The sequence below is a fragment of the Silene latifolia genome, chromosome 2 (assembly GCF_048544455.1).
Source record: "Silene latifolia isolate original U9 population chromosome 2, ASM4854445v1, whole genome shotgun sequence".
Classification (NCBI taxonomy): Eukaryota; Viridiplantae; Streptophyta; class Magnoliopsida; order Caryophyllales; family Caryophyllaceae; genus Silene; species Silene latifolia.
In genome coordinates this window covers 760,061-832,149 of record NC_133527.1, presented here as the reverse complement: position 1 = coordinate 832,149, position 72,089 = coordinate 760,061, and the positions used below count along the sequence as shown (strand labels likewise).

The following is a 72,089-nucleotide window of genomic DNA, read 5'->3' as shown; positions in this document are numbered from 1 at the left end:
GGCAACAGACCGCTGACCCTCCCGGGGATAACAATTTTGTACCCCTCACCGAAGTAGAAATGACCCTCGAAAAGAGTTCCACCGAACAATCGGCGAATTTATTGGTCCAGGCACGGTCGGGACCGATCATGCGAGCCTCGCCGTGATCCAGGATATGCGGCCTCTCTTCACCAGAAGGAATCCTTTCCTCACGGTCATCATCAACATCATCATCCTCCCAACCCTCCAAAGCTTTTGGATCGACTTCGGGGAGGCGGAGACCTAGGGCCCCGGACCTTATCGGGATGGCGTCTAGCATCTCCTCCTCATCAAGACGCGACGGAGAACCCCGACGCAGCTTACTAGGCCCGGCACCAGCAGAAGACATGTTTACAACAAAACTTACAAATTAAAGAGAGAAATTTGGTTGTTTACCTTGAAGAAAAGTGCTAGCCGAAGTAACGACTCTGAAGATTAGAAGAGAAAGAAGCCCTTGAAAGTTTAGAGAGAAGAAATTTTTTGGGAAAAAGAAATTGGTGCCCAATTTGGGGATTAATCGCCCTATTTATAGGGGAAGGCCCATGAAGAAGGACCAATCAGGGCACAACCCATGAAACGCCCGACCAATCGGCAAAACAGACACGTGTCAAACATGCAACCACGGAATGTCAATCGTTGCAACAGTTGAACGTCAATCAATGCAAAAGTGACCAAGCGTCTTCAACGCGCCCCTTCAAATCTCTCTGCCTATTCATCTTCCTCAACAAATTCCTAAGTATCCATTTCTCCGCCGGCTTAGACATGATCAACCAAGCCGTAAAGCACCGCCAGGGGGCAATCAAAAACAACAATAAGCACTCTCCACCCTGGTCTCGGCCCGGCGACATTGCCTTTTCCACATCGGATGTCCATTACACATCCATGTGGAGGGGGGATATGGTACGGCCTAAGCAGAGCCACGCCGAGGTAGAAGAAGCGGGGCGAGAAACACAATTTCGTCTTACATGAATATACGCTCAACATACATCGGAGCCCATACCACGGCATAGACTACGCTGGGGCAAATTGATGGGGCATATTCTGCACCCGCCGACCGAGTCAACACATTGACCAAGGTCAAAGATATCCACAACAAGTCAACGACTTAGATGAGCCCTAACCGACGCGACTGTCGGCTGTCTCTTGGGTCTCGGGCTGGGGCAACTAGGGTAATGGGCACACATCCGCGAACTCATATCCAAAACCTTTCGGCGGTGAGTCAACAGGGCCCGCCGGCCTGCCATGGGTCCCTCGGCCGAGGGGTAGATCGGTCTTTCCACCTGCTAGCCACTTGGCCACTTGGCCACTACGTGACAAAAGGTGAAAGTCTATAAATACTCCTCAACTCTCATTGAGGAGGAGATCCACAATTTAACCTAAGAATCACTATTCATCCGGTAATATCTTCCTTATCTCTCTACAAAATATACTTCGCCAAGTAACAACAACTTACCTCTCTAAGTTACCGACTTGAGCGTCGGAGTGAGTTCGCTCGGTCCAAAGCCGAGCCCTCGGTTTGTTCACTGTTTCAGGAGACCGAAAGGAGAAGCCAACCAAAGACGTCATTCTACAAGCACGGGTGGTAACAAATAACTGCTCTGGAATTACACCCGGAACAATAATCATAAAAACGAACGTTGTACTAGTCTTCAACGCCCTTCCCTTTTGTCGGGCTTCACGGATTAATAGGGCATATTCCCTATTAATCCGGTTGACTCGTTCCTATTTGATTGATCCTTAACTTCCTCTTCCTTTGCACGTCCAGGTTCATGGGCAATATGGTTTTATAATTAGACTTAGTCTTCCTTGAGGATAGGACACGAATATATATCTTTATATAACCGTTTTGCTTCTTCCTCGCCTTAATTTAGCTTTGCTTTAATACTCTGCCAGGCTATTCAGTACTTATCATCGGGCTTCTCTTTCGGGATAAGGCTTTGATTGCAATAACAACTAGAATGTCCGGTCTTCGTCTTCTTGATCGGCCTTGTAAGGTCAGGCCAGGTTATGGTTAGGCCAGGCTAACTGGGCCTAACGGTGTCAAAAAAATAGAAAGAAAGAGAAAAAATAAGAGGATGAAATCATACTCTCTATTGTGATTGCTCTAAGGGGTTGGTGATGATGTCAGCAGAGTAGCAATTACTTTGGATTGCGTAAGGGGTTGGCTGGTTTCTAGGCTTCTTGAATGATTTTTTTGAAATAATGCCTAAAAATAAAATAATTATCGTTTTGAGTTGATTTTGAAAATAACTAGTTTTCTTGTCCGTGCGTTGCACGGATATTAAAATAAGGTGTGATAAATTTCACAATAAAATGGAATATAGATATATAGTACATCGTTCATGTCTAAGATTTTATGTATACCACTTGACCAACAAATAATTCCCGTTAACATAATATTGACATAAGAATGAAAGAGTGTTTGATTAATAAAATACAATTTTTAGGAAAATAAAATCAATACGAAATTTATATATATATATATATGATACTTGGACTGGTAGTTTTTAAAATTTGATCATTAATACTTGTTTGTTTTTCAATTGGTTAAGGAAAACAATAATATCTACTCTGCATAATCAACTCAATGATGCAACGAATCTCATTCTTTTGAATAAGAACCATAATTTAATCATTGTTGGATCAAATGGTAGTTACGTAAAAACATTTACAGATAGTTAAATGTTATATCTCCCGGTCAAACTATAAACGTACCTTTGAATGTGAACCAAATTTAAACGCAATACTACATGGCTGGGGCGGGGCTGCTTTACACCCCCTATAACAATAGTCTTAACCCTCATCTTCTCATTTGAAACAAAATCCTTCACCCATACCCCTATTTTTCTTCCCTATTCACACACATGATCTAAAACAATCTCACCCCTTTAAAGATCGATCCTTGTCTTCGAAGTTTCTCTCAAATTTATCCAACCAAGTGAAAAACTAAACCCTTATTTCTAGAAAAATCCACAATCCAATGGAAACTAACCCTTACTCTCGACAATATTTTTAGAATTAAGATTTTACTTTAATTTGGATTGATTGGGTCAAGATTAAATTTATCAGTATGATCTTTTGAGGGGTCTTGTTATTATTTATGTTACCTAATTATTATCAACCTCATTCCCACTCGAAACAACCTTTAGCCCACTACTTAATCCCTTCGGTTGACACATAAAACGGTCTAAAATGCAAAGCTTTCATCTCTCTCTTGAAAAGTCCGTCTAACTAACAGGAAACTAACCGCTACTTTCCGAACTTCATCATTTTTACATCCCGTAAAGATTAAGTTGAACATGACAAAAAAACACAGAAACTTAGGTTTTGTTTGATAACGACATATTGAACATTTTTTTTTTAACATTTTGAGAGTTTTTACACTATTTAAATAACAAGTGTGCTATTTTGAGTGTTGATCATCGACATATTGAAATAGTAGATTGTGGTGTAATTTACTATTTTACATTATGACCTTTAATTAGTATATTATAAGAAAATAAAAATTGAGTTTTTTTTATCTCTGAAGAAATTAAAGAATAAACTTTATCTTTATCATATTTATAATTAATATTCTTCACTTAAAATATATAAATTTAAGCAAGTTCAAATAAGTTAGCTAAAAGTTATAAACTACAAATTGTACGAAGCATTATAATCAAGTTTTTTATTAATATGAAATAAATGTCATAAACTTCACGAGAATATTAATGTTGTAGAGAACTATAGAAGAGTAATAATGATAGTGGTCACTGGTCACCCATTTGAGTAGTGCAAGTCGAGTAATGAAATTGACAATATGAATGCAAGAGTAGTTAAAGTATCAATAATGACGGTGAGAATAGTGAAAGTAATGGTGATAACAATGAATGTAGTGAAATAAAGTAACAGTAGTAACGACGTGAGAAAGTATGAACAATTAGCTAACCCAATCGATTTAAGGAAAATATTTTATTTATTTAAATATATATTAGTTTGATAAAATTAACGAAAATAATGAATTTAATCATAAAAATAGCGGGAGTAGTCAAAGAAACAATAGTATGTAACCACATGAATAGTGAACGTAATAGTATTAATAAATAATAAGGGTGTCATGAAAGTAATAATATTAACAACAGAAGCAATGTATGTGACTTATAAAAGTTATAATTCGATGATAAGTTTTACATTCATCATAATTTCAACATATAGTAATAGAAAAATATATTATAAATGGTAAATATATGAGTAGACAAGTCAAACGTAACCTAATTTCGTAGAAAATAAAATTTAAATGATAAATATAGGTAGTCTGGGTGAGTTTGGGCTCTAAAACTAATGTTATATGTCAATATGAAAGCTCACTTTTTTCCTTTATAAATTTTAAAATGAGAATAATTTTGAAAATTAAATGGACAATAAAATGGGGACACATATTTTAACATTCAGTAATTATGATGGCCGACCGTCGTAGGCTCGTAGCAATGGAAGACACCTTGGGAAATTTGTTCTTCGAAAATTTTCTACGATTTTTTCCCCATGGTACCCTTGTGGTTTGTCACTTTGTCCATAGTACCCCTCTTTTTAAGAATGTATCTATGGTACCCCTGAGGTTCAATATTTGTGCCTGTGTCCCATTGTTGTTGCAACTCCCATTGTGATCCTACATTTGAGCGGAAAAACTTTATCTAATGACTCTTATACTTCCTAATCACCTATCCTAATTACTTATACTCCTTATCACAAACACAAACCAAAAAGTAAATTTTGATTTCAAACTTCATCTAATGTGTCTATGATCTGTTGTAGTTTATCTCATGACTCTTATACTTCACGGGGTTCAATTTTTTGATGCATATGTTGTAGTTTTTGGATGGATGAACTTTGTAATTTTTTGGTGGCATATGATCTGTTGTAATTTTTTGGATGGATGAACTAGTTGGATGAATAAACTTTGAATGTAACTATTGAATAGAGTTGTTGGATATGTATTATGCGAAGGTGTTGAATGTGTATTACCGTATGAAATAGACGATGAGTAGTTACTGGATAGGAAAAGTGTATATATTGCAAACCGCAGGGGTATTTAGTACAAACTTTATTTTTAAATAAAATTGTTAAAATCCTAATTTTTCTGTCAAATTTAGTTTGACCTTAACCAAACTCTGTAAAAAAACTCCTAATTTAACGTGCATAACACAACAAGGGTACCATTAACACAACGCAAATTCTTATTTGCGACGGGTACTATTCGTCTCAAATAAGAGACGGGCCAAATGTGACCATTTTATGAGAAAATGTGACCATTTTTTCATAGGTAACATTTTATGAACAGTTTATGAGTGGTTACATTTTATTAAAAAGTGGTCACATCTGGCCGTCTCTTATTTGTGACCGTCACAAAGGGAGACTTATTGTTAACACAAATACTGAACCTTAAAGGTACCATGGACACATTCTTAAAAACAAGGGTATCATGGACAAAGTGACAAAGCACAAGGGTACCATGGGAAAAATCCGAATTTTCTACGGTATCTCTTAAGTCTGTCAGATTTCCCATGGTACTCCTGCTTTTAAGAATCTGCTTATAATATCCTTGAGGTTCTTTTTTTTGTGCCCATGGTATCCCTAATGTAACGGCCGTTAAATTTTGATGATGTCACAATGAATTAATAATTAAAAATTATTAACAAATATGAAATAAAAATGAAAAGTAGGGGTACCATGAGAAATCTGACAAAACTAAGGGGTACCATGAAAAATTTCCGTAATTTCTTTTTTTTTTTTTGAGGAAAACCCAAAGGGTTACTGCATTAAAGATAAATCAAACGAGACAGCATTGTTAACGATCGGAGGTAAACTATCCGACCATACGACTCTACCAACGGTTCTAGGAACTAAATGAGCAAGAGAATGAGCTACACTATTGTTCATGCGACAAACATGAGACCATAAAACAGAATGAAAAGAAATACTAGCAGCTAAGATATCGTCTATGACTAGAGAAAAAACATTTCTTCCTTTCGCCTTTCTTTTGAGAGCTTCAACAACTTGCAAACAATCGCTTTCGATCATGACCATAGAATGTCCTCTCCGACGTGCTTCCATGACTCCTTCGAGAACGGCCACGGCCTCAGCTACTTGTGGCTCCCAAACCTGCTCCTGCACACATGAGATGGCCCAAAGAACCCTACCCTCGCTGTCACGGCACACCACCCCCAACGACACCCCAGCATCCTCTTTCACCCCCGCGTCGACGTTAACTTTAACGAACCCATCAGGTGGCTTCTTCCATCCCTTATTTTGCACCTGCCCCTGACTTCTATTCCCACTCCCACCTATTCCCTCATTCCCCCATCCTCCACCATCGATCTCTTCAACAACGTCCCAAGCCCTTTTAATCACACCCCCCGGATCAACCTCTCTTTGGTCAAAGACAACCTTGTTCCGGTGTTCCCAAAGAGCCCAACACCCCACCATAAAACGCGATTGTTCCCGCACTCCCATATCCCTCCACCTGGCCTCAACCCAATCCCGCACTCCCACGCCTTCCTCCTCCTCCTCCCTATCAAGCTCCAGCCCTTCCCAAACCCTTTTGGCAACAATACACTCCTTAAACAAATGAATACTCGTTTCGAAAAAGGAATTACATAAAGAACAAAAAGAGATCTCACCTCGAACCCGAGTTGCTATATTCGCTCTTGTTGCCAACGCTTCGCTGCACAGCTGCCAAAAGAAAAGTTTAACTCGGGGCCATACCGGGACGTTCCAGAGCCTATTCCACAACCACTTCTCGCGTTCCCAATTCGACGCACCGCTCCAATCAATAGCCTCCCTCTCCCCTGCGAGGAACCTGTATGCCGATTTGACGGAGTACATACCATCCTTCTCCCTACTCCAATACCAAGCATCATGTGGTCTATTCGTGCTAAGTCTTATGTTCCTGATCCTCTCCTGCTCAAAGGGTAAGAAAAGAGACGTCACCATATCCTCCCTCCATCCATTCCCATCAATGATGTCAGCTACACACAAATGCTCACGGCCAGGCCCGCACGGAGACAACACCCTACCCGAATGAGTACTCGGTATCCACGCATCCACCCAAATGCGAGTAGAGAGCCCGTCCCCAATCCTCCTTCTTAAACCACTTTCCATAGCCCTCCTAGCTTCGAGAATACCTCTCCAAGTGTAGCTCGGATTGTACCCGAGCTCCGCTACCATGATATTTCCATTTGGATAGTATCTCGCTCTCATTATCCTAGCCCAAAGACCTTCCGTATCCGTCAAGAGGCGCCAAACTTGTTTTCCAATAAGAGCAAGGTTAAACAAATGAAAATCTCGAAAGCCCATCCCACCCATACCCTTCGGCCTACACAACTTTCGCCACGCAACCCAACTAATCCCTCTCTTCCCCTCCTCGTGACCCCACCAGAACCGGGATATCAACGATCGAAGCTCGTCGCAAAAGTTAGCGGGAATTTTGAAAATACTCATCACATAGGTAGGGAGTGAATTGGCCACAGCCTTTATGAGAACCTCCTTACCAGCCCTAGACAATATCTTCCCACGCCAACCAGACAATCTTTTGCTAAGCTTATCTCGAAGTATATCAGTTAAGACCTTCTTTGACCGACCCACGACAGTAGGAAGACCCAAGTACCGATTGTGCTCATCAACTTCGGATATACACAAGCGGGCAGCTAAATTACTCCTCCTTTGTATCGGGATACCTTTGCTGAAAGAGACAGTTGTCTTCTCCAAACTAACCAGCTGCCCCGAAGCAGCCTCATACCGACGTAAAATCGAAGAGACCACATCGGCTTCCTCCGCGTTCGCTTTAACAAAAAAAATACTATCGTCAGCAAATAACAGATGCGAAACAGGAGGGGCACTCGGTACCACTCGGATCCCATGTAGCGAATCACCTTCCACAACCCGCCTCATAAGCCAAGACAACACTTCCGCACAGAGGATAAACAGGTAAGGGGAAAGAGGGTCCCCTTGTCGCAAGCCTCGAGAGGGAGTAAATTGTCGAGATGGACTGCCATTGATGAGCACCGAGAAGGAGACCGTAGTAACACAGGCCATCACTCGGTCTATCCAATTCCTATCAAAACCCATCACCACAAGGACCCGCTCCAAGAAAGCCCACTCTATCCTGTCATAAGCTTTGGCCATATCTAATTTAATCGCCATGAAACCCTCAGCACTTCTAGAATTCTTCATATAATGAAAGAGCTCGAAGGCGATAAGGACATTATCCGAAATCAGTCTACCTGGCGTAAAAGCGCTCTGATTCTCCGACACGATATCACTCAGGAACGGCTTCAAACGATTAGCTAGAACTTTAGAAACTAGCTTATACACCACGTTGCATAAACTTATAGGGCGAAAATCACTGACTTTGTCCGGGGCCTTCTTTTTCGGAATAAGAACAATGTTCGTCTTGTTGAATTCGGTAGGCATTTTCTCACCCCGTAAAATTTTGAGGACAGTACTCACAACAGTTGGTCCGACAGTACCCCAGTAAGTCTGAAAAAAGAGTCCATTCATACCATCCGGACCCAGAGCTTTTAATGGATGCATCTGGTTTAAAGCCTCCGTCACTTCCTCTTCGCTGTATTCATTCGAAAGGCTAGCATTCATCTCAGGTAACACACGCTGCCCCATACCATCCAAGACATCAAAATTAGTCGGGTTTGAAGAAGTAAAAAGCCGTTGGAAATAGTCGACTGCCACGACTCCAATTCCCGCCTCATCAGACTTCGTATTCCCGTTGTCATCAACAAGCCTTGATATAAAATTTTTCTGCTTTCGTTCCTTAGCCCTTGTATGGAAGAATTTAGTATTGCGATCTCCGTCTTTGAGCCATAGGGCACGTGAACGTTGTCTCCAATACTGCTCTTCTTTGCGCCTCAGATCAGCCAGTTCCGCGATTAGCTTTTTCCTTCTCCCTACGTTATCCACGGACCTCACCCCCTCATTGAAATTATGCAGCTGCTTGCTCTTTCTATTAATGTCACGATTAATGTCCGCAATCCGAGTCCCTTTCCAAGCTTTCAATTCCTTCGCACACTCCGTCAGCACTTTACCCAAATCAGTCCCACCCCTTTCAGTCCCTCGGTCAATAGCCTCACGACACCCATCCTCTCCAACCCAAATCTGTTCAAACTTAAACCCCCGCTTTTTGTTACCACCCGCATCGTTTTTGTTCAAACAAAGCCTAATCGGCGCATGATCCGACCATTCACGGTCTAAGTAAGTGAGCTGAGCATAAGGAAACATGTCAAACCAGGAAGCCGTGCCCATTGCCCTATCAAGCATACATTGTCGATTTGCGTCACCAGCTTGGCCATTATCCCATGAAAAATTGTACCCCTCCCAAGGAATATCCCGAAGACCACACACATCCACAGCTTCCCGAAATTTATTCATTTGCCACTGCGATCGACTCCCTCCCTTCATTTCAGTCGAGAAAAGAATCTCATTATAGTCACCCAAACACACCCAAGGTAGCGATGATTGTTGCCCTAGCAGCTTTAGCAGATCCCACGACAAGTACCTATCAGTCACGTTAGGCCAACCGTAAAACCCCGTAATCCTCCAATCTCCACCCTCTCCCCGAATAGTAAAGTCCATGTGATGTAAAGAGGACGACATGAAAACGCAATCAATCTCTTTTTTCCACATGAAAGCTAACCCACCCGATCTTCCAGCACTATCTACTTCCAACCCATAATATCCATCGAGCCTCTCCTTCACCCTCCTCATCTCACGACCACAAAGTTTAGTCTCGCAAAGAAACAATATGGCCGGGGCCTCCTTCCGCACTAAAGCACGGAGTGCACGAACCGTGTCGGGGTTGCCCAAGCCCCGACAGTTGATACTTAGGATATTCATTGGGCCCGGCGGGGCTGACCACCGTCAACCTCCGCCTCGGGTATTAAGACGCCCCCGTCTATCAAAGTTCTCGAACGTTTCTGCATCTCCTCCACTGGACTCTCCTCACGCCCCCGTTTCTCCCCATGCTCCTTTACCACCTCCCTACCCACCTTCTTCGCAGCCGCCATATCAGCCCGGGCTAGCCGCTGCCAGCTACCCCCGGCCACTACCCCTTTCCCACCTCGACTCCCTTCTTCCCCAGTGGCCTGTTCCTCAATATTACCCACACCCCTATCCAGTTCCATACCCACCCGACAACAATTCAACTCCACTCCTCCTACCCCCCCTCCCTCATGTTCCTGCCCACCTTCCTCAGCACCACTATCCCGCGCCACATCCTCCTTCCCACCGTTGTCAACATTATCCTCAGTCACCATTACCTCAATCAACCCTCCTGTATTAAACTCCCCACCACGTACCTCCCCCCCTCTGTCCTCACTTCTCGTTGTCACCTCCCTCTGCTTTCTCTCCTCATTCTTTCGATTTTTAAGGTCAAAAGAAATAGCCTGCAGTTTCACAATCATAGAGGAAATAACTTCCTCAGAATCAGCAACGCTCTCAGCCTCGAAGCATGGACAAAGATCTCTCGCTGCCTTATTCCCTCCCTCCTTCACAGTTTTAGTAACCTTCCATGGCGAAGCTCGCAACCATTCCCCAACCTTGAAATCTGCCTCTTCATAAGGCCCATCTTCACAGTCTTTCTCACCGTGGCCAATTAGTCCACACCCATAGCAATACGTCGGGAGGCGTTCATACACTACTACAGATACAGCCTATAACAACGGTTAAAAACCGTTGTAAAATAAAAAAGCGGACGTTGTTAAAGCGGCCGTTGTAGAAGGTATTTACAACGGTTTGCTTATTTAGTGGAACCGTTGTCTAAATTATTCACAACGGTTAAAAGCCGTTGTTATTGGATGCTCTCCGTTGTGGAAAGTGTTTCAAAATTTTGGAGGGAATTATATAACAACGGTTGTCGTATGTATAACCGTTGTTGTAACTTTCCCTCCAAAATTATGAAGTCTTTTGACAACGGGTTTATGTTACATACCCGTTGTTGAAATTTTTAGTAACAACGGTTCTTTGTTTAATACCCGTTGTTGTAATTTTACCTCCAAAATTGTGAATACTTTTAACAACGGTTCTTTGATTAAAACTTGTTGTTGAATATTATGCGCGGGTATTTGTAAATGTCATTCACAACGGTGTTAGTTTTATTAACCGTTGTGAAAGGTATTCACAACGGTTTTTTTAGTAACCGTTTTTATTACGTACACCTAATGTTCTGAAAAATTAAATTTGTTTCATGCCATTCAAAACCCGCATATATCTCATGACACCATATACCAAAGACCAAAGATAAATCATAGTGGGTTCATCGAACTCAATAGATTCAATTCAACCACATACAACAACAGACATCATATATATATATATATATATAATTACAAGGAGTTGAATTTACATGAACTAATTAATCATTCCCTAACTTCAACAAAAAAATTACTAATAAGTTGATCTAAACTGTGAGTATAGTATCATGCATTTCTATCTATATATATTCTAAGACGTAGTTGCCCCACATGTCTCTTACCTCGTCTATATCTATACTTGAGTATTGCTCAATCTGTTGTGACTGGTTGATTACATACTGCGGAAAAAACAAAGAGAATACATTATGGTATATATAGCAACAAGCAAGACAACATTAGCAACATCATGGTATATATAGCAGCAATTGCAAGACAACATTAGCTCTAATTTAAAAAAAGTAATAAACACATGTTTAAATTATTACTAACCCTTTTTGGAATAACGAGATATCTTCGCCTAATAATCTCCAACATGAAACGACAAGCGTAGTATCCACATTGTATGCTATCTGGGTGGCGAGGGGCCTATTATTACATAAAAAAAGCAGACGAGAGAAAGCTCACATCGAATCTTGAACTTTAGGTATTGTATTAGTATTAAACAGAGATTTTGCACTTAATGTTATTGTATTTGAGCACGTACCCCTGTTATCGTAATAAAATCGGGGCCAACATCAGAATCGTTCGTGGGTTGATCCTCCTCGTTTGCTCTTTTCTTCTTAAAGGCCCTTTTTTTAAAAAAAAAAAAAAGGAGGCGAAACTAATTTTTTTAGGGGCAAAAATATGAACGAGCTTTTTTCTATAAATAAAAATTGAAAATGTTATTATAAATAAATCAATATTATAAACTTACATATTAATCAAGTGCTTAAAAGTCTCGCTTGGTTGATGATGTAAAGAGTCCAACCAGAAAACTTTTTTCTTTGTCGGCATGATGGCTGCTAGCACCCAATGAGTCCTACATCAAGAGACATCATCATTATTAACAAGTACATATATTAGTTATGAAAATGCAATTGTAGGGGGAAACGTAATATTAATTTGTTTATTACCCTTTTTCATTATAAGCGCCAAAAATCAGCTTCTTGGTTGTCGTCAATTGCTGAGCAATATAATCTACCCGTTGTTCGAACGAGAAATCCGGAATAAATAAAGATAAAACATAGGGGCACAGGAATCCGTATTGATCAGATGGAATATTCTTCTCGGGGATCACTCTCAATTGCAATATCCTACATTATTACGGTATTAATTCCGGTATTTAAAACACTATCTACCTAGTAGTCAGAATATTAGACTATGAAATTATTTATTAAGAAACTTACTTCATCCAAACAAATATGTGTGCTATATCAATCGGTCTAGTCCGGCCCATACGGCTAGCGAGATCCCATGATATAAGCGCTTGGCGCTCGCCCCTAGAATATCCTCCTCGAGCGGAATAATTATCGGTTGCTCGGAGGCTATGCGATGGCCAGACCTCCTCATACTGATCTCATCATCGTCCCCGTTCTTACTTTTTGCATGTAATCCTTCCCTTTATATTTTGTGGAGTTTATACTCCTAACTTTCACGGTAGGGAAAGAATGAGTCTTTGATGTGGTGCTACTACCACCGGCCTACACATGTAGTATAGATAATTAAAATAATAAAAAATCCAAAGGTAACATATCCTAGTTGGAGTAATAAAAATAAAAGTGTACTTAATTAAATACCTCGTCAACCTGCTCTTTCAATGATGAGGTAGTAGTAGAGTAAGGCGGGGACTTAGGCTTATCGGTCTTTTTGTCCCCTACACAAAATTACCATGCTTTTTATAAATAGACAAAATATAAATAAAGGGGCGAGGTTAATTTTTAAAAAAATGGAGAAGTTAATTAAATACATACCTCATCAAGTTGTTGTGAAGTCGAGGTCGTTGGCATGTCTGTGGACTTAGGCTTATCCGCCAAAGCCGCCTTTTTTGTTCCCTACAAAAAAAAAAAATAACATATAAATTTAACATATAAAAACATTCAACAATTAAAAATGTAACACATATATATATATATATATAAAGGTATTTCTTCTAACCCCAATCGCTTTTCCATTTGCTCAAAGCGGAGGCGGCGGAGATATCTTCGCCAAGTAGATGTGAGTATCAGGCCATTGGATGAAACTTCCAAGCGCATCTCCCAGAATGGTAATGTCGTCACGAATGGGACAGCGGTGGAAATTTTTCATGGCCTGGATTGATTGTAGTTATCTCTACTATTCTATGATTCGGCAAAAGTTTTTCGCCATGAACTACGTTTCGCTGCTGATTTGTTTTCTACGAGACCCGGCCAACACGCACGGTGGCTTTTCGATTTGTTAGGGTCAACAAGAATAATGGCCTCTTGTTTACGGCCCTGAAGAATATACACATACATATACATTATTATATCTTTGCAAAAACGCTCAAACATTCAAAAGATTTTGCAAAAACGCTTTGTCTCAGGCCGATTTTTGCACAAACTTCAACATTCATATAAATTTAACTAATTAAACACTTCATGCATACCTTATTGAAAACAGGGAACTGACTTGAAGGGGATGTATCTTTGTTTTCCATCGCCGTCTTCTCATCAAGTTGCATCTCCTTTTCGGACCCATTATTTACCTAATAAAATTAACCAATTCAATGGCACCATGTCGAAGTTGGCGGTGAACACACCCCCGATCTTACCCAAAAAAAAAAAACAAAAGAAAAATAAGGAAGTATATTAGGTACCTGATCGGCTTTAGTTGTTACAACTTCAGAAGCATTATTAGGTACCGATTTTTTCGAATCTCGTTGACCGATACTTCCTTCTCATGTATTGCCAAGGTAGTAGCGGCCTCTTCACCAATCTGTTGTACCTTATTATTACCCCTTTAGAAATGACATCCTCCATCATCTTCACTTCTTCTTCGGAAAGCTTACCTCCAACATTCAGCTTTAGTAGTACGGATGCCATTAATCAAGTCGCTTGCCAAGAATGTAATGTGTCAGCAATTTTTATCCCAACAATAACATGTGAATTGAACTTAAATGAAAATAATAGAATAAATGTTACCATGTCGGCGTTCTCGGACTTAGTCTTCCTTTTCTTCTTTATCCGGGCGGTTTTCCCATAATATTTCGTTACTCCAACCTGTAACGGACGCCCCTCAAACGACCTGGATGTTCGGGTCGGCCGATCGCTCTAGCAAGAACGTCATTACGACTTTGGGAGTGAATTTCCCTTCTTCTACCTCTTTCAATACGTTATCCTATAATATATTAAATAAACTTCAAATTATATTTGTGACTAAAATAATAAAGTTAGTAATGAACTCGTCTTAATAAAATAATGCTTACTATGTTGGCCAAAACTTCCTCATCGTATTTGTCATGCGACGATCGGGATCCTTTAGGCGTGTGCCCATGTTTATAAGTTACATGCCGATCCACCTCTTTCACTCCCTTTGCCACCTACACATTAACATGGTAACATTTATACACGTAAATGTGTATCAATGCAAGTCCAAGTGTGATTAAAAAAATAAAGTCTCACAGGGCAATAATGCATGCTACTTACGAGGTCCTCTTCTATCTTTTCAGAATCGCCTCGAGAACCATAGAATTTCCCCTTCTTGCATGAAATGTTAGCACGATTTCTTTTGCTAACGGCCTTCAAATAATTATATAAAAGCGCAAGTAGATGAGATAATAAAAAGATTATATAAAGGACTCATTAATTAAAAAAATGATAGGTAAATCGTTAAAAGGCGAGGATATTTAACCGAAACTTCTCAGTAGTTCTCATCTTTTTGAAAAGATCCCATTCTTCCTGCTTGATGGTGGGACACTTGTTTTCCGGTGGGCTCTTACGCATCTCCCCGTTGCCTTGTCCACATACAACCAATCCCTAGCAACGCCACACTTCCACGGCCTGTGGACATCACCTTATGCATTAAATACTCATCATGACTTTCATCGGGTATAATAAAGCCTTCCTTTATACGAGCCAAGTATAACTCCGCCAATTTTGGATTCAAACTTTTAACATCCTCTAAATGGATAGGCACAAACTGTCTTGTGCAAGCACCAATCCAACTGGAGAAAAGACCCGCATTTGGACCAAAGAGGGAAACCCTTCTCACTCCATGTTATTTCGAACTATTTGTTTAGCGGCTATAGTGCAAGGACTTTCTTGCACTTCGTAGCACCCCTCTCACCAGGCTTATTATCACCAGGCTCATTATTCTTTTGACTTCTTTTACGTTTTTCACCCATGATAATCCTAAAAACCAAATATGAATGATATAGCTGGATATGAACAACTTAACAACGTACATGCAGAGTATTATCTAAAACCCTAAACCCTAATAGGAATGAAAAATTAAAACAACAGATTGAGCTTCTAAAATCCTAAACCCCGATAAGAGGAGTAAAGTAGATGATGCGGGATGATAAAGATAACAAAGAAGACGAAAAACAAACAAATGCATGAAAAAAGAAACAAGATGATCGTCTTAAAACCCTAATGACGAAACACAAAATTAAAGTGAACATACCTGTTGATGATGATGATAAAGAGAACGAGCAGGATGATAAGGGAAGGCAACGGAATCGGGCTTTAAGGCGGGCGACGAGAATGTAAAAAGCGAGGAAGAGAGAAGGATTAACACAGGATACCAACGGTTGGAGTAATAATGTTGTGTGTGTTAGTTTGTGTATGGCATCTTTGGATGGGTTTCTATATTAGTTTTTTATTAAGACAAACTATTAACAACGGGTGCTCAAAGAAGAACCGTTGTTATATGTTAATAACAACGGGTCAATAAAAGTCAACCGTTGTCAAAACTTTATTACAACGGTTAAAATATACCCGTTGTAATATATTTTCACCAAATTTGCGCCAAAATGAAATATGTCAAAAAAATCATTGACAACGGGTAGAGGTACTACACCCGTTGTTGAAAGTATTAACAACGGGTAATTTAAATATAACCGTTGTTATTGTTGAACCTCTTTTTTTTTAAATTATCGTAATTCCATTACGGTCCAAACTGTAACAATACATTATTGAAGCAATTTCAACACCAAAGCATCCACATCTAATAATAAGATCAAGAAAATAAGACAACTTACACCAAAGCATGCATGCATCTTTGTATGTGTCCGATGAACTATCTCGGGATCGGGGCGTTTCTTGGATGTCATAGTTTCTTCGTTAACCCAAATACCTTCACCATGGTCATCACGCATATAGATGCTTTCGGTGTCCTCATGATCAGTGTCAACATCGTCGAAATAAGATACGCTGTGGTAGACCGATCCATTCCTCAAAAACGACATCCCGATCATCATCATCATTATCGGATGGACTACTCCTTCTTTTCCTTATAGACAGTACAACTGACCACTTCTTATCCATAGGATCGGTGACATAGAACACTTGTTTAGCTTGGGATGCCATTATGAAAGGATCATCCTTATTATTGCCAACCTTACCCAGATTGACCAACGTAAATCCCATCTTATCCTTTCGGACACAATGGATGTTGTTATCAACCCGGTTACATCGAAACAAAGGCAGTGTGAAATCAATGTAATCTAGTACCAATATTTCTTGAATAACACCATAATAAAGGCATTTTCCCCAAATAGGCTTTTTATCTTTTGAAGTAGCAAAGTGCATTGCCTCAAATTGAGAACTCACACCACTATTTTGTATTGTGCTCACCTCATCTTGCTCGCGGGTGTAAAAAGTATATCCATTAATGGCAAAACTGTTGTAAAACGTGACCCTGGCATTTGGACCTAAACCAAGACGTAGTAACCTAGGAGAGATGTCATCACCGGTTTGATCAGTACACTGTAAGACAATATTCCTAAACCACTCGGGAAACGTCTTCGTATGCTCGTTCGCAATCCACTTCTCGGTCTTGTTTTGGTGATCGTATTTGAGCTCATCTTTGTGTTGTTGAATATAAGGTTGCACCTCATCTTCGTTGTTTAGCACATACACGTGTGCTAAATGCAACATTTCACGTGTCACAATTTTTTCAACCCGGCCCCTAATACCTTTTACGGTCATCCAGTCACTATGACGATTCTTAGGAACGCCAATCAACTCCTCAGGGAGAGATGAGCGTAACAATATGAAAGAGCTTCGTCTAAAATAGCGCGTTCAAAAATACAACCTTCCGGACGATACCGATTAGATGTATAGTCCTTGTAGACTTTCATCAATCTTTCGAAAGGATACTTGTATCTCAAGTACACGGGCCCAAGGTACAAAATCTCCCTAACCAAGTGAATGGTCGGATGAATCATGATAGTGAAGAAAGAGGGTGGAAAATACATTTCCAACCGACAAAGAGAGGTTACAACGAGGTCCTGCAATGAATCCGCGTCATCGGGATCGATGACTTTTCGCATATGGACGGAAGAAGAGACAGAATCTAGTGATAGCATATCTTACCTTTTCAGGTAAAATGGAACGAATAGCCACAGGTAGTAATTGTTGCATCAAAGTGTGACAATCATGTGACTTTAACCGGGTGAGTTTTAGGTCTTGCATCGACACTAGGCTTTTGATGTTCGACGAATAACCATGTGGCACTTTAATTCCATTCAAGCATGCACAGAACTCTTTTCTCTCATTCCGTGAAAGGGTAAAAGCTGGTGGCGGTAAAAATGTACGATTACCTCTCTTCTGTGGTGCCAACTCTAGCCTAATACCCATCATTTTCATATCTTCCCTAGTTGCGGCGTTATCCTTTGTTTTACCAGGAACATTCAGAAGGGTATTGATAATATTATCACAGACATTTTTCTCAATGTGCATGAAATCGAGGCAATGCGACCTCCAGTCAGGCCAATATGGAAGTTTATCAAAAAATATGGATCTTTTCTTATACCCACGAGTAGACAATTTAGAGCCGCTCTTCTTCCCATAATCTATCTCAATATGCTTTACTTTCTCATAAACTTCATGCCCACTCAAAATTCTAGGAGGTTGACGAAGTTCTTGTCTTCCATTGAATGCTTTCAGCATCTTGCGATAACAATGGTCATGAGACAAGAACCTCCTATTTCCCATATACACATACTTACGAGAAGACTTCAAGTATTCGGACTCGATATCCTCCCCACACAATGGACAAGCCTCTTTCCCATGAACGTGTGCCCGAAAGAAAGGTCGTCATAAGCCGGATAGTCGGTTATTGTACACAATAACATCGCTCTCAAATTGAAAGTTTCGTTCTTATATGCATCAAATACTTCTATCCCACTATCCCACAACAATCGCAAATCATCTAGAAGAGGTTCCAAATATACATCTATATCATTTCAAGGTTGTTTAGGGCCGGAAATTAACAACGACAACATCAAATACTTTCTTTTCATGCACACATATGGAGGTAAGTTATAAATAGCCAACACTACTGGCCAAGTACTATGTTGGCTACTCATGTTTCCGTGTGGGTTCATTCCATCGGTGGACAGCGCTAGACGTAAGTTTCTAGGTTCATTGCCGAACTCGGGATACTTAGCGTCGAACGATTTCCATTGCTTACCATCTGCCGGGTGTCTTAGCTTTCCATCATTTATTCTTCTGGTTTCATGCCAAGTTAACATTTTTGCATCATCGGGATTCGCATAAATCCTTATGACTCTTGGTATCAATGGAAAATACCACAACACCTTAGCCAGGATCCCTTCCTTATCCTTATAACGCCACTCCAAACATTTAGGGCAATTGGTTAAGTTTTGATATAATTTCCGATACAATATGCAATCATTTGGACATGCATGTATTTTCTCATATTTCATACCCACTCCTCTTATTAGTTTTTTCGCCTCATATGTCTTAACGGGTAGAACATTACCATCTGGAAGCAACTCCTTTATCAAGGCTAAAAAACTAGTGAAACACGTGTCACTCACCCCATTTGCCCCCTTGATATTATACAACTTCACCACAGCCGACATTTTTGTGAACTTACAACCAGGATAAAGAGGTGCTTAGGACTCACACAACTTCTCATACATGTTGTTAAGGTCATCCCAATTACTAGTGTCATCACCTACATCTTCAAAAGCAATGGACTCATCATCATTCTCTTCATTATCTATAGACCCAACATTCAACTTCTCTACTTCCAACTCTTCCAACTCAAAAACTCGGCAAACTCAGGATCATCAGTTAGCCTTTCGTGTACATCAACATCATCTTCTTCAGAGTTATTCTCTTCCTCTAATGATTCCCCATGAAAAATCCAAAGTGTATAGGATCGACTAAATCTCCACTTTTCTAGGTGTATTTTAACGTCCAGAAAAGCCATATAGCTAATATTACCACATCTTTCACAAGGACATGCAATACTAGAAGAACCATTCAAATTGTTCGAAACGAATTCATAAAATTCAGCTAAACCATCCTTGTAGGTGCGGTCACTCATATTTGCATCAATCATCCAAGTTCGAGTCATTATTCTACATTCGTAATAATAGGCAACTAATTCAGAAAATACAATAATAGGCAAACAAATAAACGAAATTCAGGAAAACAATTAAGCTAAATTATCAACAAATTAGATAATAACCCAAAAAATCCTATATCTAGTTATAATAAGCGTTGCTAAGAAACATATATATACCGGATTGATAAACACGCGCGATGAGGGAGAGAAGACGTGACAAAAGTGACGGAGATGAAGACAGAGAGACGATCAGGGAGGAATGGAGGATGATATAGTAGCAATATTAGCTTGTGTTTGTGTTTGTAGCGTATAGCAGAATAAAGCAATATGTTGTTCTTAATATTTTCATAATATTAATAACAACGATTATTGAGATTACAACCGTTGTTAAAGAGTATTAAAAACGGGTTCTAATATAACCGTTGTGATTACTTTTCACTAATTTGGCGCCAAACCATTAACAACGGTTAAAATTTAACCGTTGTTATTAGTTTTTTCATTAACAACGGTTGTTTAAGTATGACCCGTTGTTAAAACAAATAACAACGGCTAACAACACATAACCGTTGTAATTAAGTTTGGTAAAATTCGCGGAATAAATTCTACAACGTGTTTTGATGATTTTCGTGAATAAGCGTTGTTAAAGGGCCGTTGTGGTTGCCTGTATTTGTAGTAGTGATATTTCACAGTAAACTCAATTGTACGCCCATCCTTCATCCGAACGGGAACAAAGGCTTTTAGAGGCACCTGAATATCATATAGGACACGAATACGTATTGCTCTATCCATCTCCGCATTAGGACCGTGCTCTAAACTGACAAATTTACCCAGTCGGTTTCCAATTCTCTGAGCATTAGCTACGCTAGTTCGACCCGCGATAGGGAGGTCATATACCCTTGCCCAGATAGGGAAGTGGATAAGCGAGACATCAGAAATCTTACCCGCTGGATTCGGCTCGTTGAAACACCACAAAAATTTCTCGAAATGCCATGGCTGCCCTTCCAAAACCCTAGCTTTGTCTCTAACTGCCCCAAATCGGAAAATGAAGGTCTTCTCTTTCGCATCGACCACATTGCCCAACATAGGTTTAGACGGATTCCACAATTTATTCATAATATCAATAGCAGCTTTAACATTGATGGCTCTTGATGCCCATAACTTACCAATCAATATCAGATTGTCGGAGTTGTCGCAATTCCCCCCCTCATCATCCCATTCAATCGAATCCTCAATCTCTCCCATAGTCTCCTTTCCGTCCCGATGATGGCCCCTCGAAGAACTTGACATTTGACACCTGCACAAGAAACGAAAACAAAACAAGAAAACGAAGATAGAAACAATTCTCGCGATAAAAAATCGTGAGAAAAGCCTCGAGAAAGAGGATGGAGACAAAGATTTTCTGACAGAGAGCCCTAGGAAACCCTAGACCAGTTGTAATATCCTGGAAATTCTAACTTGTAATTTTTGATTTTTGATAGAGTTTATTATAGCATTGTCATACTATTATTCATTCAATAATTTCCGTAATTTCTAATTACTAATTTATCGTCAAATAATCAAAACTTAACCTTCATTTAACGACCGTTATATTAGGTGTACCATGACCACAAAAATGGAACTTTAAGAATATCATATGCAAATTCTTAAAAACAGGGGTACCATGGAAAATCTGACAACATTAAGGGGTACCATGAAAAACCATTTTTTCTTTAATCAGTGATAGTAGGGCCGAACTTTCTTCCTTCTTTTACGGAAGTGAAATATATTTATTATTGTTATCGTGAACCTAATAAAGTACACAAATTCTCATTTGTGACGGGCATATTCGTCGCAAGCTTGCGACTAGTCAAATAATACCCACATGGAGACATAAGACAAAAGCAAAGTGCCTAGGGAATAACATTCTATTTTGTCTTATTTACCCATGTGGGTAGTATTTGATCCGTCGCAAACTTGTGACGGCTATACCCGTCACAAGAGAGACTTTAGGTCTCACTTGTGACGGATATATCCGTCACAAGCTTGTGAGTTGTGACGGGTCAAATATCACTTACATAGGTAGATAAGACAAAAAGTAGAATGTATATGGAATCATAAATGACTTATCTTTATCCTCATATATGAGTTTTATTTAAACTGTTACAAGCTTATAACCGATATGGACCGTCACAAAATGAGAATTTGTGTTCTATGGGCAGTTTGCCAATTTGAGATCTCATGTCCCTTCGGGATGAGTTGAAAATCATTGACTTTCACTCTCTTTTCACATCCGAAAGGATGAAATAAATTGATTCTAGTCAGGTGAATTTTTGATCACTTTATGACCATTGAATCTATGATGTCTGTGAGAGACACACTTTATGGCTTTATGCACACTCGGGTAGTGGAGTTATTATTCGTGTTTTCACCTCCTCTCTCTCCCTCCCTCCTTCTCTCCTCTCTTGTTGCTTTGATTTCCATAAAGTTAATAACAGTACTTTCAAAGTTGCAATCAGTGTGTCTGTATTCATTACATTTATTCGTTAGAAAATTCTCCACTGCATAACCAAAAAGTAAAAAAACGCCCGTTTTGTTGACATCCCCATTTTTCTAATGATTTACTTCTACTTTAGCAAGCTCACAAGTGGGCGGTTTCCAGATTGTTTGAGTTTCATCTAAATTTCACTTGGAAAAAAATGTGCTCAACTCAAGGAAAAGTAAGTTGGAGTATCTTGGTGATTATGGTGGCAGTAAGTTGTAAAACAGTGAGTTCAGAGTTGCCTGATCAGAGTATAATGTTTGCAATAAATGAGGAAATTGGTGTACCAGGGTGGGGTGTAAACAACTCTGATTATTGTTACTGGACAGGAATCCAATGTGGTGTTAACCAAACTGTGCAAATTTTTGATCTTTCTAACAGATGGCTTAGAGGTAATGTCACTCTAATCTCTGAACTTAAAGCATTAAAATGGTTAGACCTTTCTAGTAATTACTTTACTGGCCCAATTCCTGCTGCTTTTGGTGACTTGACTCACCTTGAGTTTCTTGATTTGTCTGTTAACAAGTTTGGGAGTAATATTCCACTTGAGCTTGGTAATCTCAAAAATCTAAAAGCACTCAACCTTTCTTACAATTTTCTGGTTGGTGAAATTCCAAATGAACTTGAAGGATTAGTCGAGTTGCAGGAGTTTCAGATTTCTGGTAACAGGTTCAATGGCTCAATCCCTCAGTGGGTTGGTAATCTTACAAACCTTAAACTATTTGCAGCTTATGAGAATTCTTTTGGTGGTTTAATTCCTGATAATTTGGGTTCTGTTTCCCAACTTGAGCTCTTGAATCTTCATTCTAATCAGCTTCAAGGGTCTATACCTGAGAGCCTCTTTTCTAAAAGGAGCTTGGTGTCTTTGGTGCTCACACAAAATAAATTGACTGGGACGATTCCTGATTCCATCGGAAGCTGTGACAATCTTTCGAGCATTCGTGTTGGTAACAATAATCTCACAGGCAACATTCCTAAAACCGTTGGGAACATAACCAGCCTTACATACTTTGAGGTTAACAATAACAATCTCTCTGGGGAGTTAGTAGTTAACTTTGCTCGTTGCTCGAATCTGACTCTTCTTAACTTGGCCTCCAATGGGTTTACTGGGAGCATTCCTCCTGAGCTTGGACAGCTTGCTAATTTGCAAGAACTAATTTTTTCAGAAAATAGCTTGTTTGGGGACATACCGGAATCTGTTCTCCATAATAGATATCTGAACAAGCTAGACCTGAGTAATAACAGGTTCAACGGCTCCATACCAGTGGATATATGCAGCACCTCCAGATTGCAGTTCTTGCTGTTGAGTCAGAACTCCCTCAGGGGAGAGATACCCCACGAGATTGGAAGTTGTGTCAAGTTGTTGGAACTGCAACTGGCTAGTAATTATCTGACCGGGACAATCCCTCCTGAGATTGGTCGTCTTAAAAATTTGCAGATAGCCTTAAACTTGAGTTTCAATCATCTTCACGGACCACTACCATCTGAGTTAGGGAAGCTTGACAAGTTAGTTGCCTTAGATGTGTCTAACAACAGGCTTTCTGGGCCAATCCCGACAGCCCTCAAAGGCATGCTGAGTTTGCTTGAAGTGAATTTCTCTAACAATCTGTTCGCCGGTCCAATACCAGTTTTTGTACCCTTTCAAAAGAGCCAAAATTCAAGCTTTCAAGGCAACAATGGGCTATGTGGTCAGCCGTTGAGTTCTTGTGGCAGTAATGACGATGAGGAGGATAACTACCCTCGCAAGGTTTCTTATAGAATCATATTAGCTGTTATTGGTTCTGGCTTGGTTGTTTTTATTTGTGTCACGGTGGTTGTTTTGCTGTTTATGATGAGAGAAAGGCAAGAAATATCAGCCAAAGATGACGGAGTTATCGATGACAGTGCTAACAACAAACCACTGATAGCGGCAGGTAATGTCTTTGTTGATAATTATAGGCAAGCGATAGATTTTGAAGCAGTGGTGAAGGCGACGTTCAAGGATGAAAACAAGCTAAGTAGTGGGACATTTAGCTCAGTTTTCAAGGCCACAATGCCCTCGGGGCTCGTTCTCTTGGTAAGAAGTCTTAAGTCCGTGGACAGGAGCGTAACCCAGCACCAGAACAAGATGATCAGGGAAGTAGAAAGGCTAGGTAAGTTATGCCATGATCATCTGATGACACCCGTGGGTTTTGTCATCTATGAGGATGTAGCTCTCGTGCTTCATGAACATATATATATGAGTAATGGTAGTCTGGCTCAACTAATTCATGAGAACACCAAGAAGCTTGAGTATGAACCTGACTGGCCCACAAGGCTCTCAATTGCCAATGGAGTAGCGCAAGGGTTGGCATTTCTACATAGCGTGGCGGTTATTCACCTTGATATCTCTTCTGGCAACATTCTGCTGGACGCTAATATGAGTCCTCGAGTTGCTGAGATCGAGATATCGAAGCTTCTAGATCCTTGCAGAGGAACAGCAAGTATTAGTGCAGTTGCAGGCTCATTTGGTTATATTCCTCCAGGTTTGTGTTGCATTTACGAGCTCCTAATATTCCCCAAGTTTATACTAAGTTCAAGTGATTGACAACTCTTTTGCTGATAATCAGAATATGCGTACACAATGCAAGTGACTGCACCTGGGAATGTGTATAGCTATGGCGTGATCTTACTTGAGATTCTCACAACACGGGGGCCTGTGGATGAGGACTTTGGTGAGGGGATTGATCTGGTGAAGTGGGTTCAAAATGCAGCTCAGAGAGGGGAAACGCCAGAGCAGATACTTGATGCAAGGCTGAGCACGGTTTCATATGCCTGGAGAAAGGAAATGCTGGCCACATTGAGAGTTGCATTGCAGTGCACTGAGAGCACACCAGCCAAAAGACCCAAAATGAACAAGGTTATTGAAATGCTTCAAGAGATCAAAGAATAACAACTCATACTCAAGGTCCTCAGAATCCTCAGTTCTCAGTCCCTCGTTTCCTCTAAATTTCTGGTAATTTTTCAACCTGAGTTTATATATTAGCTTATTTGTTATTTATTTCTGCAATTTCTGCCTATAATGTGTTTGGTGTAGTGTATTGATTTGTCCTTCGACTACGCCTTATTGGGAATCTATTAGTTTAGCTAGTCTGATTGATTAGTATCGTGCTCTAATTGGATTTCTTGTTGAGTTTGACTGATATCTTCCAGTTTCATTTCTGAATTTTTGTAAGAATTTACGCTCTATCGAATTTGGTTTTCTGGGCTTTATTCTATTAAACTGTAGTTATGTTGCAAATCCGTTAAGGTACTTTCTTTAAGAGAGAGAATGAATAGGCGCATCCCTTCATTTAAGAGACACAATCACACAACCATTCATCTTATAACCGATTATATTAATATATAAATAGATGTGATGTTGTATTGTAATTACCACTTCAAGGGCTGATGTGTGGTAGTTTAATTTACTTCAGGTTTGAAAATACGGGATGATCTCTACTATTTTCCTTAGAGCTTTTCTATAGACACCAAGAGAGTAGTGCTTTCACATAATCCTTTTGTTTGAATGGGAGAGATTCGGAAGGAATGAGAGGGTGATAAAAAACCCTTGTATAGTAAGTTGGTTGGAAGAAATGGAGGGATCCATTTTCCCTAATGCAATCCTAATTAAAATCCCTCTCGACCTAGGTAGACTTGGGCTGAAAGTATCTCCTTTCTACAGTTATCCAAAAAACTGTAAATCTTAGTATACTTAGCTCCTTTTGGTCACAAAGGATCGATCATCTGCTTTAATATGGGAAATAGCACTACTGGATGAAATGCTTTAAGTGTCCCAGAGAGGTCTCGATTTCTTGAATTTCGCCCTAGCTTACAGAGTTACAGCATGTTATGTAGTACTTCATATAAGCGAGTAGCTACTGCCTTATGGACTGCAAACATGAATGGCAACACAATTTGTGTTTTTTTTTTTTTTTTTTTTTTTTTAAATATTTTGGACCAAAGAACCAGAGTTTCAAATTCCAGTGCAGTGGACTGGAAATGTGGTGCCTGGGGGTGAATAATAAGACACGTTATACGAGTCACATAGTTATGGTTGACCATTGACACAAGTGTTTTAAAAGTCTGTCGCAGGAGCCTTGGCATATGGTGCACCACTTTGCTACTTGACACCAATATTGCTTGTTTCTGCTTCATGTCACCATTTTACTTTAACCAGAATAGCATGCTTTACGTCTTCTTTTCAGCAGGAGTCTAATAAATCCAACTTAGCTAGGCACCAATAAAGTGCCTCTTTCATGAACCTTTCGATACTATGGTTGCCACTTTGCTCCGGCCAAATAGTCAATATGGTATGACATTTTGCCCGTCAAAATGTCAAATAGCTTGAACAATAAGCTTTGTATACTGTGTTTATCATTGGATTGCTTCATCACTTCTTAGCTACAGTGGTATATTGGTTTCAGTATTTCGTTATGTAAACCATCAATAAACTTGTATTGATGCTAGGATATGAGAGAATTATGTAATTGAATGTTTATGATAAATTCATTAATCAAAACTTATGTTCATGATGATACAATCTCAAGTATTTATAGTAGTTAGATTAATCCAACTAACTCTAGTTTAGTATAACTAACTCTATGTTTGTTATCACAAACTTATAACTAACCATGAGGTTTTATATGTCAATATTCCCCCCCTCAAGCTTGAGATGGGGTAGAAACTAATCCAAGCTTGCTAGATAAAAACTGATGTTGGTTAGCTCCCAATGCCTTGGTCATTATATCAGCAATTTGTAGACCTGTTCTAATGTGTTTGGTTACCAGAAATCCTTCATCTTGCTTATCCCTCACATAGTGACAGTCAATACTGAGATGCTTAGTTCGCTCGTGGAAAACTGGATTCATGGAGATGTGCTGGGCAGCCTTATTGTCACAGAACAGTGGGATAGGTTTAGGTACTTCAATGTGAAAATCTTTTAGCAAACTATCAAGCCATACTAACTCAGAACTTGTATATGACATGCTGCGATATTCTGATTCTGCACTACTCTTTGAAACAGTCTTTTGTTTCTTAGTTTTCCAAGAAATCAAAGACTTGCCTAGGTAGACACAATACCCACTCAAGGACTTGCAGCTGAAAGAGCACTGACCCCAGTCTCCATTTGTAAATGCTGTCAAATGCAGGTCTGAGTCTGCTGCATAAAAGAGACCAGAATTGACTGTCTTCTTTAGATATTTCAAAACATGAATGGCAGCCTGAAAGTGAGGTTGCCTGGTGTGACGATTCGCACACTTGAACCCTTAGTTTTATTCATGCTTATGTAATTTCATTTCCCTTGTACATTTGTAGTAAGTAATTTCTTAGTTTAGCATAGTTTTAAAATAGCTTTATTTCCATAAATAGGTATATCGCTATTTCGAACTAAACTTGTAATTTCAATGTTTCTGCTACCAGGGACCAAACTATCAAATTTGCCTCTATGAGAGGTGCTAGTCAATCAAAAACCGCTTCTCATCCAAAAGCTTGTTGTTGCTTGTTGCTTGCTTTCAATAATCGTATTGCTTACTTTTATTGCTTTCGTGTGTCGGACTTGATAATCGTGACTAGGATTCCCGACACACACCGACCAGAGACCGATTACAAATAAACTAATGATCCTTCACTAGAGCTTAACGCTCTCGCTTGCATTCTTGTCGTGTGTTAGACAAGGGTGCGCGCACGATCCGCTCAAAGGCCGGACCGTGACACCGGGCCGACCGACGAATTGGCTAAGGTCTTTGAATCGAATATGATATATCGAGGCCTGGTCATGTTTAAGTATAAGAGCACGCCAACCAGACGTCTACGAATTTCTCTGGATCCTGCAATAATAATGTAACGCCCGTAATTTCGGACCGTTAATATATTTGGAAGTAATTTATTAATCAAGTAAAATTTGATATTAATGTATTTAAAGTAAAAATAATTCAAAGAAATATAATTTTATTATATTTTGAAGAAAAGTATTTATTTTGATAGTTTCGAAAATCGTGACACCCTTAAATTTAGCGTTAAATAAATACGTAAATTCTACGGAAAAAGCGACGGGATATGTTTGTAATTGGTTCAACTAGATAAAACCTGTAATTTTCAAAATTTTCCTAAACCATTCACAAACAATTCCAACTTAAGAGTGCCCAAAAACGCAAATGCAAACCACTAATTTACATAACCCAACAAAAGTTGCGAGAACATAGAGATACAAACCCAAGGTAAAAGAGGGAGACATATGTCCCTTCAAAATATATACATAACCAAGAATTAAAAGGTTTACTACTAAAAATAGCCAAACTAAGTCCAAGGTTCTTTTGCTCACTAGCTCGTCTGTGTACCCTGAACTAAGCATCAAGTACTGTCAATCGCATTTTATACAAACACGAAAGCCACAATTCGGTGGGGAGTAACTTGAGTCCTCCCACCACGAAACGTCATATTTAATGTAACATGTAATGAAACATGTAAACAACATGATAAGTAATTCAATTATCAAGTATTCTAACATGTGAGCCCTAAAGCGACCAAACTAAACTATCATGTGAAACATATAACAAGTAGTAATCCAAACTTTATCAATCAGAATCGCTTACATCTCACCTATTACGAGTTCATAAAGTCACCATACAAGAAAGGGCAATATATCAAAGACAGGCATAAGTTCTTAGCACGGTCAATAGTCACTCAGTAACTCGAGTCTATACCACGAGGTAGGGAAGGTAATCGAACCGGTATCTTGGCTCGGCGGTTAATATTAATAAAACATGGCCAAGACACAACACAACCCTAGCCTAAAATCCTTGAGACCTAGACATGCGGATACACACCACCGCACCCAAGACCCACAATTTTTCTAAAACAAAGTGAGTACCCTAAGGAGTCCACCAAAGGGTTGGCTAGTACTTAAGTTGACCACTTACTCTCAAAATAAGTAACGAGGTCATGCCCCAACTTGGATATAAACCCACCAAGTCGGGAACACAAAGGCTATTAAGCGGTGAACATATACTCGTCAAAGACTATAAAGACCTATCTATGATGAAGGCCGAAATACTCACCTAGGACCTAGTCCCGACTAGTCTCAACTTGAATACTTTAGCCCACACCACACCGGACAAGTAAGACACCCACTTAACCATAAGAGGGCAAAGAGTCCAACTTATTACCAACATAAATGCTAACATTCTATCATGTGAAAGGCTATATAAATGTCTATTCAAATGAGACAATCCAACAATATCCTCAATAAGTATTCAATACCAATTTCCAATTCTAACAATATTAACCATATCAAAGGTTTCGGGAAATCTAGGGCCGTTTCTACAATATAAGAAGCTACTTAAATCAACTAACTACATATGTGAAATAAAAACTTGATAAATGGCCTAAACAAGAAAAAGGCCGATTATCCAATTCATATAAAATTTCATCCAACCGAATTTTTACCCGCAACCCTGACCTGCGACAGTACGGGTTAAATTGCGGTGACCAATCACACTGATTGGTGACATCGAATCGGTCAAAGGGACCAAGGCTCGATTTCGGCATAATCATCCAACATTACAATTATCGCTATATAATTCATTCTGAGCCTAATCTTTACAATTTCATTTTCTAACCTATACTAACATATGCAACTACCAATATAAACATAATTTTTACCTTTAACATAATTTTTACTACTAATATGATTTAATTCAAAAGTGTACTCATATGTAACTCATACTATGACATTAATAAACCCGAAATGACAAATATGCATGGAAAACCGCGAAACATGCAACGGACCAACCCGGGCCAGCCGTGGGCTGCCATGGGCTGCCGGGCTCACTTCGCCGCCACCCCACACCTCCATTTCTCCATTTTTGTTGGTTTAACACCGTCGAAACATAATTAATCGTTCCCAATACTAACATGTTATCTTAAACTAACAAAAGACATGCATGCAACCCATTTTAAACATGTGAAAATTTACTACTCAACCAAAAATCACAAAAACATACAAAAAGCAAAGAATGTGACGATTATTCGTCGAGTAACTCGAAATATGTTACCTTAAGCTAGAAAATGAGCAATTAGCACCTTGAATACCAACCCTAATCTGCCAACTAACCACTATCTTCGAATATATACGAGTCCCCAAACTCGTCTTCCAAATCTTCACCTAAATAAACAATAAAAACACAAAAATAAGCATAAAAACCGAAATTTTGCCCAAATTCGTCTTAAATCAACATCAAGAAAACTGAAATTAAAATATACCAGGATGTAGATCTTGAAGAGAGGATTCCGAAAATATAAATTATGCGAAAATCCGACTAGAAACGAGTGAGTTATGACGAAAATAGCTTGGATTTTGTATAAAAATGGTGTTTAAAGGTTTAGGAAAATGAAGAATGAAGAAGGAGGTGTGTTTGGTAAGAAAAATCAGAAAAATGGAAGGGGAAGGGGGTGTGCCGCGTGAAAGGAAAGGAAAGGAGGAAGGGAGCGGGTTTAAGTCGGGATTTTACGAGTCGGTTTTGGCCCGTTTCGATAATAATTAGAACCGCTTGTCAAATGCAAATTCCGACAAGACCAAAGTTCTTAAACACGAGATTACAAGAAATTGAATACTCATACGACCCATTTCCAAAATCGTTTACCCAATTTTCAAAAGAGTTGTAATTTTTCCCGATATGCCCATTTTTCGAAATAAAAAGTTTTTACACGGTTTAAACTATTTTTAAACATTTCGAAACTATCAAAATAAATACTTTTCTTCAAAATATAATAAAATTATATTTCTTTGAATTATTTTTACTTTAAATACATTAATATCAAATTTTACTTGATTAATAAATTACTTCCGAAATATATTAACGGTCCGAAATTACGGGGCGTTACAATCACCCCTCCTTTTAAAAAGTTTCGCCCTCAAAACTTAGAAGGAGAAATTATAGTTATAAGAAAATATAGGTATCTTTTCAATGAAACGGTGATACTCTTGTTGATCAGACAAGAACATCCACATTCATATCAAGATAAAAAAAAAAAAAAAAAAAAAAAAATTATTTCTACACCAATAAATGAGAAAACCCATTATTGGGACGTCACCAACAACGAGATTTAACATTCACTAATGTTAAAACCATTGAAAATCATAAAAGCATTTTCAAAACTTTAGTTTAAAGTTCTATAATAAGAATAATATCTTTACTAATTATGATTAAACACGGCTTAGTAACTCGGAAAAAGAGTAAGAAAAGGAATATCTTACGAAATAAATTAAAATTTCATTTTCAAATCTTTAAAAATAGGTTAGGTTTGCAGAAGTGACATAAACTTTTATGAATGAATCGAAACTGGTAGCTTGAAAGTTTAGAAGTCGTACAAAAAAGGAAAGTAACTTAGATAGCATAAAAACAAAGTATGTTAAGAGAGCTCAAACTTAATCAACAAGAGAGCTATAATGAATTTCATGGGGTAAGAATTGAAGTCGAACTTAACAGGGTGTCAAAGATGGAGTTTCATAGGTTACCAACATCAAACTTATGAGAGGAGTATGATGAAGTAAGGAAGAGAGGTATGAGCGGTAACGCTCATAATCAAGGAAGAAGGGAGATTAGACAACAAGGAAACGCATGAGACACTCTTATCTCAAACAACAACATCACTCAAAACGGTTCCGAAAACTTCCTAACAACAAAACTCATAACCACATCACTCCCAAGGGTTTCTTCAATCGCTTATGTTACCTCTTCCTAATATATTCCCTGGAACAAGATATTTCACTATAAGTGTGACCTCATCGCTCCAAATCCTCAAACATCCCGAAACAACTTTCACAAGCCTAAGGTCAAGGCTTCCAACAAAGTTATATTCGTATCCAACTAGTGTCAACTATGGGTTCCTCAAATATTCTACAAGGTTCTCATTTCAAAACAAGGTAGTAACATACCAACCCCAAAATCCGAAAAATCAATAGGATCTCAAGTTCCTCTATCCTTTTACTTATTAAGGATTGCCAAAAGCGGAACTACACTCGGCTACACACGGACTACAACACCGTCCCATCATCTCAAGTACTCAATGCGACCTCAAGGTCTATAAAACTATAGGATTAACAAATTCTTCTCAATACTAAGTCTCTCTCAACTCAAGAACTCTCAAAAGCCAACTAATACCAAATCACATCACCAATCCATTCTGGTCATCAACATCCCCAAGGAGTATTCTTTCAAATTTGATATCCTAAACTTACTTACCATCAAATTCTCAAGGAACAAGGTCATAATTGTAACAACACTTTATCACCGCAGAGTTCCTAAAACCATAAATTGAAATTATGTTCCTTAGCCTAACAATTGGTGTCAACCATACCATTACCCTTTCTAGTTACCAAAACAAGTGCTAAAACCTCCCAATAATGTAGCTTACTCTCACTTCTCATACCATACCTCAAGTAGTAATCAATATCACTCACTAAAACCAACTAATAATCCCACATTTAACATTTCTCACACGGTAACATATACATTATTAAACCCTCATCTCCAAAGTGATTATGGAAGCCAATCACAAACTCGACTACTTAGTCAATCCTATATCCTCAAGTCACATCTCACTAATTCTGTAAACATGGTCAACAAGGTACCAACTATACTAAGGAAATAAGGAGTGATAACGGGATAGAGAAACGGTAAAATATTTTCGAAGGGTGCATGAGCCTGACAAGTTAGGAAACTAAGGAGTCGGACCGTAAAGATAACGGTTGGCAAAAATAAGAGGTACTCGAGTTAAGAAGATATCTCGGGCAAGAAGAAGACACGTAAACTTTGGCATAAAAACAGGGTTCAATGATCGTTAAAGAGAAAAAAGGAGAAAAGCGGCATAATGAAAGGGTTCCGCTTACCAAACACTCATCAAAGCTTATGATCGATATGGTAAGGTTACATCATTAAGGTGCTCAACAAGGCCTCAAAAGTCCACCAAATCATAGGACTAACAAGGACTCCACGAGGGTAGGTATTCCTCAACTCAATTGGTTCCAAGAGCCAAAATCAATTCACCACACAAATTCATTTGTTACCATCCAAGTCCCAAAGTATCTCCTTTACAATTCTCGTCATCGAACTTCACTTGCTATGTCATCCCCAAGTACCATGGCTTATTTACACTATCATCTCACCACTTCGTACTTCTAGTCTCCGATACCATAAATTAGAATCGCATCTTTGAACTCACGAACTACATCGATCAACTTTCCACCAAAATTCCCAAATTCAGATATGATTAATAAGGTCAACAAGGGCTACCTTATACTAGATTTGGTCAACTCAAAAGGTTTAACAAACTAACTAATTCCAAAGTACGATACCAATCCATTAAGCAACATCAATGTCCTATTGTATTCCTTTCAAGGCCCACAAGGATTAGTGCTAACTATCATTCCTTTAATTCTCCACAGGAAACATCGAGACTCTCAAATGAAATAGCTCAGGTTCATTCCATCTTATGTGCTATGGTAGTACCCATGCTCAATCATCTATAACAAACAAGCTCTCAATAGACATAAATCCCAAGGTGTTTCTCATTTCACTAAGTTCTCATATCAAGCACAACTAACAAGACTAACCAAAGGATCCCAAGTTATATTCTCCTATACAACTCAAACCCTAAACAATCAATTTCTCAACTCGTTCACGCCCTCCAATGATACATTCTCTCAAAGCGGGTTCTCTTGAACAAGGGAACTATCTGCGGAATAAAAGGAAGGTGTCCACAAGGACTCTTATTATAAGAAGAAAACGAACCAAGGATGAATCGGGAGAAAGAATAGAAGAGTAGTTACCAAGGCGAGAGAAGAGGAATTAAAAAGACGAATAAACAACGAGATTAACATTGGTTAGAACCTAACAAATAGCAATCACAAACAGACTACCACATAAAATCCTAAATCTACCCATCCTACCCATCTCTCAAGTTCATTATTTAAAGGTCAAGTGATTTTAAGTGGGGTGCACAAACGTGCGTCGGGAGCAACAAGCTCGATACCAATCTGTGACACCCTTAAATTTAGCGTTAAATAAATACGTAAATTCTCGAGAAAAAATCGACAGGATATGTTTGTAATTGGTTCAACTAGATAAAACCTGTAATTTTCAAAATTTTCCTAAACCATTCACAAACAATTCCAACTTAAGAGTGCCCAAAACCTGCAAATGCAAACCACTAATTTACATAACCCAACAAAAGTTGCGAGAACATAGAGATACAAACCCAAGGTAAAAGAGGGAGACATATGTCCCTTCAAAATATATACATAACCAAGAATTAAAAGGTTTACTACTAAAAATAGCCAAACTAAGTCCAAGGTTCTTTTGCTCACTAGCTCGTCTGTGTACCCCAACTAAGCATCAAGTACCTGTCAATCGCATTTTATACAAACACGAAAGCCACAATTCAGTGGGGAGTAACTTCGAGTCCTCCCAGCCACGAAACGTCATATTTAATGTAACATGTAATGAAACATGTAAACAACATGATAAGTAATTCAATTATCAAGTATTCTAACATGTGAGCCCTAAACTGACCAAACTAAACTATCATGTGAAACATATAACAAGTAGTAATCCAAACTTTATCAATCAGAACCGGCTTACATCTCACCTATTACGAGTTCATAAAGTCACCATACAAGAAAGGGCAATATATCAAAGACAGGCATAAGTTCTTAGCACGGTCAATAGTCACTCAGTAACTCGAGTCTATACCACGAGGTAGGGAAGGTAATCGAACCGGTATCTTGGCTCAACGGTTAATATTAATAAAACATGGCCAAGACACAACACAACCCTAGCCTAAAATCTCTTGAGACCTAGACATGCGGATACACACCACCGCACCCAAGACCCACAATTTTTCTAAAACAAAGTGAGTACCCTAAGGAGTCCACCAAAGGGTTGGCTAGTACTTAAGTTGACCACTTACTCTCAAAATAAGTAACGAGGTCATGCCCCAACTTGGATATAAACCCACCAAGTCAGGAACACAAAGGCTATTAAGCAGTGAACATATACTCGTCAAAGACTATAAAGACCTATCTATGATGAAGGCCGAAATACTCACCTAGGACCTAGTCCCAGCTAGTCTCAACTTGAATACTTTAGCCCACACCACACCAGACAAGTAAGACACCCACTTAACCATAAGAGGGCAAAGAGTCCAACTTATTACCAACATAAATGCTAACATTCTATCATGTGAAAGGCTATATAAATGTCTATTCAGCAGACAATCCAACAATATCCTCAATAAGTATTCAATACCAATTTCCAATTCTAACAATATTAACCATATCAAAGGTTTCGGGGAATCTAGGGCCGTTTCTACAATATAAGAAGCTACTTAAATCAACTAACTACATATGTGAAATAAAAACTTGATAAATGGCCTAAACAAGAAAAAGGCCGATTATCCAATTCATATAAAATTTCATCCAACCGAATTTTTACCCGCAACCCCTGACCTGCGACAGTGCGGGTTAAATTTGGTGACCAATCACACAATTGATCGACATCGAATCGATCAAAGGGACCAAGGCTCGATTTTCGGCATAATCATCCAACATTACAATTATCGCTATATAATTCATTCTGAGCCTAATCTTTACAATTTCATTTTCTAACCTATACTAACATATGCAACTACCAATATAAACATAATTTTTACCTTTAACATAATTTTTACTACTAATATGATTTAATTCAAAAGTGTACTCATATGTAACTCATACTAACTATGACATTAATAAACCCGAAATGACAAATATTGCATGGAAAACCGCGAAACATGCAACGGACCAACCCGGGCCAGCCGTGGGCCTGCCATGGGCTGCCCGGCTCTCGCCGCCACCCCCCCACCTCCATTTCTCCATTTTTGTTCGTTTAACACCGTCTCGAAACATAATTAATCGTTCCCAATACTAACATGTTATCTTAAACTAACAAAAGACATGCATGCAACCCATTTTAAACATGTGAAAATTTACTACTCAACCAAAAATCACAAAAACATACAAAAAGCAAAGAATGTGACGATTATTCGTCGAGTAACTCGAAATATGTTACCTTAAGCTAGAAAATGAGCAATTAGCACCTTGAATACCAACCCTAATCTGCCAACTAACCACTATCTTCGAATATATACGAGTCCCCAAACTCGTCTTCCAAATCTTCACCTAAATAAACAATAAAAACACAAAAATAAGCATAAAAACCGAAATTTTGCCCAAATTCGTCTTAAATCAACATCAAGAAAACTGAAATTAAAATATACCAGGATGTAGATCTTGAAGAGAGGATTCCGAAAATATAAATTATGCGAAAATCCGACTAGAAACGAGTGAGTTATGGCGAAAATAGCTTGGATTTTGTATAAAAATGGTGTTTAAAGGTTTAGGAAAATGAAGAATGAAGAAGGAGGTGTGTTTGGTAAGAAAAATCAGAAAAATGGAAGGGGAAGGGGGTGTGCCGCGTGAAAGGAAAGGAAAGGAGGAAGGGAGCGGGTTTAAGTCGGGATTTTACGAGTCGGTTTTGGCCCGTTTCGATAATAATTAGAACCGCTTGTCAAATGCAAATTCCGACAAGACCAAAGTTCTTAAACACGAGATTACAAGAAAATTGAATACTCATACGACCCATTTCCAAAATCGTTTACCCAATTTTCAAAAGAGTTGTAATTTTTCCCGATATGCCCATTTTTCGAAATAAAAAGTTTTTACGCGGTTTAAACTATTTTTAAACATTTCGAAACTATCAAAATAAATACTTTTCTTCAAAATATAATAAAATTATATTTCTTTGAATTATTTTTACTTTAAATACATTAATATCAAATTTTACTTGATTAATAAATTACTTCAGAAATATATTAACGGTCCGAAATTACGGGGCGTTACAAATAACTCCCCTGAATCAGTGCTAAGCTTTAGACCTCGTTGCATTGGAAAATTTGCAGTTTCTGCATTCTCCATTTTCATGTCACTTAGTATATCCAAGATATACTTTCTTTGGTTAATAAGCAGACCAGTCTCATTTCTAGAAATCTCTAGGCCCAAAAAATATCTTGCAGGTCCTAAATCTTTTTATAGAGAAAACTGTATCCAGTCCTTTCTTTATTCTCTGAATCTCTTGCTCTTCATTTCTAGTGAGTAAGACATCATCCACATACACCAGGGCCACTGTAAACCCTTTGGTTCCTGCATCTAACCTTGTAAACAAGGAGTAATCATGCTTTGACTGTGTGTACCCTTGTGATCAAATATTTGGAAAATTCTTTGTTCCATTGTCTAGATGCTTGCTTTAGGCCATAAAGAGACTTTGTAAGCTTTCATACTTGGCCTGGTTGCACTCTATATCCTTCTGGAGGTCTCATATAAACCTCCTCATCCAACTACCCATGTAAAAAAGCATTGTTGATGTCTAGCTGATACAATGGCCAGGCTTTTTCTTTGCTACCACGCTAACAATGCCCTAACGAGTTGTGAATTTGGCTCTTTGGAGAAAAGGTATGGGTATAATCCCTGTCCTTGACTTGATTGTAACCTTTAGCTACCAACCTAGCCTTGAATCTCACAACAAAAGATCTTTGAGCCCGATATTTTACACTACCGTCGGGCTAGAATTCACCTCGGCATTACCGTTCAAAGCGAGTTCAACGTAGCGGTCCAGGCAAGGAGACAGGCTAGAAGACTATATCAGGCGGACAGGGCATCATCTCGAAAATGCGATCAAGGTAAAACTCGGGTCGGGCATTATTATAAGTCAAAGACATCACAAAGAAGACATCAGGCATTGTCGTGGTACAACAAAGATACAACAGGCATTGTCGGGTACAACAACATACACGATCAGGCTTGCGTACAAAGCGGTTTGGCCTGGCAGGCATTGATCTGAGGCGAGAAGAGGTATCCGGGGATGAAGTGGACGACCAACATATAATATGGAGAAAATATTTACAAATATTGGGGGCTAAGCAATTAACCACATGTTGAAATAAACTAAGTCAAGGGTAGTTCCTATAATCAAGGGAGACTAAGTCCACATCTTTATAAGCATGAGGTGAAGATCAAAACCCTAGAAGAATGAGCATAAGGTAGCAGCAACTAATAAGGAAAAGTCAACTATATTTAAGGAGTCTTACCTACAAACTAGCAACAACCACCACATCTCAAGGAAGGGGTTGTTGCTCTCCAACGGTCACTATAAATAAGAAAGGATGAAGCTCATTCAAGGGACATCTTATCCCACTCTCATCTACTCTACCTTAAGCAAATACTACAATTATTTAGCAATTACAACATTGTTCTTATATTACGCAAAATACATAGTGAAATCCTCTCATGGCTTGGTGCCCGTGGTTTTTTCCCATTCAAGGGTTTTTCCACGTATAAATCATTGTGTCATGTCTCTTTTTATTATTCTTTACTTTTAATTTATCTCTTTTTACTTTATAATCAACCTTGCAAAGGTACAACCACAATACCATCATAATAGGATGATACTAGTTAACCTCACCATAATCTACCCTGGCAAGTAGGTATACCTAGAATGCCTGGCGGATTCAGCTGCGTAAAATCCGGTCAAAACAATTGGCGCCCACCGTGGGGCAACTAGTTTATCATTCCTATACATTATTCGCAATATCTTTTCTTCTCCACAACAAGTTTTGAGAGCTTTAAGAAAGATCGATACAAAAATTTCCGTCTCTACACTACAAACGTTGAATCCAAGAGAAATATTGTCAAGACAAGCTAGAAGCCCTTCCAATAACAACAAGTATAACATTGCTTAGGAGAATGCGGAGTTCAAGTGAAAATTTCTTTCTAAAGAAATTCAAAGATAAGTCTTTCTCATATCCAATACAAGTTTCGCAAACTCTAAACAATATATCTTAAAATTTTGGTACTTTGATCTTATTTCTACATTTAAATTTTAGATTTTGTTAATTCTAATAATTTTATGTTCTTAGGAAATTCAAAGCCTTGAACATCAAAATACAAGTCTGGCTGGACAACTTAGCCCCGACCAAAACAGCTTAAAAAGTCATACTGAAAGCGATGCTTGATCGGCCGGCAAAGACCAGTCTTATCGGGACAGGGAATGCTTACCAACACTATATAACGCAGAGCCAGGAACAAATCATAAGGGCTGTTCTAAGAAAATTTCATGCAGGGGAGAAAGTTCTACCAAGAATTATTGTGCAGGGCTACTATGATAGGTTGTCCTTCATTCCCCCTCATGGCTGATGCCTGGTCGTCATCTGCTAGCCTGGCTAGAATGCCCTGACCAAATGTTTCCAAGTCTGCACAAAGTCCGGTCGAATATAATTTATCCTGGCCCAACATAGGTGTTCAAATATTTCTACACAGATAAGTCCTTATCCTTTATATAACATTTAAATATATATGTCAACTAAGGATCAAATATTTTTTTTTTTTTGAAAAAAATATAACCATCTTACATATGATATTTTTAATCTATCCTGATACACTAGTGTTAGTCAAGCCTGACATGACTGATTTTGGATAGAAAATCAGCCTGGCCTGACTGTTTTGGAAAGATAAATTGGCCTGGCCTGACCAGTCAGTCCCGATATGCTTAGATCTATCATCACACTACCTTAATGAATTCTCACATTATTACTCATTAACTTTTCCTTATTATGTTTCAAACTTTTGTAGCATAAAACTAAAAACTTTGAACCAACAGAATTGTTACCTTTAATGGTTGATAATGCCTGGACAATTAAAGACACAATCTATCCTGACCAGCTAGTCAACATAGTTGTAATTGAATAATTTATGTGAATCATTAAGAAACTACTTGTGACTATTTTGGAAGGTATGATATAATTTTAGTCCTATCAAATACAAAACATTGTGTGGCATGTGATAAGTTTATAAGTTACAAGGAAACCAAAAGAGGCATAGAAGCACTGTCTGAAGCAGATTAAAGCAAACCTGGAGCTCCAATCACCAAAGTCGATCGGGGGCATCAAAAAGCTCTCGCCTTTGGCGGGGAAAAGTTACAGACCCTGGACAAATTCTTATCGAGGCCCTCGGAAACATACAAAGCTTTCTATAACCTCCCTGAAAGGAAAACACAATTATTCGTGTGGACTCCTGTTCATGAGATGACATTATAAACTATCTTTCTACTCCTCTGTTACTGGCCTGGCCAGGCAAAAGGCAACCACTATCAGTTTACACATTCTTGTGACTGAAACAACCATCAGTAGAGTCCTGGTCAGGAAAGATAATGATCAGAACACCTGACCTATTCAATAAGTAAAAGTCTACTAGATGCGGACATGAGGTATGACTTTCTTGACAAATATGTTTTAGATATAATTATTTCATGTACTAAACTTCGTCCCTACTATGAATGTCGCCCTATTATAGTCAGAACTAACCTCCCCATTAAACCTGTCGTGAGGAAGCCCGCATTTGTTAGGCGAGTAAGATGACCAAGTAGTCATGTCAGCTAAGCACATATGATATCACCTTTAACCCATGATAATAATCAAATCCCATGCCCTAGCAAACTTTGTGGCTGATTTCAGTCCTAACCTAGAATCAAACTTTAAACCAATTAGACACCTAGACCTCCGGTCAGGGATGAACCATGTTTACATATGGGGCAACCAACATGCAGGGGACATGATTAGGTTTAGTACTAAAATCGCCACAAAGGGACATAATAGCGCATGTTGTAAGCTGTTTATTCAAAATTGTCAACAATGAAGCTCGATACAAAGCTCTCATAGCAAGGCTCAGGGCTGAACCATACTTGAGATGTCTTGAACCACACAAAACTAACCAAGATCTCCAGGACATACATGATGGATGTTGTGTCAACCACAAAGAGGAAAAGTCTGGCCAAAGCAAAGTGCTCTGGGCTGACTATTATTGGCTAACACCGAGGGCCAATTGCGTGGACTACAACACAAAATGTGAAGCTTGACACAAACATGCTCCAATAATCTAACACGATTACTTGTCTCCTTTTTTCTCTATCGCCAGGATGTCGGGCTATCCAAAAACAAAATGCTAGGCAGAATGTAGCAACAAAGTAATAATCAGTTGCCTAAAGAAGAAGCTAGAAAGAAGGAATGGAAGATGGGTCAAGAACTTCCCTTGGTCCTTTGGGGTGACCGAACGACGCCTAAAACATCCACATGCCAAACCCCTACTCCTTGGTCTATGGATGTGAAGTAGTAATCCCAGCAGAGGTCGACATCCCATCGCCCGGATGCGGCTGAATACAATAACGAGCAATATACCTCTAATGGAGGATAGCCTGGACTTAACAGAAGAACTAAGAGATGCAATCAAGATTAGGATGGCGAGCCTATCAAGCAAAGAGTAGCCAAAAGCTACAACAAGATCATCAAAGCTAGAGTATTCGGGGTAGGAGACCTTGTTCTCGAAAAGTTTTTCAAAATACAAAGGAGAAAAACGCAGCAAATTGGCCCCAACACGGGAAGGTCCCTACTGATTGACTCAATAGTCGGCCAGGGAGCTTATAGACTACAAACCCTAGACGACGAAATGATCCCAAGAGCTTGGAACATTGCACACTTAAAACTATTTCACATATAAAATATATCTCCTAGTCCAGGTATAATCTTCATCTTACCATTTCCTACCCGACCGATATGAAACTAAATGTATGATATTTGCCATTATATGAATAAATGCCTTATATGATTTCTTCCATTATGTGCCCAAGTACTTGTCAATATTCTCGTATTTCCCTTTAACGAGTAGAATCTTCAATATTTGTTTTACATATTGTACTTTACTTAAAACAAATTTAAAGATTGGGGCCACCCTATCGATATCCAACTTTCGGTTGCAAAAAAGCCTTAAAATATTGAGCTCAATTTAATATACAAACCTGGAAAACCTTTTCCTGGCTTGTATAACATAGATGGGTCATAAGCCCTCCCACAGGCAGGGACATAAGCCCTCCAGCATGTGCAATAACCCCACCCATAACACAAAGAACTGGCAGATCCAGCTGTAGATACCCGTATCCGTCGATATTGGAATTTATAGAGAACCCGACAAACACCCGATGATGATAGGACACATGTATTCTTTAGTTGTCATTGTCATTATTTGGGCTCGTTTTACGAGGTGGAATGGGCGTCGTCAATGAAGTAATTTATTAATTTAAATGATATTTAAATTAATTTTTTTAGTGAGTTCTTTTTGTTATTTTAAATGATATTTAAAATTAATGTTTTTTTAAGTGAATTCATTTTTTATTTAGTTTAAATGATATTTAAATTAAAGCTTTATTTTGAATTTATTTTCTTAAGTTTATTTTATTGAAAATAAAATAAATATTTGATTTGAAAAATCATTTTATGAGTATATTTGATTTGAAAAGTCATTTATTTCAATTTATTAATTGATTTGAAAAATCGATTTTAAAAAGCGAAGAACTCGTTTTTAACCGTGTGTTTTGAGCTCGATTTTAGCCCGTTTTTTAAGCCCGTTTCCTTTGTGAATTGGCACGAATCTCGAGTACACTAACCCACCTATACCAATACCCATCAACCCATGTTCGAACCCCCATACCATGGCCCAAAATTCTCGTTCAAAACCAACCCCAAGCAGCCCGCATAAAACCGAACCCCCTCTGTTTTTGCCCATTCGCGAGCCCAAACCCGCTCCAAACACTACCAAGACCCGTACCCATTAACCCTAACCCATACCCTAGTATCCTACCCATATTATCCTAGCTTGATCACCAAGAAATCCCCCAAAACGAACCCTAGAAACCCCTCCCAAAGCTGCTGGACAGCAGCTATTCCCAGCTAGCCCGATTGCTCCTTACTCTCTTTTAACCTATTTTAAACCCTTATAAATACCACCCCTTCACCATACATTCATTCCTCTAAGTTCTACATACATCCAACCATCACATAGAAGCTTTAAACCTCAGAAACAAACCCTAAACATCCTCCAAAAACCCTAAACAAAACCGACACACAAACTGAAACTGTTTGTGTGTCTCCTTCAAAAACCCTTTCGTTCCTCCATCAAAACACCATAAAAATTCGAGTTTCTTGTTCCTAATTAACCATAGAACATCCATACACACATTAGATAAAGAATTACGAGCCAAATTGCCCTTGAGAGTACGCGAAATCCCTCGAAAAACAGAGTGAAATAACACTCTGTTTTCGCGGTTTTTCCTTGTCTGTCCAGTTCTGTTTGTGCTCGTTTTTCGTGCCCAATAACCCAAAACGAGCAGGGGTTGCTTTAAGATCCTTGTTCTCCTCTCTTTCTAGTTTTTAAAACATCTTTCGGATCGAATTTTCGTCGTGAAACGAGGGAGATATCATTGTTTTAAAACTGCTGTCCAGAAACTTTCCAAAACGCGCGTGTGCTTTGTTCTTCGTCGACGACGGCCTCTCGAGATAAAACCTACCTTCGATTACGACCCAAGACGGTGTCAACGATACATGTAGGTTGAGGGTGCATCAAATCCCCTTCTCTTCCTTTTTTATTTCGTTTTTTTATGCCTTTTTTATAGCTTGTTTTTGTTTGTTTTTTGTTTGTTTATCGTTCGTTCTAAATTAACTATGAAACTAGTTAGTCCGAGTATGAGTTAAAGTACCACTATGAACACCCGCGTTGACTTGAGATGGGAAAAGAAACCGCTCCTTCTGTCGGTCGTACACCCTCGTCTCATTTACATATCCTCGTGTTCAAAGTAGGGCATAAATAAAACAAGTTATTTAACTTCGATCTTCGTTTTCGACCCCCTTTTGGTTTCGGCCAAATCGATGGACCTTAGGACCCGTTGTATGTTAGTTTAACCTCTGATTGTTAACCTATGACGTAATTAGATGACTTTAATTCAATTCAATAATTTAATTAGACACTTTAGGTGGCTTTGACGTAATTTATAAAATCAACTAACGATTTCTGTAAACAACTGAACGCTTCTTTCTTATCACTTGATTTCTCGCTAGCATAGGAGTGCGTGATTAGCACCTCCCTATTAACACTCGACGAGTAAGCATTAATCTTATGATATCTGACCTAATTGGACCCATTAGGCCGTGTAGAATGCACCCTTGCGCGACAATCAATCAACATCGTTTTTAACTCGTTTTCTAACTTGTTTTCGATTCCTTTTCGCAATCATTCGATCGAATCAATTAATCTAACTTAGGAACTAGGTTGGCTTTGGTTGGGCCGTGTCTTGGCCGTGTGCTTTGGCCGTGTATTTTGGCCTTCTTTGTTCGTCTCCCTCTTTTGTTTATCTTTTGTTCTTTGTCGTTTATAACTTGTAATTTACGGTTTTGTTTATCGAGTTGTAATCTTCTAATTTTGTTTTACTTCTTTTGAGTCAAAACCTTTTCAAAAACCTTGGTCTTATTTGGTTAGACGGTTGTTCCCGATGCTTGTAAAAGCGTAGTAAACCGCATGTTGTCGAAAGCAACATGGCCCGGTTTATGCTAATACATGCTTTGGTGCGTAGCCTTATGTCTAATTCGATGAGATTAAGCGCGAGCACGCAATACGAGGATGACCCAAGGACCGTGGGTCATGTGAGCCGAGGGCCACCCTCAAGTGCGCGGTTTTCAAGGCCAATTGGCCGCGGGTTTGCGTCATGTATTGTTTTGTTTATAGCAATTGTAATTAGATCGAGTTGTAATTTATTTATTGTTGTGTCGGCATGAAATGCCTGGTTTGTAATAGGTAGATCCCAACGGCTCCCCATTCCCCATCAAGCCTTGTTTGTTTTATTTGTATGTTGTTAGATCAATCAACCCACATGCTAAATTACAACTTTGACAAAGTTAGTTTAGTTGCATCTAAAACGACGTAGAAACTTCACGTGTTAGGGTTAAAACAACGTTTTGCACATCATACATCGCAGTAGCTATGACCTTGTTTGAAATCCAACACTTGACTTAGTAGAGGCCGTTATCGACGGGCGGGGTTGGGTGTCCTTATGGGCTTCCCAACACGTACCCTCACCCCTTACTCAAGATCTATGGTTTGTGGATCCGTCTAAATACCATTGGATTACGAGAGTCATTCAAATCGAGTGATATAGGGTACAAGTCTTTATCTTTAATCACTCGTAGTCGATTGGCTTTATGCTTTTCGATGAAAGGTGTAAAGTTGACTTGAACGGTTCCAAGTTCCCAAAAACTTGGTGGCGACTCTAATTTGTCTTAATTCGATTCGAAAGAACCTCGAGTCGATTATGCATAGTGTGGATCCCGCGGACGCAGATTCCGAGGGCCTTGTCCACGATTTGGCGACTCATTTGGGGAAAAGAGGACTAGTTACACTTTGTGTTTCTAGGGTCTTTTCCTCCGAGGTGAAACTTGAAAAGAAAGTGTTGGAAAGTAAAACATTACTCATAGTGCTACGATTCATGCATAAACCCTTAAGGACTTGCCGGGCCGTCCCGGCGTTTCTTCGTGATGCGTGGGGGCGACGTCCCACTATGCCGGGAAGCGCACATTGCTCGCTTCCACTTCGCCTCGCGTGGTTCTTGGGAATGGGGACGATCTTCTAGGTACTTTACCTTAAGACACCTCGCTTTATAAGACCGCAAAAGGATGGAGGGCATAGACCTTCTTGTAGAAGACTTGCCGAGACTTAGAGATGTCTAAGAGCATACATCCTTATAACATGAGAATGACAATGTGCAACATGTTTTCCCGAGTCCTTTTTTCGAAAATTCCAAGTCCTTTTCAAAACCGAACTTTTGAACAACTTACTTTCAAACCTAGCATGATTTTCAAAACGCGGAATGCTGCCCAAATAGGACTAGAATTTCGGCCCAAAACAAGCTTTTATAGCGGCATCTGCCCATTTCAAATCTCATTTTCAAATCAATCCTTCTTTTTTTCAAAATCAATCCAAAATGTTTCTCGAACCTCAACCAAGCATGAAATGCGTCGAGTCGTGTCCAGGTCATGGCCGTGTTAGGCCGGGTTTGTTTCAAGAGTCTAGAACACGACCTTGTTAGGTCACCCAAGCTCACCTCTTGGGCTTTGAGTCATGTTGGTCGACCTTTTGGTCTAGAGTAGTCCACAAAAAAAAAACGTCCAAGCTAGGCCTTATGGACGTTTCACTCAAACCCCTGGGCTATGTTAGCCCAATCACGGGTTTAGTCACACCAAGTCCAATTTAGAATCGAGTTATGACAGTTTGAGTCATGTCGTTTTGTCGAGTCTAAAATGAACCGATGTCTAAATCAAACCGTGAGTCGAACCTCTGGTTAGTCAATCTCAAGTCGAGTCTTTGTTTGAGTCAAGTTGGGGTCGTGTCCTTAAGTGTGCGGGGGCTCTTACTTTAAATATTGACTCAGTACGGGGTTTTCTTGTAGAAAGGCCGCCAAAACCCGACGTCAAGCAATGGAAGATCTTGTTAACAAGCTTACCGAGGCCGTGAACCTCATGATGACTAGAATGGAAGCAATCGAATCTAGGCTGAGTGAAGATTCACCTCCACCCCCTCCCACCGATCGATTTGGAGAAACGGTTCAAGTTCATCGAAGACCGTCGAAGCTCTCCAGGGGAAGAACATCCATTATGAGAATGCTAGGACCTACGCCCCGGTTCAGGATAAGTTGCCCACGAACATGGTACTCACTGACATCCCAAAGTTCAAGGGCATCAAGATCCGATCCACCATGTTAAGGCCTATAAAGGGTACTTAGCATGAAGGGAGTAGTACTGGCCGATATGCTCTCGAAGTCTTCGCCCAATCTCTCGGATGAACACCGAAGGCGTGGTTCTATAATCTGGACCTTAAGAACTTCCCCACTTTCGAAGATATTACGGTGGAGTTCGTAAGCACTATCTTGACAATGTTGAGATTCAAACCAACATAAGAACCTTGGAAGTCATGACACGGAAAGAGAAAGAGGGCTTTACTGAATTCCTCGCAAGATGGCGCGCTGAAAGCGTGAAATTAGCCAAGAAGCCCGATGAAGTTGAAATGGTAGATAAGTTCGTAAAGAATCTACGACCTATTTACCGCAATGCTCGGAAATACTAGAATTTTGGTTCTTTCAAAGAATTGATAAGAATCGGGATAAAGGTAGAAGATGATGTCATAAGGGTAGAGGCTGAAAGGCCGAAAGGGTACCAAGGGGCCTCATCGTCTAAGGCCAAGGCCCCAAAGAACGACCCATATTGATGAAGGCATCAATCTCTTAGAAGGGCAATCGAAGAAGTCGCAGCGCCAAACACCTAGGGCATTCACCGATATCGGATGCACTTATACATACGCTCTCCAAAGGCTCATAGCCCAAGGAAAGTTGAAGCCTATTGGTCCAACTCCGGACCCTCCCGCCGATCAACAAGGTAAATGGTATAAACCAAATGCCTACTGTGCCTTTCATCAAGGGAAAGGCATGATATCTTGAAAGGTGCTATCGATGAAGCACGAAATCCAAGACATGATTGAGAATGGAACACTCCCGATCCCATCTGTTAAACCCAATAACATCACCAATCCATTTGGCGATCACTCCAACTTTATTTCTGTCGAAGACAATGTCGATTATTCCCATCTTATACGCCCATGTCACTTGAAAGGGGTGTTCATCGGGAAGATTTTTGTGGATTGCTTTGAATTCTTACCAAACCCGAAGAATGAAATTCAAGTCGGGAGTCTTGCTCTAGAATGTACTCCTCTCATTAACGAAGTTAATAAAAGACAATTCGATTCACCAACCTTCATCATAGGCGTAGATCCTCAGAGGACTACCTCGGGATGGAGGCGGACCATCAAAGGGATCAAGGACCAGAGCCGAGCATCTAAGTGACAAATTTGAACAAGGGGAGCTCAAAACTAGATTTGAAAATTATGAATCGGGATCTGTTTTCTTATCTTAGTCGAGTCGAGTCTAGGACTTTCTTTTCCTGAAGTTGAGTCGTTTGTTCCGCGATGACCTAGGGTGTGTCCTAGGAATCGTTCCTTCGAGTCTGTTAAGCATTTGTCTTTCCAATAAAAAGTTGCAGTTTCGTGTCCAAATATGTCTTGTTTTCAATCCTCAATCATTCCGGAAACATGATAGAACGCACAACACACTCAAAGGCATCCTGGGGTAGAAATATGTCCCGTTTCAAAATGTAAGGTACACTAGGATCCCGTGTTTGATTCCTTTACCTATTCCATGTCTGGCGGTAGAAAACCTCCATCAGAACCAGTGCTTTTGACAAGCTTTTAGATGATTCTATGACAAACCCGGACTAGCTCCTTGTTTCCCCTATCGATGATGGAAGGCAAGCCTTTTCCCCAACAAAATCATCCCATCTCGAAGAGAGAAGATATCAACCCGTTCTAACAAGGAATTGTTAGTTCCTACCCAAATTAGTTGGCGAAGCCCAGTTTTCAAGGTGTATCCATTTATGACTAAGAGAATGAATAGAAGATCATTTTCAAAGAGAGAAAAAAATGAAAAAGAATGAGAAAAAGAGAAAAATTGGAAAGATGAAAAAAAAAATGAAAAAAAAAGAAAAATGAAAAAAAGATGAAAGAAAAAGAAAAAAGAAAAAAGATGTTGAAGTTATTGCGGAATGCTTTTTGGTTGAATGTCGAAGTTACGGAGGCCAAAATTCAAGTCAAGTACCCATAGTTGAAGTTCAATGGGCGAAACCCAAAAGCTTAAGTAGTAACCTCTTTACCCCTAAGTCCTTCCTGAGACAGTTACAAGGGGATAGTCGGGAATTTTGAGAATCATTCCGCTTGTGTTGTTATACCTAGCCTTTAGGGTCCAGACATGGAAATTTGAACCCACATCATTTTTTAACCAACTTGCACTCGTGGTTCATCAAACCCGAGACACCCATTCCAACCACATCAGCAGCCATAGCCCTTGGCCTTAGCACCACAAAACAAACCTTCAGAATGATGGTTAACCATTCCAACTTTTTATTACCAAGCTCCACATCCCAAAAGATCCAAGCCTTTTACACCTTAACCCCAGACACGGGATTTAACGGTACCTTACAGGCTAGAATGGGATACGACATGATACCTTAGGTGAAACCTTCGAGTGTGTACACACAATCAAAATGCCATGTTTATGCACCATGATCGAACTACGTCGGATTTGATTTCGCTCCACGCGAATACGTAGGCAGTCCTTCAGAATAAGGGATTCAATCCACCCATCATCCAAGTTGTCATCTTGTCGGTTTCTTACGGGTCTTAACCAAGTCCAAATGAAGCCACCTTTGTTTGAGTCGGTCTTAGCACTCGATGTAGGCTAGGATAAGGATATAGGTTCGGATGAATAGTATCGAGTCTCAGAATGAGCTTTATTCTAATGGTTTAGGCAAAAATGCTGAGTCACATAGATGTGGGTTTGTGTTGGGAACAGGAAATATGAAAAACCCGCTGAAAAGAAAGAAGGCGTGGAAGAAAAATAGTAAAAGCCCGCTGAAAAGAAAGAAGGCGGTGGCAAGAAATGATGAAACTCGCTGAAAAGAAAGGAGGCGAGGAGAAGAGTGGCAGAATGTTCCCAACAAAAGTCATGTGTGATGTCCAACTGTTCTCATAAAATCAGTCTGTGTTTGGTGTCTGGGCGAAGCCAACGTTGTTGCTCAGTGAGTTTAATCCACCTTGTCAATGCCAAGTGATCTTGATTCCCATGTTCCCTCGGGAGCACGACCATGCCATACGATATCTTCGTCCCAAGTTCGACGACCTTGTGATTCCCATTTGCCATCTTTTGGCGCCGGAACGGCCAATTTGCATTTCTACCCCCAACAAGTCAATAATCGAATTAAAACCCGTGCATACTTACGGTTTTATTTTCTTTTTTTGTTTTACGGTAGCGGGCTACGCCCACGTGGTTTACGAGTCATACAGAGTGTCTGAGTCGTATTTCATGCTCACCCGTCAAGGTTCGATTTCAAAATGCCAAAAATTTCAAAATTTCAAAATTCCAAAAACTTTTTGCGAATTGTGGATAGATGATCCAAGTAGTGGAATCCTTGTGGGTCGATGATCCAATCCTTCGAAATTTAAAAATTCAAAATTCAATTTTTGAAGGGCCGATGGCCCAATATTCTAAATGGTGACAAATTCGAAATTCGGGTCGATGACCCAATCATTCAACATTCTCAAATTCAATTTTCGGGTCGATGACCCAGTATTTCAAATGATCCAATTTCAAGATCGATGATCCAAATGTGCTTATGTGATGATTATTGCAAGTGCGTTTTTGTGTTTTAAATATAGCAGGATATGCTTCAACTGGGGGCTCTAAAGTCTTCGACTTTAGAGCCATTGCAAACAGGGGCTCTGGCCGTTGGCTTCGAGAGACCATTATCAAGATGTAAAGGATGACATCCACCAAGAATTCAATTCAATACAAGAGTATGAAATGGAAGAATTCCGTAGCGGAAAGCAAATGATGAAAGCGGCGGCAACCTCCTTGGAAAGTCCGTCCCATTTGGACACTGTCAATGAGATGATAAGCTTTGGGCAAGTGTCAACAGATGAATTTCGGACAAGTGCCAGCAGATGATAAATTTTGGGCAAATGTCGCGAGATGATGAATTTTGGACAAACGCCGTGAGATGATAAACTTTGGGCAAGTGTCGGCGATTGCCGAACTACGACGCGGGTTTGATTCCGTCGGAAACGGATACGTAGGCGCCTAAGGATAAGGCTCAATCCACCATATAAGCAATTTTATGGGTCGACGACCAACGATGATAATTTGACACAACAGAAGCAAGAGTCAATCCCCAACGAAGTTTAAGGTATGATCTCTTCTTATGGCTGGCGAGCTTATATACGCAAGTCTAATGGACTATAAACGACCCTTGAGAATCCTCGGGTCGAGAGGGGACTGGGGTATACTTTGACTTTCGCCTTGTCCAAGCCTCGGTCAAAGTGGGGGCTCTGTAGATACCCGTATCCGTCGATATTGGAATTTATAGAGAACCCGACAAACACCCGATGATGATAGGACACATGTATTCTTTAGTTGTCATTGTCATTATTTGGGCTCGTTTTACGAGGTGGAATGGGCGTCGTCGATGAAGTAATTTATTAATTTAAATGATATTTAAATTAATTTTTTTAGTGAGTTCTTTTTGTTATTTTAAATGATATTTAAAATTAATGTTTTTTTAAGTGAATTCATTTTTTATTTAGTTTAAATGATATTTAAATTAAAGCTTTATTTTGAATTTATTTTCTTAAGTTTATTTTATTGAAAATAAAATAAATATTTGATTTGAAAAATCATTTTATGAGTATATTTGATTTGAAAAGTCATTTATTTCAATTTATTAATTGATTTGAAAAATCGATTTTAAAAAGCGAAGAACTCGTTTTTAACCGTGTGTTTTGAGCTCGATTTTAGCCCGTTTTTTAAGCCCGTTTCCTTTGTGAATTGGCACGAATCTCGAGTACACTAACCCACCTATACCAATACCCATCAACCCATGTTCGAACCCCCATACCATGGCCCAAAATTCTCGTTCAAAACCAACCCCAAGCAGCCCGCATAAAACCGAACCCCCTCTGTTTTGGCAGCCCATTCGCGAGCCCAAACCCGCTCCAAACACTACCAAGACCCGTACCCATTAACCCTAACCCATACCCTAGTATCCTACCCATATTATCCTAGCTTGATCACCAAGAAATCCCCCAAAACGAACCCTAGAAACCCCTCCCAAAGCTGCTGGACAGCAGCTATTCCCAGCTAGCCCGATTGCTCCTTACTCTCTTTTAACCTATTTTAAACCCTTATAAATACCACCCCTTCACCATACATTCATTCCTCTAAGTTCTCCATACATCCAACCATCACATAGAAGCTTTAAACCTCAGAAACAAACCCTAAACATCCTCCAAAAACCCTAAACAAAACCGACACACAAACTGAAACTGTTTGTGTGTCTCCTTCGAAAACCCTTTCGTTCCTCCATCAAAACACCATAAAAATTCGAGTTTCTTGTTCCTAATTAACCATAGAACATCCATACACACATTAGATAAAGAATTACGAGCCAAATTGCCCTTGAGAGTACGCGAAATCCCTCGAAAAACAGAGTGAAATAACACTCTGTTTTCGCGGTTTTTCCTTGTCTGTCCAGTTCTGTTTGTGCTCGTTTTTCGTGCCCAATAACCCAAAACGAGCAGGGGTTGCTTTAAGATCCTTGTTCTCCTCTCTTTCTAGTTTTTAAAACATCTTTCGGATCGAATTTTCGTCGTGAAACGAGGGAGATATCATTGTTTTAAAACTGCTGTCCAGAAACTTTCCAAAACGCGCGTGTGCTTTGTTCTTCGTCGACGACGGCCTCTCGAGATAAAACCTACCTTCGATTACGACCCAAGACGGTGTCAACGATACATGTAGGTTGAGGGTGCATCAAATCCCCTTCTCTTCCTTTTTTATTTCGTTTTTTTATGCCTTTTTTTATAGCTTGTTTTTGTTTGTTTTTTGTTTGTTTATCGTTCGTTCTAAATTAACTATGAAACTAGTTAGTCCGAGTATGAGTTAAAGTACCACTATGAACACCCGCGTTGACTTGAGATGGGAAAAGAAACCGCTCCTTCTGTCGGTCGTACACCCTCGTCTCATTTACATATCCTCGTGTTCAAAGTAGGGCATAAATAAAACAAGTTATTTAACTTCGATCTTCGTTTTCGACCCCCTTTTGGTTTCGGCCAAATCGATGGACCTTAGGACCCGTTGTATGTTAGTTTAACCTCTGATTGTTAACCTATGACGTAATTAGATGACTTTAATTCAATTCAATAATTTAATTAGACACTTTAGGTGGCTTTGACGTAATTTATAAAATCAACTAACGATTTACGTAAACAATCGAACGCTTCTTTCTTATCACTTGATTTCTCGCTAGCATAGGAGTGCGTGATTAGCACCTCCCTATTAACACTCGACGAGTAAGCATTAATCTTATGATATCGTGACCTAATTGGACCCTTTAGGCCGTGTAGAATGCACCCTTGCGCGACAATCAATCAACATCGTTTTTAACTCGTTTTCTAACTTGTTTTCGATTCCTTTTCGCAATCATTCGATCGAATCAATTAATCTAACTTAGGAACTAGGTTGGCTTTGGTTGGGCCGTGTCTTGGCCGTGTGCTTTGGCCGTGTATTTTGGCCTTCTTTGTTCGTCTCCCTCTTTTGTTTATCTTTTGTTCTTTGTCGTTTATAACTTGTAATTTACGGTTTTGTTTATCGAGTTGTAATCTTCTAATTTTGTTTTACTTCTTTTGAGTCAAAACCTTTTCAAAAACCTTGGTCTTATTTGGTTAGACGGTTGTTCCCGATGCTTGTAAAAGCGTAGTAAACCGCATGTTGTCGAAAGCAACATGGCCCGGTTTATGCTAATACATGCTTTGGTGCGTAGCCTTATGTCTAATTCGATGAGATTAAGCGCGAGCACGCAATACGAGGATGACCCAAGGACCGTGGGTCATGTGAGCCGAGGGCCACCCTCAAGTGCGCGGTTTTCAAGGCCAATTGGCCGCGGGTTTGCGTCATGTATTGTTTTGTTTATAGCAATTGTAATTAGATCGAGTTGTAATTTATTTATTGTTGTGTCGGCATGAAATGCCTGGTTTGTAATAGGTAGATCCCAACGGCTCCCCATTCCCCATCAAGCCTTGTTTGTTTTATTTGTATGTTGTTAGATCAATCAACCCACATGCTAAATTACAACTTTGACAAAGTTAGTTTAGTTGCATCTAAAACGACGTAGAAACTTCACGTGTTAGGGTTAAAACAACGTTTTGCACATCATACATCGCAGTAGCTATGACCTTGTTTGAAATCCAACACTTGACTTAGTAGAGGCCGTTATCGACGGGCGGGGTTGGGTGTCCTTATGGGCTTCCCAACACGTACCCTCACCCCTTACTCAAGATCTATGGTTTGTGGATCCGTCTAAATACCATTGGATTACGAGAGTCATTCAAATCGAGTGATATAGGGTACAAGTCTTTATCTTTAATCACTCGTAGTCGATTGGCTTTATGCTTTTCGATGAAAGGTGTAAAGTTGACTTGAACGGTTCCAAGTTCCCAAAAAACTTGGTGGCGACTCTAATTTGTCTTAATTCGATTCGAAAGAACCTCGAGTCGATTATGCCTGGTGTGGATCCCGCGGACGCAGTTCCCGAGGGCCTTGTCCACACCAGCAAAAAAAACTGGCCCGATCCAGTCGAATAACTGGCCAGATCCAGTACACATCCAAAATGGCCAGATCCAGACGAAAAGTTATATTCACGAGCCCTCCAGACAAGCATAATCAAAGCCCTCCAGTCAGGCTAAGGATAATAAGCCCTCCAGCCAGGCAAAAATCATTTTATACGGGGACGAAGGTGAAAGATCCTGACAACTCGTACAAAGCCCTCCAGTCAGGCTGAGGATCATAAGCCCTCCAGACAGGCAAATATCCTTTCAAAAGTACAACTATCGAAAAACAAACAAAACAGGATCAAATACTATCACCAGTCAGAAATTGTTTCTCGCCTGACCGAGCACCATAATTCTTCTTTTCTCATTAAGGACATCAACCTCCATCGCTTGCGATCCCGGGATCGTTCGAACTAATGCCTTCACTTAAAAGGTGTCTGAAAAGTTATAACATTATTTATCTTCATCAACATTGGGGCATCCTACATAACATATTGTTCAAAGGTTGTCTTATACTCTTCATCATGTCCTTAAGGAGGAAACTTCACCTCAACTTCATCGTCAGGCTTCTAATGAAAGTCGGGGTATATATCATCAAAGCTATATCTTTTCTGACTTGGCAAAAGCTTTATGAGTGATTCCAATACACTTACAAAAAACAATATGTCAGCGATTGCTTGATTATTGCCACCAGGTTTACTCTTTCCTATATTTCATATTTCACTCTCCCGTTTTTCTTTATATTTTCCACATATCAGGAGCTATCATTCACGTGCAGGACACAGAGCGCATGACTAATCTAATTTTGTTTACGACTATCTAAATGCTAGTACAAAAAATATTGCAGGGATATTAATTCATACACACTTGGTAAATACACTTGATCAAGTTACTAACATTGTCGATCTTCACTTTACTCTAATTTTATCTATCATATAAGTAGGGCAAAAACAAGTCCTACCAACTGTATGCAGGTTAGAAAGAATCCTTAGACACGTAAGAAAGCGGTTATTTTTTCATATATGGCCTGACCCAGCGTAGTGAAGAAACATTAAGTCAGGAATATGTACAACTGCATGATCAAGCTTTGTCTATGATTGGAATGAAGTTATCTCCTCATTATTGGCTTGAACTACAAATAAATAAGGAGATAAGGGGCAATTGTTGAGCCTGATTCAGCCTCAGCATTACCGTTCAGGCGAGTTCAACGTAGCGGTCCAGGCAAGGAGACAGGCTAGAAGACTATATCAGCCGGACAGGGCATCATACTGAAAATACTGATCAGGGTACAACTCAGGTCAGGCATTATTATAAGTCAGCACAGCACAGCAGTACATCATGCATTGTCAGGGTACAACATGCATTGTCAGGGTACAACAGACACAGTCAGGCTTGCGTACAAAGCAGTTTGGCCTGACATGCATTGATACAGGCCAGGAGAGGTATCCAGGGATGAAGTGGACGCCCAACATATAATATGGAGAAAATATTTACAAATATTGGGGGCTAAGCAATTAAGCACATGTTGAAATAAACTAAGTCAAGGGTAGTTCCTATAATCAAGGGAGACTAAGTCCACATCTTTATAAGCATGAGGTGAAGATCAAAACCCTAGAAGAATGAGCATAAGGTAGCAGCAACTAATAAGGAAAAGTCAACTATATTTAAGGAGTCTTACCTACAAACTAGCAACAACCACCACATCTCAAGGAAGGGGTTGTTGCTCTCCAACGGTCACTATAAATAAGAAGGGATGAAGCTCATTCAAGGGACATCTTATCCCACTCTCATCTACTCTACCTTAAGCAAATATTACAATTATTTAGCAATTACAACATTGTTCTTATATTACGCAAAATACATAGTGAAATCCTCTCCTGGCTTGGTGCCCGTGGTTTTTTCCCATTCAAGGGTTTTTCCACGTATAAATCATTGTGTCATGTCTCTTTTTATTATTCTTTACTTTTAATTTATCTCTTTTTACTTTATAATCAACCCTGCAAAGGTACAACCACAATACCATCATAATAGGATGATACTAGTTAACCTCACCATAATCTACCCTGGCCGGAATACCCTAGAATGCATGGCCGGATTCCAGGTTGCGTAAAATCCGGTCAAAACAAGTACCATCTGCTTTATACTTGATTTTAAAGACCCATTTTGTGCCTATAGTTCTTTTACCATTAGGCAAGGGCATCAAAGTCCATGTTTGATTAACTTCAAGAGCTTGAATATCTTTAGTCATTGCTTCTATCCACCTTGGGTCCTTGCTAGCTTGATAATAAGTGTAAGGTTCATGCTCTTGAAATGCTGTAGCTATTGATGCTACATATTGATCACTGAAACCCTGCATCTGGTTCAATACAGCAGTATGCAAAGCACTAGATGTTGACCCAGTTGCAGGAACATTCTGAGTACCTGATAACTTTAGGGGACAATGATATCCCTGTAATACTACAGAAGGTTGTCTAGGTTTAGTAGACCTCCTGATATTATTCTCAGGGACAGCAACATTCATTTGAACATTATTATGTGGCTCAATGACAGTGTCAACTTGTGGTGGTAACTCAGAAGTTTCATTATATGACTGTAAATCACCAGTACCACTGGTAGATTGTGAGGTATTATTATCAACCAGTTTAGACTTATCAGAATTAGAAATTAATAGTGTGGATTGTGGAAGTAGCAGGGTTGACCAACTCATTAGGAGATGACACAGGAGTTTGAAAAGGAAAGATGTCCTCTCTAAACACTACATCCCTACTGACAAATATCTTTCTGGTATTAATATCATATAGTCTATACCCTTTTTGGTTATGTGGATAACCTAAAAAAACACACTTTCTAGCCCTTGTCCCAAATTTGTCTGAATAGGTGGGAGGCATAGAGGAGTAGCAACAACCACCAAAATTTTTTAACATAGAATAATCAGGAACTTTACCAAATAGCACCTCAAATGGTGTCTTCCCAGCAAGTATGGGGGTGGGCATTAAATTAATCAGAAAAGTTGCAGTAAGAAAACAATCACCCCAAAATCTTACAGGTAATGAAGCATGTAATCTAAGAGATCTAGCAGTGTCAAGCAAATGCCTATGTTTTCTTTCAACTCGGCCATTCTGCTGTGGCCTGCCAACAATGCTTGTTTGATGTACAATTCCTTTACTTTTAAACAAACTACCACAAGCATGATGCAAAAATTCAGAACCATTATCACTCCTAACTATCTTGACATTAGCTTGAAATTGTTTCTCAATATATGCAAATAAGTCTCTTACTAAATTAGGAACTTGGTCTTTGGTTTGAAAAAGAATAGTCCAGGTATTCCTGGAATGATCATCCAAAATAGTTAAGAATGATTTAGCACCTGACAAAGCTGGAGTCTTATATGGACTCCAAACATCCATATGCAAAAGCTCAAAATTACATAATGCCCTAGAATTGCTTTTAGGAAATGGCAACCGGTGATGCTTAGCAAGTATACAAGTCTCACAATGGAAATTGGCATTCTTTATAGAAATATTCTTATTTACAGCTTTCAATTTATCTAAAGAAATGTGGCCAAGCCTAGAGTGATACAAGGATACATCATGAAGTGCTGAATTACAAGTACCTACAGTAGACTGATTACTAGTTTTAGACAGTAAAGTAAAAACAACAGCAACAATCTTATTAACTAACAACTTTGTGTTATCATCCTGAATTCTATATAAATCTCCTATCCGCTGTCCTGTTGCTATACATTTCTTACTGGAAATGTCCTGAAACAAACAATGGGTGGACAAGAAAACAGCAGACAAAGCATTGTTATCTATAAGCTTACTAACAGATAAAAGATTTTGTTTAAAATCAGGAAGAAAAAGAACATTAGTCAGAGTAATATCAGGTGTGAGAACAACATCACCAGAAATTTTCACAGCTTTACTAGAACCATCAGGCTAACCAATCAATATTGGGGGTTCTTTATGTTTAATATTATGTAACAGATGCAGATTATAAGTTATATGGTCTGAGGCCCCCGTGTCTATGATCCAATCATGCACATAACTGTTATATTGAGCAGAATGAACATGATGTAACATACCTGCAAAATTGGAAGAAGAAAGACCTTGGTTACCATCAGAAATCCTCTTTAGCACCTGATCAATTACAGAGGTGACCAATCCATCAATTACTGAAGAATCAATAGAGGCTGCCTTTGAACCATTGCCACTGACAGTCCCATGATCTTCATCCAGAGGTGAATCACCCAAGATATCAGCATTATTTGCAGTCTTTTTGTAGCATGCCTTTGCATTTTTGTTGTATGTCACCTTGCCCTTTCCCTTATTGTTTTTGTTTGGAAATCCAACAATAAGAAAGCACTTATTTGCTGAATACCCAACCTTACCACAAGATGGACAAGGATTGACCATGAAACATTCATCCAAATTATGGTTATGCATCTTGCAATGACCACAATACTTGCCAGTAGAAGTAGAAGTAATCTGTGCACCAGTATTCTGATTCACAACATCAGTAGGTCTGTAACTCGCATAAGCAGTGGCATCAGTAACATGTTCAACAATATCAGTCAGCTGCTTATGTTTCTCTACTTTCTGAAGAAGTCCAAGAACCTTGCTAATAGTAGGCAAAGTATCCATGGACAATATTTGAGTGCGAACAGTGTCATAGCTAGAGTTTAATCCCATTAAGAACTTGATCAACTTGTTTTGTTGATCACGAGCATGAATTCTCTTGATCAAAGTGCAGGTACAAGTAGCCAATTTGCCACAAGTACAATCAGGTACAGGGTCTAAACTATCCAAGGTTTCCCAAATATTCTTAACCTTGCTATAGTATTCAATAAGAGAGGAATTGGACCGGGTAATGGAATTAAGATCTTGATTTAACTGATAAATCTCAATGAAATTGGATTGGCCATACCTTTCCATTATCTCGTCCAATAGTGCCTTGGCAGTTCTTATGTATTTCAAGGTTTCTCTGATTGATTTATCCATGGAGTTCAGAATCCACTTGAGTACCAACAAATCACATCTAATGAACTGGTGATACTTCTTGTCTGTAGCAGAAGGCTTAACCAGGACACCATTAACAAACCCTTCCTTATTCTTCGCAGCCAAAGCCATTAACACATCTTGCTTCCAGCTAAGAAAGTCAGTTCCATCGAACAGGACAGGAGTAAGCAAGGAAGTAGGCTGATCAGAAGAAGAAAGATATAAGGGATCGTCATAGAACTCATATGAATCAGAAGCAGTTGAATGATCAGAATCAGGCATATTGAAAGTATTGAATGGTATGTTGAAGTTTGTAAAGAATGAAAAAGGAAGAAGATGAAGGTGTATAAAGAAAAGATGAAGATATGAAGAACTGTGTATGAACGTGTATGAAGATATGAAGAACAATGTATGAAGATTTGAAGCGGAAGCGTATGAATTCTTGATGAATCAAGAACCTGATACCATGTAAACCATCAATAAACTTGTATTGATGCTAGGATATGAGAGAATTATGTAATTGAATGTTTATGATAAATTCATTAATCAAAACTTATGTTTATGATGATACAATCTCAAGTATTTATAGTAGTTATTTCTTCAAAAAAAAAAGTATTTATAGTAGTTAGATTAACCCAACTAACTCTAGTTTAGTAGAACTAACTCTATGGTTGTTATCACAAACTTATAACTAACCATGAGGTTTTATATGTCAATACGTTACAATATTTTTGCCTCCAGAAGTTCTGATTGTGATAGTGAGCTGAAGAATCTCATAGTTTTTACTCTTAACGTAAATCCAGGGCAGTGGCGTGATCTTGAACAATGTCACATCGGACACAGCCGATGACTGCATTTCTTTTGTACACTGGACACAATGTTGGTCTGGTGTCTACAATCTCACCAGGCTATGATTATATCTGCTTTCACCCCTACGTGGATGATTGAATTATATGAAACATTGCTTGTTAATCTGGATGAAATGCTTGATTTGTTTTCTTTAAGCCATCAAGGGTTGTGTGAGAACTGCCGGGAAGGCAGTGCCGGTTGTGAAAATTGTTTTTTATTTTTTCTTTTCCACAATGTGGCTGTGCGATTTGCCATCTTCCATTGTCAGCGATGATGTATCCTTTAGAAAGAAATGAAATTGAGTTGCTTCAACCATGACGCAAGTCGCAAAATTGCATATCGGTTTGCGCTTATATTACCATATTGATTACAGCAAGTCTCAAATTAATATATCGTCACTGTACCAAGAGCATATTATGTCAGATGACAGATCTTACGTATTCATTCATATCTGATCTGGCAACCCTTGTTTAAAGACCATTTTCTCAGTTGCGGCCAACTAAAATTTTATCTGTTTATCGCTATGGGCTGTGCTCTTGTTCTGGGGTTGGTAATATTATTGGATGAACTTGTACTCGTGACTCGTGACTCGTGAGATTATACTGGAGTTGTGTCGTGGTGCAGGCTTAAGCCAGACAATGAACTTATTGTCCCGAAGAGGCTAATAGTAGTCCGGTTTACATTTTGGTAATAGTGTACTAAAGCTAGGAGTCATACTTAAGATTAGAATTTTGATAGCGCGATAGCGAGTAGGATGACTCTGATCATTTGCATAAGCAGTGACGGATTATTTCAAATTAATGTTCGAATTTGACATATGGGAATTCTCATGTTTGTGTGTTCGTTATATATATATATATACTAGTTGTTGTACGGCGCGCGAAGCGCGCCGTACCCCAAGATAGTCTTACTAATGTAGTTTTATACCTTAAGCACAGCGAGGATAGGAAAGTGGTGCAATTGAGACATTTTTTTTGCGACCATCTAAAAAAAAGTTTTGTCACAAGAGTAAAGATGTTTTCTCAGTGAAAGCTTGAAATCAATTTCGGCATTTAATATCAATAACCTCAGGTAAACGTGATGCTTGCCCTAATTCCAGTCCGAGATCAAAAAATAAGTTTGAATTAAAGTTGTAGTTCATAAGTTATACTCCGTAGTTACTGTACAAACCAATTAAATACCCAACTAAAAGACGTGAAATTGTTGTTAAACATCCAACTAAAAGTGGTGAAATTTGTTAAGAACTGCCTCCATCTCTGAATCTCTCTCTCATTTTCTTCATGGCTTCGACATTAACTTCAGCATCGTCGTCTCTTTTACGTACTATGGGCACAACCTGAAACATACTTCGGCCACTTCGGCATTTTAGTTACATATCATTATATCAATTACTCCAAGTCAACAAAATTGATGTGAAACTCTCAAAAGCACTTAAACAAACATGCCAACAAGGTTTTTGATAATTTCAAGTCTATCCTTTTACTTCAGTTTAGAGTAACGAATTAAGACTTCACTTTTCGTTGACATCATGGCAAAATATCATTTCAAGCAACTACTAATTCAACCCACCATGACGTAGAAAAGAAAAGGGACAAAACCTCAAATAAAGCAACATAATCAAAATAAAGCGACATAGTCAAAATCTCCGTTCTTAAGTGAAGTTTAATTACTTAACCATAGGCAAATTCATTTAAGAGAATAAGTCTAAATTTGTTGCAATCATACCTAAAGTTTGAATGGAAAATGCACACGGTGCCCTTGAGGTTCGATATTTTGCACGAAATACCCAATTTTGATCGAAAACTTAAGAGGCCATAACTCGTATTTACGAAATCGGAATGCGACGGTTTCTCATTTTTTTTTCAAAACGATCGTCTTTTCGAGAACTACGACTTGGAAAAAAAATTGTCGGATTTGGATCCCGTGGCTAGGAGTTTTTGTAATTTTTTTTTTGACTAAACAAACTTTGGGTGACCATATTGTTGGTCACGAATTCCAAATTCGAATTTTTTTTTTTCAAGTCGTAGTTCTCGAAAAGACGATTTATTTGAAAAAAAAAATCGTCACATTCCAATCTCGTAAACACGAGTTATGACCTCTTAAAGTATTCCGAATCGGGTATTTCGTACAAAATGACAAACTTCAAGGGCACCACGTGCATTTTTCAAGTTTTGAATAGGTTGTCTTTGCCCTACGAACCTCCTATTAGTTGTTAAAGTACTTCGCTCTCACTCGGTCTCATGTACATTTGCTAAAACTAACAACGTTGTGACATCTCTTTGTGCCCCCCAGCCCTCTATCATGTATATTCGGTAAAAAAAAAATCAACACACTACCCTCTCTCCCACCCCCTCTCTCGTGTTATATTTTTTAAAAATAACAACATAATGACCAACCCCTCCCTCCTCTCCTCTCTTTCTAGATTAATAGTATCACATCATAGTCACATCACACAGACCAAGTTAAATAAATCTTGCCAATACTATCATTACCAAAGATAGATACGGAGTAGTTTACACACGTCTAAGATAAAATTATTATGTAGAGCTAAGCGCTATTCTGTACTGTTATTGTTATTCATTTTACAGAAATATACTCGGTCCCTAACAAATTACTTCTACGTTTAAAAACAAAGAGACTCTAGACATACAAGCAGCGTCAAACTAAATGTATTATCACCGTTGAAACTCATAAACAGATATTGAACCGGATTATTTATCAAATTCTAGTTTCCTGTCAATATGATCATAAACTCACCTCACATGAAATTGGCTCCGGGCAGAGGCTCCATCTTCATCTCGTATCCATCTCCATCTCACCTGAGAGTGGAGTAATTCAACCATAAGACAAATTAGGCCTAATATTAGCGAGTTCAATCAACTCTCTTGTCGAGTAGTCAGACATCCATCAAAATAAAGTAGAACATATAAACTCGTCAAAAATTAAGTCAAATTCTTGAATAATGTAAAGATGATAATTTTTTTTTAAAAAGTCGAAATATTGAAAGGGAAAAAACATGAAATTTATTTGGTTACATTCAGGCCCTCCGCCTTCGCCTTCAGACTAATGACAACATAGGTATCTTGTAATATATTTGGATGGAACCTTCCCCATCTTGATCCCTATTGACGTTTAAGTAATTATTAAGTGTATTCGGTTTTCTAATAAATTAACCGATCAATTGCTCTTCTGCTTGTTCGAAAGTCAAGATAAAGAATGAATCAAGTCTCATTAGCTTCTGGCCTTTCCCTTAAGTATAAAACGAAACGTTCTAAATTTCAGTTCATACTTTTTGGGTATGTTTGTTGACAAGGGTATGTTTGGGACGGCATATTTAAGTTATACATTTCGGTTAACAAGGTTGGATTAGGTAAGGTTAGCCTTGCTAGGTTTGGATGTAAAACGGCAAAAAGGGCATACCTTGAGAAAACCAAGGGATCCATGGGTTTTTAGTTGCCACGCTTCGCCCCATCTACTTTGAAGGACACAGTTCGGTGATGTGATATCCTTCTTTCCCGACCATTTCGATGCTTGGACCCACCTTGAATTCCCTGCGATACACAAAAACAAAGAACTTCAAACTGATGATCATAGATCATACGACAAAAGTTAGTTTGAGGAGCTAGAGTTCGAGTTTGCATGTCATACCTAGCCGATTTGCGGCCTCTGCATAAATCATACACTGGATCCTGTCCTCGAGTAGTGCAGGAATCCCCACTTCAAGATTTATCATCTAGTCAATTTGCATATCCTCGTAAACCTCTGCATTTGCACAATACAAAATCGACTTTTCCAATACCCAAAGCTTGCCCTATCTGAATCCGATTTAAAAACTTCTCCAAGTTCGAAAATTCGTAGTGAGAGGTCACCCTCACACTTCTTCCCGATATCCTAGTACTTGGTGGTCAAACAGAAATGATTTGTATTAGTCATATGACGTTCTTGGAGTCCAACACTTTCACAAACGCTTGTGTCGGATAGTCACTGACTTACATTTTTGTCGCCTGCGTATTCCATGAGTTTGTTGAAGTTGTTGGTACAGGCAAAATACGTTTGTTAGGCAAGAGTCTTTACCATCGTACCTAAACTCCCAACAAAAACAAAACAACAAATTTGTAAGTGTTGAGAACTCTAGGTTTGAATGCTAAATCGAATAAAGAAACACAAATAGGTTTGTCATACCATCTTTGTTTGATCGTCTGTTCGCAAGTTTGGAACCATCTTGTTAATCTTTGTAATATTCAGTCCGACCAATTATCCAGGTTATCGAAAGCGTAGCTTGTGTATGCTTGATATTGAATTTCGTGGTCCGTTAAACCGTTACTAATGGCCAACCCCGATCACAAGGAGGAAACTCCGCTCGTAAATTCACGGAGAAGGAGAGACAGGGAGAAAGTAAGTGATAGAGAAGAGTAGAAGAGTATAGTCAGTAATAATACCTTTAGGTTAATAGGAGCTCCTTATTTAGCCTTGTTTCCTTGGTGTACTCTAAAGTCCTGCATACGATTCATCGGTTATGAAGACATAGTTCTTCGCATATTCAGGATGTGCTTTGAAGAATTCCTGCAATTACAAGAATTCAATGTTAGAGAATACTTTATTCGTCGCATTCATGCATAAAACGAATTATGAGATTCCGTAAAATCTAATGTCATATGCATAAATCTTATTTGAAACATCAATAAATCTGTCAATATTATGTAAAAAATGGTTACTTTAAAATAGGGTAAAACTCGATATTAGTGGAGTAGAATAAGCTAAACTAAACTAAACATTAAAAACTCGAATTCCAACGTAAAAAAATCCAGTAAAATATCATAGCAACCGCCAAAAGTCAATGCTAAAATGTCGGAAACAAACGTTGGTACAACAAACAACCTAGGTAGAAAACACAAGAAACAACATAGAAGCATGTTAGAGAATACTTCATTCCTCGCATTCATTTGTTTACCTTTATATCCTTCATAGTTGGGTCGAAGGGAGTAGTATTTTAATGAAAAATTCAACATTGCTATTTCACAAATTGCAAAATCAGATGGGCACCCAAGCTGAAATAGATCAAAGTAATTCGCGGAAAATTAATGTTTTCGACAATGACAAACTACAACCCATGCCTCATGAAACAAAGAGAAAATTACAACCCAGATGACAATGATTGGAAAAACATACCGGACACGGCGAATGCGTTAGCGCCACGGCATAACCGATTTCCGTCTTCCTAATTCGCGTATGATGCCGTTAATCGACCCTGAAGTTCTCCCAGTTGATCCGACGCCTTCTTTCTATTCCTATTTTTGCCAGAGATCGAGATGCTAATCTCAATCCACCAAAATCACTCATCAAATAAGAATAATAATCCACTAAAATCACTCAAAATCGATAAAAAATTCAATCTCTAACACATCTAACATAATTCAAAATATCAAACTTAATAAGATCATTAAACAAGATCAAACAAACAAAATCAAACAAAAAACTCATAAATAAAATCAACAAACCTGGATGAAAAAAAGTAACCTTTTCAATTCGATTCGTTTCTGGGTTTAGAGTAAAAGGTGAGTTATGTACAAAATACAATCAATTGATCTGGTGCCTTCTTTCCGTTCCCATTTTTATCAGACATTGTTGAAATTAGGGTTAGGATTTAGGTTTGATGGCTTTGGGGTTTTTTGGGGGTGATAATATGGTCTGAAGATGAAGATTAGAGAGTAACTCATTTGAGATTGTAGAGAGAGTGATTGAGTTTTAGAGTTGTGGTGGAGAAAAGTCCAGGAGATGATTGAGACGAGTCTTGAGAGACAAAAAGAATAAAGGCAAGCAAAACGGTGCGTTTTTGTTGAAAATCAGGCAAAGTGATGCACACAGGTACTGTTCATTTTGAACAGTAAATTTCCTTACTCATATTTTAGTAAGGGGTGTAGATATATGGTGCCCAGCTTCGCCCGGGCTACCTCTACTTACCAACAATTTTTTTTTCATTAAATAAAACTACTTAAAGTTGCGTAATTTATAAATTTATCATTAATATATTTTTCTATGACATATCCTAAAATTACGATGAAATAAATTTTGAGACAAATTCACTACTCCTGCTATTAATATTTTACTCTTATTAATGAAACAATAGTAATAACATTTCACTACTTTCCCGTAATCATTTTTACTTTCACTACTTCCGCCGTAATTATTGTTACTGTCACTACTTGTCGCATTAATATTGATAATTCCACTACTCCCGCCGTAATTATTGTTAATTTCTCTATTGCCGCATTAATAATGAGTATTTCACTACTCCCGTTGTTGTTTCTACCACTTTCACTAATCTCGCTGATAATATTGTTCCTTTTACTATTCAAATGAGTGATTACTATCATATAACTATATCCAATGTTACTACAATTTTTTTCTTTACTGATGAAATTACTTTTACTACGTAGGTATGCAATTTTAAAAGGATTATATATTTATATAAATATATTACATATATGCATTAAATCAAATCGAAGGAATTATGCAATATTATATATTATGGAATCTAATTTGAATTATTTATAACTTACTTATATTATATTTTTGTATGTTAAATAATTAACATCTTTATGCATCTAATAAACTATAAATTTTAATAAAATTGCATAGATTTTAAAATTGCATAATTAACATCTTTTTGTTTTGACCGACTGACTCCTCAAATAAGGAGAGAAAAATCTCCTTATTTTTGGTAGTTATTCTAATGTATATAATGTGTATTAATTTTTAAAAATTGTCATATATATCGACATGTATTAATAAGTCCACTTATAACGAGTTTGCGGATCGATTTATCAATACCGATCTGTCAACATTTATTATGACAATATTGTATAATATATACATTAACTATAAATATCGCATATTTATAATTTGCTAATTAAATATAATGGTTACATTTAATTACGAATTAACATCTTAATTCGTTTAAGCTAACATTATATACATTTATTAAATATAACAGTTTATATTCAATTTACGAATTTAACAGTTAATTCGTCTCAAATTTGGTATTATTTAATTGTATTAAATAATCGTCTCATCATCACATTGACTAATTTGTTTAGTCAATTACATGGACTAACCTTTTAGTCATAAGGCATCAATGTGATCATATTTTCATACAATCACATCTCTCAAACACATCCTTTAGGTGTGACTTTTAGGGACCAGTTGATCACCGCCATCGTTATGATAATAACGTCAAACTTTCTATCAAGCCAACCGTTATTAGGTAATCGTTAATCAACCGATAAAATACTAAGTATACCCTTGTGAACCTATAAGAGATTTATAAATGTTATCACACTAATTGTGGAGGACACAAGCTCCAACAATCTTCCACTTGTCCTCACAAGTGTATGTGCGATAACCGATTCTCATATCCTAAAATTTCTCCCACTCAATGTAAAACAATTTGAAAAATCCGTATTCACAAAGGTCGTATTTTACAAGTGATCAATATCAAGAGTGGTTTTCCGACTAGAGAGTAACTTAACCGATAAACGAATCATCATTCGAGCATGGCCATGCATTTCGATTACAATTCCTCGAGTGGCCCCGAGAAATAACTAAACCCGATAAAGGATGGATATTTTCTTCAACTCGAATCCTGTGATTTAAGCACGAGTATGAAATGACCGAAAAAAATCGCTTAGTCTCTGTTACGGCGAGACCATGAGAAAGAAACCAAAGTCACCCAAAAGCGCCTTAATCTCAAGAGACAGTCGATAGTCAAAAGAATCGACTCTAGGAACACAATGGACGTCCAATCCACGACCTGGCACCGAATGTTTTTAAACATTTAGGACTCCATTACGTTGTCACAATATGTCCTACGAGGTATCGTTATAACTCGCATCTATGATCGATCAGCCAACTGTTTGACTTATGGCTCGTTGAACCCACCATCAATCAACTTCACAAAATAATAGCCAGAGTTATCGGCTCATGTAGGCGATTACGGACCAAAACAAATATAATGTAATTGATTCACTTTGTGGCGTTCAATGTTGTCGATACAATCCACATGAAAAACAAAATATGAAATAAAACGATGAAGTTATAAATAGTATATGAAAAGATGATGTATCGAATCCATAATCAACTACTACAACTCAGGAACACGTTTAATTCCCATGGAAATAACGCGCCCTTCATGCTTATCATAATTCAACGGTTTAGTGAGAGGATCCGCGATGTTGTCATCCAAAGCTATCTTGTCAATCACTATCTCCTCTTGCTCCACGTAATCACGGATCAGATGAGCTTTCCGATGTACATGTCTAGACTTGTTGCTAGACTTTGGCTCCTTAGCCTGGAAGATGGCACCTCTATTGTCACAATAGATGGTGATTGGGTCATTCGAACTAGGAACTATCGTAAGTCCTTGTAAGAATTAACGCATCCATATAGCTTCCTTTCTTGCTTCGAAGTGGCATAATACTCGGATTCGGTGGTAGAATCGCTACAACTTCTGTTTGGAACTTTTCCGGTGACCGCAAAGCACCATTAAGAGTAAAGACGAACTCGGGTCGAGATTTTGAATCATCTCGATCCATTTGGAAGCTAACATCTGCGAATCGATTGCGCATAGCTTAGTATCTCCTCCATAAGTCAATACCCTATCCTTAGTCCTCCACAGGTACTTAAGGATGTTTTTATGATTATCCAATGTGTTTCACCTGGATTCTTTTGGTACCGACTCGTCATACTCAATGCATATGCCACGCCTGGACGTGTGCATATCATGGCATACATGATTGATCCTATGGATGATGCATAAGGAACACGACTCATGCGCTCAATCCCTTGAGGCGTCGTGGGTGGCGAGACTTGCTCAAATGCATCCCGAAGTCATTGGAAGGTTCCCCTTCTTAGAGGTGGTCATCTTTGAACCTTTCAAGAATCTTATCCAAATAAGACTCGACTCGGTGATAACGTCCGTCGTGATCTATCTCGATAGATACGGATTCCCAATATGCGTTGTGCCTCACCCAGATCTTTCATCCGGAAATGGTTCTTCAACCATCCTTTAACCGAAGATAAGAGAGGAATGTCATTCCCAATCAAGAGTATGTCATCGACATACAATATCAAGAAAACAATCTGGTGAAACCATACTCTTTTATCACTTGATATATAAGCACGGTTCCTCGACCGATCGAGTGAAACCATACTCTTTTATCACCTGGTCGAAATGATGATTCCAACTCCGAGAAGCTTGCTTAAGTCCATAAATGGAACGCTTAAACTTGCTCACTTTCTTAGGATTTTCAGGATCTATGAAACCTTCGGGTTGCACCATGTACAACTCCTCCTCCAAATAACCGTTTAAGAAGGCGGTTTTCACATCCATTTGCCAAATTTCATAGTCATGAAAAGCGGCAATCGCTAAGATTATCCGAATGGAACGTAGCATGACTACGGGTGCAAAAATTTCATCATAATGCAATCCGTGCACTTGAGTGAAACCTTTTGCCACTAGTCGTGCCTTATAGGTATCTGGTTGCCCGTCTACAGAACGCTTTATTTTGTAAAGCCATTTGCACTGTAGAGGTTTTACCTTATTAGGTAAATCAACAAGATCCCATACTTTATTCTCCTACATGGAGTCCATCTCGGATTGCATGGCTTCAAGCCATAACTTTGAGTCGGAACAGGTCATGGCACCTTTATAGGTAGCGGGTTCATTACTCTCTAGGAGCAAAACGTCATTCTCCTCGACCATACCAATGTATCTGTCTGGAGGATTAGAGACTCTACCCGACCTCCTAGGTTCCTGAGGAATATTAACTGTATCATCAGTTGGAGGAACAAATTCCTCCATCTGTTGCTCGGTTGTTTGTTCTTGAATCTCCGACAGGTCAAAAGTTCTATTACTTGTCTTGTTCTCGAGAAATTCTTTCTCTAAGAACTTTGTACTAGCCGCAACAAAAACTCGATGTTCGGTAGGTGAATAGAAGTAATGACCAAACGTTCCTTTTGGATAACCAATAAAGTATGTCTTGACCGATCGCGGGCCGAGCTTATCCTCGTGTCTCCACTTGACATAAGCCTCGCAGCCCCAAACCCGAATAAAGGACAAGTTAGGGACCGTTCCCTTCCACATTTCATATGGAGTCTTGTCGACAGCTTTAGTCGGACTTCGGTTAAGAATAAGAGCAGCTGACAAAAGAGCAAAACCCCATAATAAATCAGGTACTACCGTGTGACTCATCATGGATCGAACCATATCAAGTAGTGTTCGATTTCTCCGTTCGGACACACCATTTAATTGAGGTGTTCCAGGTGGAGTTAACTGTAAAACGATTCCACAGTCTTTAAGGTGTTGATCAAACTCATTTGAAAGATATTCGCCACCCCGATCTGAACGGAGTGCTTTAACCTTTCTTCCCAGTTGGTTCTCAACCTTATTCTGGTATTCCTTGAATTTTTCAAAGGACTCACTTTTATGCTTCATTAAGTAGACATATCCGTATCTACTCAAATCGTCCGTGAAAGTGATAAAATATCTATAGCCATCTTTAGCGGTAATTGACATAGGTCCACATACATCAGTATGTATGAGTCCTAATAGGTCACTAGCGCGCATTCCAACACCTTTGAAGGAAATTTGAGTAATTTTGCCGATGAGACATGATTCACACGTGCCAAATGTAGAAAAATCGAATGCGGGAATAGTCCCATTCTCGACGAGTTTCTTTACACGTTTTTCATTTATGTGTCCCATTCGACAATGCCATAGGTAAGTTTGATCTTTGTCACCAACCTTTAATTTCTTATTATTCACGTGTAATATATCCGTGGTTTGATCTAAGAAGTAAATTCCATTCATGGAAACTGCTTTGCCATAAACCATTTCATTAAAAGAGAAAATACAGCTATTATCCTTTATTGAAAATAAAAAACCGTCTTTATCAAGTACGGAAACAGAAATAATGTTCTTAGATAGACTGGGTACATAGTGTGGACAGCGGGCCGCCCACGGGGGCGCTTGGTGAGAACGAAACAAGCGTTTGCATTTTTGTATGGAGTCGCCACCAATTTTTATGGGAAATTGGAACCGTTCGAATACCTCGTGTCATGTCAAGACACAAAGTAGTGACATGAACACTAAGCAATCGTTACCCTTAGCATTCTATGTCTAGAATGACTCTCGTGGATGCCAATGAACACGGGTGTTCACAGATATCTGGAGTAAGGGGTGAGGGTACGTATTAGGAAGCTCTTTTGATCGAACACCTAATCCCCCCCGCCTCGATAGCGGCCTCTACTAATGATTAGGGAAGTTATTCGTACTCGATATATCGTCGGCTATATGCATGCAATGCAACATCCATTGTTTTGATCCTAGCATGCAAGAATTAATACTAAGTCGGTTGACACGTAATTAGCAAACAATTGGGTCGAAGTAGGATTTAATGCTCATTTACATGTGAAGGCATACAAAGAAAGAAAGAAATACAATAACTATGAATTACAATAATGAAAATTACAATAATTACATTGGGATAGACGATTTATGTCGAAAATACCTTTAAAACGGATAATTTGAGAAAAAGAATAAAAGAATAAATAACGAACAAAACAGAAGGTGATAATACGGTTAATAGTTAGTTAATACGTATGTTAAACAAACTAGGTCAAGGCAGAAACGGAGTTCAGGGACAGAACTCAGC

The 72,089-nt window shown here is 38.8% G+C and overlaps 1 protein-coding gene across 5 annotated transcripts; it reads left to right on the top strand.

Moving 5' to 3' along the window:
* The first annotated feature begins 22,144 nt into the window (after positions 1-22,144).
* LOC141641966 (leucine-rich repeat receptor-like tyrosine-protein kinase PXC3) lies at positions 22,145-60,464 on the top strand. 5 transcript variants are annotated; one of them, XR_012543145.1, is made up of 3 exons: positions 22,145-24,815; positions 24,900-25,285; positions 26,394-26,846. XR_012543145.1 is itself a non-coding variant. In XM_074450607.1 (2 exons), the coding sequence occupies exons 1-2, from the start codon at positions 22,469-22,471 to the stop codon at positions 25,220-25,222; spliced, it is 2,670 nt and encodes an 889-aa protein (XP_074306708.1). In that variant the 5' UTR covers positions 22,149-22,468; the 3' UTR covers positions 25,223-25,572. The 5 variants fall into 5 exon arrangements, 1 of the variants encoding a protein (XP_074306708.1); XR_012543144.1 differs by lacking the exon at positions 26,394-26,846 and adding an exon at positions 27,459-27,791 and having other exon boundaries at positions 22,148-24,815; XR_012543146.1 differs by having other exon boundaries at positions 22,148-24,815; positions 26,520-26,841.
* The last annotated feature ends 11,625 nt before the right edge of the window (positions 60,465-72,089 follow it).

What these genes read in the sequence shown, in the direction of transcription:
- LOC141641966 (XM_074450607.1), top strand. Translation starts at nt 22,469, where the DNA reads ATGTGCTCAACTCAAGGAAAAGTAAGTTGGAGTATCTTGGTGATTATG. An exon ending in ATTTGGTTATATTCCTCCAG is followed by an intron (nt 24,816 to 24,899) that starts GTTTGTGTTGCA and finishes GCTGATAATCAG; the next exon opens with AATATGCGTACACAATGCAA.